This window comes from Zootoca vivipara, chromosome 7, assembly GCF_963506605.1.
Source record: "Zootoca vivipara chromosome 7, rZooViv1.1, whole genome shotgun sequence".
In the NCBI taxonomy this organism is placed as follows: Eukaryota; Metazoa; Chordata; class Lepidosauria; order Squamata; family Lacertidae; genus Zootoca; species Zootoca vivipara.
Window position 1 is genome coordinate 77,489,906 of NC_083282.1, and position 72,089 is coordinate 77,561,994.

The following is a 72,089-nucleotide window of genomic DNA, read 5'->3' on the forward strand; positions in this document are numbered from 1 at the left end:
AATGGCCACCGCACCAGAAGTTGCACTGCAGCCATTTTGGAACTGGGCAGAGCAGCATCAAATGTCGCTTCTGAGCATGCTCCGCCCAGTTCAAAAATGGCCGCCGCGCCAGAATAAACCGGGGGAAAACAAAAAAATCCTTTTTTGTCAGCTAGGAACAGCTGGAAAAACGGGGATTTCCCGGGGAAAACAGGAGACTTGGCAGCTATGAGCAGAGCCCATGTTGAGGGACCTTGCCTGGGATTCTTCTTGGACCTTCATGGATTTCTACTTCGAGATTGAGTGCTGAACTACTAGCTTGGCTTACCTGGACTGTCCCTGGACTGTGTTTCCTGATCTTTGTACTTGGCTTGCGTGGATTGGCTTCCACACTTTGGAACTTTGCTGTGTGGATTGCCTTCTGGATGTGGAACTTCGTCTTGGCCCACTGTCTGCCAGGTAAGCAGGGGATCAGGACACCCCTTGGAAGCTTCAAAATGGAAAAAGTAGAAATAATAAAGTAAAAGCAAGGGGGAAACGTCCTGTGAAAATCTAGACCTTGCCCAGAGAGGATGGGAGAAGGAAGAAGATCAAGGAACTGTCACCCACCAGGAGCGGGAGTTAGGGAAAAGTCAGCAATGAAACACTTGGTGTCAGTGAAATCAACTCTCTATTCAAAGAAACTAAGGCAGCACAGACCAAGTGATCACAGCAACTATTTTCAGTAGGTCTTGCCCCAATGAGGCAGTTGCAAGGACTGAAGGTCCACACTTTCCCATTGCTCTCAAAGTCTCCTCCCCCAGTTCCTTCCTCAGCAGCCTAATATAATATAATAAAATATAATAAAACAACAAACATTACAGACTTCCCTATGTTGTAACACTCTGTAAGGTAGGCTTGTATTGTTAGGTGTGCATTACATATAAACTCGTAGTAGCTTAGTGCAAGGTGACCCAAAGAACTGACAATAGGAATGAGATTTGTTCTGGGGTTTTTCCTGTTCCTCCCCTTTACATCACACTGGTACTTTCCAATCACCAATGCCATGCTGTGGTTAAAAGGCTACCTGGGGTTTTCCATCTACCCATGCCATTCGTTCTGAGTCACCTTGCCCTGCCTCATAAATGCCGGTTAGCTCAGTTAGCTTTTGCTGTAACCGAATTAGTCATCGGCAACGATGTTCCACCTACTTCTGTCTATTCTGGAGTGACACCGCAAGTCTAGTTGCAGAGAGATGAAAAGAGGGAAAGGAAAACAAGTGCAGTTGTGACATCAGTTCTTAAGAATTTCTCAGCTTATACAGAGAAAGTGATTTCAAAACCAGAGACCAAGTCAAACATGTGCAGATGTTCAGGAAGTGTGGGAGAGAGAAAAAAGTGTGCAGGTAGGTTTCGCTGGGTGGCAAAACTGAAATCATTTTCTGCTTGCAGGAGTGTTTCACTCATGCAGGCAAGAGAACATGCTCGGCATCAGTACAGCAAACTCAGATATGGCTCTAAGGGGCCAATGTATAGAGATACAGGAGGAGGGGACAACAGAGGGCTCAGACAAAAGTAAATACTGGGAAATGGAACCCAGAAACTGACAGTTCCTTCTCCAAGGGTGGGGGCCAATGTAGGAAGATACCGGGGGTAGGGGCCAACACTCCCCAGGAACAACAGAGGGCTCAGACAAAAGTGCATGCTGGGAAATAGAAGCCAGAACCTAACAGTTCCTTCTCCAAGGGTGGGGGCCAAGGTATAGAGATACATGGGGGAGGTGCCAACACTCCCCAGGGACAACAGAAGGCTCAGACAAAAGTGCATGCTGGGAAATAGAACCTAGAAGCTGACAGTTCCTTTTCGAAGGGTGGGGGCCAAGGTATGAAGATACAGGGGTGGGGGCCAAGGTATGAAGATACAGGGGGGAGGGGCCAACACTCCCCAGGGACAACAGAGGGAAGGGTATCCTACCGAAACACAGGGATGAGCCGGGGTGGAGGGAGGAGGGGCAGGGTACATCATGGATCGGGACAGGGTGGAGGGGGGAACACAGGAAAGAACCACAGCAACACGTGGCCGGGTCAGCTAGTGCAGGTATATAATTGGATAGAGCTAATGTTGCTCTAATAAAGTCATTGCCTCTGTTAAAGTACTGGCCAGACTCAAAAGGCTATTCCTTTTCAAGGAATATGGTTGATACAAAACATTTGAGTATCACCAGCTAAAGGAAAAGGATGTGATAGAAACAGGCACTTCCTCTGCAAGCTACCAGAGCCTAATTATACCCATATCACAGGATAATCAATTAGTTAAACTCCTGAGCATTAAACAGAATCTAGCCTGTTCCCTTGACTCTCTTATCATTTCTGAGGACTGAACAAGAGCTTCTACGTGAATAACCACAGTTCTGATCTGTCTCAGGCTTTGGCCAATTTCAAGGTGCCCTATAATTTCACAACAGATACCAAATACAGAAGCAATTTTAGATTGCTAGTTTAGAGATGGAAATATCCCTTCTACCACCAATGATCAAGTGGTAAATCGTTATAGTTCAAGTACTTTTGAACTATATTTTTGCCATATGCCAAAAGGACTTGAGCAAAGGGAGGCTTTAGCAGTTTGATAGGAAAAATCTCCTGAACAAAAGCTGGTGTGTGTTTTCAGGACAATGCTACATTCCAGGTTCAACATTAGTTTATCTCTACTTTAGTTTATCCATTTTCAGGGTTACTGGAAAAGATGCAAGCTGCATTGCAACACAGTCTCTCTTGAACACTGAGATGTTACAATGAAATGTGGCATGTGCATTAGCTTAATTCCATGAAGACCGAAAAGCAGCTCAGTCTCTGTATAAGATTGGTCCGGGTTTAATGAAACTATTGTATCTAAAGCTTCTGTAACATTGTGATTTACTGCTAACAATTTTACTAGGTGAGGCCCTAAGCTTTGGACATAGTTACTCATGGTATTTGAGAATAAGCTTCACACTTTTTTTAACATGGGCAAATGTGAAGGTTAGTTTTGATGATCTAGGTTTGATGGTCTGAAAGTAACTATCATGAATTTAAGGCAGCACTTTGTTAAGTAACCCACAGAAGAATCACATGTTTTCCAAAAGAGATTCTGGAATTATAAGAACAAAGTACACCTGGCTCGCGATCCTGGAGAAAATTACCCAGGCCACTTCTCTGAACAATAAGGGACAGTGAGAGTGTGCACATGTTCTTTCTAACAGAAACAGGTTGACCGTCTTCACTGATTATAATGTTCAAAGTTCAGATACTATCTCATGGAATGTAATGCGGGGGTGGGGGTGGAGAAGATTGAAAAAAGTTGACTTTTGATAAATAGCTATCTGGCAAGTTGTTTCAACTACACAGTACATTTAAGGCTTGTCTGTGGTTTGTGCTACACAGAACCTGCAGGTTAAACATTGTTTTGATAAATAATGTGACATCGATAGTCTCTTGGTTCTTGAATATGTATTCTTTTTACTGAAAAAATCATTCATAAATTAACAAATACAAAAATGTACAAACACATGGGTAAATAAATGTAATGACACAAAGGATTGCTTTGCTGAAAATTGTGTGTGTTTTAAAACACTATACATTTCAGTGCAAAAATGTACCCCTGGCACCTCATAGAAAACATAAGAGCAAGCTCAAATAATAGGATGGAAGGAAGCTACATGTTGTTCAATGCTACCTTTTCCGAGCAGGTGTTTGGAAATGCATGGTGGTTGCTCAGCTGGTAAGCTCTTTCAAGAAGAGGAGCTGTTGGTTTTTTGTTTTTTGTTTTTACAAAATGTAGTGGCTTTAAAACAAATGTTTTAGCAAATAAAGACCCACATGGCTCATACAAAAAACAAAAACAAAAAGCACACATTTTTATCATAGTGTTCTGCCCCCAGCAGTGTTAGCCAACCATGCTGATGGAAATGGGGAGCAGTGGCCTTGTTGAAATTTCAGCTGCCAAAGTATGTACAGTTTTTAAAATGATTTTCTTTTACACTATAACATCACATGCGCTTGACATTTATGTTTTCAACAATTACATTTACTATATAGTATTTGACTTAGCTGATAAGAATAACAGTGCACATTTCAAAGATATTCCACATTTCTTAAAGAGGAAAATAAAACAACTTTGATTGGAAAGAACAAAATAAACCAAAAGTCATTGATTAAGGAGTAAAACTGACCCTTTCATGCTAATCTTTAATGCCTTTCTGAGCAGAGGTAATTCCTTTTCTTGTTCAATAATAGGGGTTCTAGAGGGATGGCAATCTACTCTAAATCTTGAGGATTTGAAATGCCACACAGCCCAATATCTATTTGGCTACATGTAGATGTGATGGTGAATTCAGACAATTTGAAAACACATTCCTCAACTGAAGCACCATTAAATAAAGATGTTGTTTTCTATCAGTTTTCTAGATTTAAGGGAAAAAAAGACAAGCAAGAAAAGGGTATATGTCTTATCTACATCTGAAAAAAGTCAAAATTTAGAAGTCTTTATTGCTATATGTGCCATAAAAAAATAAAAAGACACGCAAATCCTTACCTCTGCAGCAGCCATGAAGGGTTCCCCTTATGAAATATTTTAAAGCACACTTACCAGCATTCTCAAGAGCAGACTTGCTGCCTTTCATATGGGCTGATAAGACAGACACAGACACACACCCACACACAAGTGTGCGAGCACACACACACACTTTCATAACTCTTTTGAGACAAAAGAAAATAGGCTTGGTCAGTCACACCCACAACAAATGTATATGGGGATCATACATCCACCAAACCAAAGAAAACTAAGTGTAAACTAGGCAAGTTAAACAAATTGAAGGCAACAATGAAATAAAAGAAATTAAAGTACTTCTCAGGTAAAGTACTCACAATCTGTGTCTATAAATATATATTAGAGCAATCCAAGAAGACATTTGCCAGAGTTATAAGCCCTAGTAAAAAAAAAAAGTACATACTGTTTGAACAGGTGGGTTGGTTTTTGAAAAATGAAACAAAAAAGGCACAAATCTAAGATGCCCATTTAAACAAAAACCAGATCTGTGAAACTGAATGGAGGATATGGACCAAGCACTTGTGTCATAGAGACTCACATTCTGCCCCCCTGAACTAATCTCAATGCCCTTCATTCTTTTAATTATGATTTGGAGTCTGGATATATTTATCCCAGTATTTGTACTTGTGCAACACCTTCTCAGTTAACTGTAATAACCAAGAGTTCTAACCTTCAATTTTAACCTATATCAGTTCAGTGTACAGTTTCATTTACACAATAAATATATCAAAATACTATAACTTCCCCACGCTCAAAGTTCAATTACAGGAATCACTGTAGACTTTGCAAACTTAGTCTGACCCAAAAATGTGTGGATATGAGGTGTGAGTGATGACCTACAACTTTTTGTAGAATATGTCCCTTGCAAAGGCGAAGCTGATTTAGAAGCATTTCCTCCTGCGTTTAGCTTCCACTATGAGATATATGGTAGAATGTGATCAATCAGCACAAAATTTGGAAAGGCTATCCAACCACAAAATGCACGAGACTGGTCTTTGTTCATTAATGAATGGAATCCCTACTTCCAAAGTCAGATTCCACCCCTCAAATAAGCTATGGCTTCCATTTGTTAAGCTTCATAGCCTACTAGCAGAGTCCCAAACCTGCAAACAGCCAGGTAAATAGCTCTGAAGAAAATTACTCACATGAATGTCATCTGATGTTCTGAAGTGTTTGCACAGGTGGGAGCTTACATAAATTATCTTATGTTGTAAACCTTCAGCTTTAGTTCGGGATCATAAAATAGTTATTAAAAAAGCAATTTCTACAAGCTTATTTACACCTGCACTTCTTTAAGAAGTGATTCTGTTATGTGTGTATGTATATATATTTTTATATATAGTCTTCAAGCAGTTCAGTTAAAAAAAAACCAATAGAAACACAAATGTAGAAGAATGATATCATTGTTAAGTAGCAGTTCATCTCCCATTAGGGTCTTTGCCTCCAGGTAAGCTTCTGGCACCCGAAGTCAAGAAGCCAATGGCGTCCTTTTTAGCCAAACTGGTTTGATGAACAGGAAAGCACATTCAGTCACAGTTTGGTATTGAAGATTAAGGAGATGGAATGCTGGAACAAAAACAGCAGGTCACATCACTGTTCTTTAAAAAGAGAAATCAAAAAGCAAGTGAAGTCCAAGATCGCTGCACAGTCTTGAGTGAGTTTATAATCTGACGATCTGTGTGCGTGGAGTACTTTTCTTCAAAATTACTGTGATCCTTCATTAGACACAATATTTTTTCTTGTCCAAGAGATACCTACAAAATAGTATGTTTTCTTCTTTTCATCTTCTCAGTATTCATTCACCAGAGCCAGCTCCGGCGTCAGGTTGACAGTTATGTTTTTATACAAGGCGTCATATGTAACATTTGGAAAGTAGTTCAAGTTACTGAGGCCATCTAATTCTTGCCTCTCTTTGGACTTCCTCAGCAGTGCATACCTATTGGAATAAAAAGTTGGGAGACATTAAGGTAAATGTTCAAAATTCAAGATGAGAAATTAGTGTATTTCTACTAACAGGATGCTTAGTACGATAGACTTCTGTCCCTAAACATATTACAACCATTCAGAAAGTAATGATCATAAGTAGGAGACTGGGATTTCAAAAAGCACACTGAGAAATATTTTTAATTTGCAATTAGATTTGCATCAGACATATTGTGGCATGAAATGCAACATAATTTATTTTCAAGCCCCACCTCGTAAAAAAATCTATTCTGCACAACTGCAAGACTGCTTTCCAATTTTCTATATTGTGTACAGGGCTGCCACAAATACCAGGCCCAGAGCCCTATGTTCTTAGCTTTCATTTAGAAAAAGTAAGTCAATCTGACATACCTAAAGAAAGTTATAAAACAGTGCAGAGATACATCTCTAAGGCTTTGACCTCAGCAGGCAGCACTATTGCTAAAGACAGTAAAAATACATCATCGCTGTTGTTAAGCAATCAGATGAAATAATGTTGACCACCCCAACCTAGGACTAGTGATTGAATGATTTGGCTGTGCTCCACCAAACACCTCCTTGAACCATGTTGCAGATTTGTTAATTGGGGCAAATCTTCATGAGAGTTTAATATAGCCAGGGGCTATTTTCAAGGCCAGGGCTTAGCTCTGAAGTCATGTGCAGGGGGCCACTCTCCAATGGGCTTTCCATGGGCATCATGGTGAGAAACAGGAACTTGAACTAGATAGGCTTCTGGACTGATCCAACTGGACTTCAGTGACGCTCTGTCCCACATATTTGGAGTTAGAGAGGAAAGGCTCCTAAGTTGAGGGACATTACCTGCAGGCAGGTTTAATTCATGGCTACTCTGATTTTAAATGTTACACACAATCTCTGCCTGCCAACTGCAGCAGCAGAATGAAAGCTGAGAAGTTAAGTGAAATAATGCATCAAATGGCTCATCAAGGCAAAGGAGAGATTGGAAAACAGCCCAGAACATGCACTGCAGACTCATTCTATACTTGAGTGTGCAGTTAATTTAGAGAGCATGCTGCAGTACATATACAATATATGTGTGTGTTTTATGCAGGGCTGCTCTTGTATCTGGTCTGGAAGCTGCAAGAAGTGCAGGATGCAATGGATACGCCTACACACAGGAGCAGGTTACCAACAACATGCCACTCATTTGCTGAAAGAACTGCACTAGTTGCCTATTTGCTACCAAGCCAATATTCTTGTGTTAATTCTGTTGTTGTTGTTTAGTCGTTTAGTCGTGTCCGACTCTTCGTGACCCCATGGACCATAGCACACCAGGCACTCCTGTCTTGCACTGCCTCCCGCAGTTTGGTCAAACTCAGGTTCGTAGCTTCGAGAACACTGTCCAACCATCTTGTCCTCTGTCGTCCCCTTCTCCTAGTGCCCTCAATCTTTCCCAACATCAGGGTCTTTTCCAAGGATTCTTCTCTTCTCATGAGGTGGCCAAAGTATTGGAGCCTCAGCTTCACGATCTGTCCTTCCAGGGAGCACTCAGGGCTGATTTCCTTAAGAATGGATAGGTTTAATCTTCTTGCAGTCCATGGGACTCTCAAGAGTCTCCTCCAGCACCATAATGTTAATTCACATATGTTAATTCACATAGCCATAAAAACAAAAAAACACCTTAGGCCCAAGTACAGGCAACTGCCCATTTACACAGGAGTTGCATTCCAAGGGACCACATGTTTCTGCAGGATTAGGCCCCCCTGCCCTGCCAAAAATGTTGGGTGTCAGTGGTCATACATGTGTCAATCGCACACCAATGGGGAGTTGCCTGTACCTTAAGGACTTCCTGCTCCCTTACACTCCATCTCAATCACAGAGATCTTCTTTATCACAATTTCTGTTATTTAATAGCAATTGGCATTATCCTGCAAGAATAGCCACTACCGACAAAGTTGCCAAGTCACCCTCAACATCTTTTTCTTAAAGCAAATGTACAAAATATCTAGCTGCCTGTTTGTGGAAAGTGGTGGGGGAAGCCTTATTCAAGTGGAGAATACTGAACTCATCGAGTTATTTACATTTAAATGCTTGGATCGCTTTTAGATTTCTGAATGTCATGGTTCAGAATAAAGTAGCAGAAGAATGTTTTAGAATAAAAAAGGAGAAACATATTTCCCAAGTGCAAGCATTAGTAAATCCTCATTTGTGGCAAGCCTTGCTAAGGCAGAGAAAACCATATGAGGCTCTCTCAAGTTTTGCAATGGCTGCTGGGTATGTCCCTGATTGTACCCATGAAGCTGCCTGGTACAGAATCAGACCATTGGTCCATCTAGCTTAATACTGTCTATACCAGGCATCCCCAAACTGTGGCCCTCCAGATGTTTTGGCCTACAACTCCCATGATCCCTAGCTAACAGGACCAGTGATCAGGGAAGATGGGAATTGTAGTCCAAAACCAGGCATCCCCAAACTTCAGCCCTCCAGATGTTTTGGCCTACAACTCCCATGATACCTAGCTAAGAGGACCAGTGGTCAGGGATGATGGGAATTGTAGTCCAAAACATCTGGAGGGCTGAAGTTTGGGGATGCCTGGTTTAAAGTATCACACTAGAAGCTTCTAAGTCACTTGACTCCACCCGTAGTTTTTAAGGTGGCAGAGTTTTAGTGTTTGGGATGAGACAGGTTAGCAACAGACACATGCCTGAAGTTCCAGGAAATCTGTACTGTACTCTCAGGAGTATTTTTCTGATAAAATTTGACTTGCCTTCCTAAGAACTGCACTTCTCCTCTGTGATGATGAGGAATAGACTTGTATTTCCCTGTATCTCCTTCTGGCCGAGTCACCAAGTAGCCTGCATAGTGCACTCTGGAGGGGAAAGAGGAAAGAGAAAAACTTTTTAGCGTTTTTGACTTCAGCATTTGCCAGGACTACATGATCTGAGCAATAATCCCCACAATATGGTTTGTAAGCTAGTGCTCCTGACAATCTTATGTAACCAAAATGATCATATTTACACCATGTGCAGGTCAAACGCTTAACTGCACATCATACTTTAGTTAGGAAATACAATGGGCAATTGGTGTGTGTGTGTGTGTGTGTGTGTGTGACCCTGAGATAGCAGTCTACCACCCCATCCAGAACGGTTTACTTAAAAGAAAACCCATCCCATAGGACAGAAAAATGTTACAGATCCTGGAAGATCTTCCTTAAAAGTCATGCAGAGGGGGGTGGGAGTTGTCTAAATGTTACTTTGAAAGACTGGAAGTCACAGGCACATGGCCAAATAACACAGAAGGCAAATGGGCAATGCCTATGGGCGGCTTATACTGCCAAGTTAGGTGTGTGTCCCAGAAGAAGTGTCACCAAAGCTAAGCCAGTCCTAACCCCCATGCCACAATATTTTATATAATAATTCTCGTTATTCATCTGGCACAGTGGGGGAGTCATATTTACCTGTTCCAAAGGTCATCATCTTCTCCGCCCCAGCCCCAGAAGGCATTTGGAAAGCCATTGATTTTTTTAAACTGTTCCACTGTTAAGCCACTCACTCCTCCAAAGAACTCATTGTAAGGAAGGCTATATAAAAAGAAATTTCAGTCAAGGTTACTATGAGCAGAACTTAATACAGGGAAGGACAAATTTGGCTTCCTTTTCATTGCCTGTCATAAATAGCACTTTTCTAGGATGCAAACTGACACAGAAGTGTCTGCCTCTGCTTACTTTAACCATTTTAACTTTGAAAAGTAAAGCGCATGATTGTAGTTACTTACAGATACATATATTTATCCAGCTTTGCTGCAAAGTGTCTTGGCATCTGCCCACATCCATAATAGTTACGGTCATTTTCAGGTATATGGTCCACATCATGGAAGATTAGACAATCCCAGTCCAGGTCCTTCATTGCTTCCCGAAAGCCAACATTGAAGAGCATGGCACGGTTAAAGGGTTGATTACCAGCCTGAGAGAGAATCCCAACAAATTAATTACATGTGTTCATTCATTTGTTTATAACACTAGAGATGGAGAATTCTGGTTCACATTTAGGTGCTGACCTAATTCATATCACTTAGAATAATGCATGGATCAGAATGCAGATTTTGCACTTCTCAAAATTTTGCAACAGTTTTCAGCTCCGAAAAAATGAAACATGTAAAAAAAGGTGGGTATTTGGGATAAAATAAGAAATGTGTATATTGAGATAATTATATTTAAATATATTGCAAAAGAATACATATTCATGTATTTAATACAATTTTAAATACATATATTTCTTTTTTTTTAAATCACAGATAATGCAAAAAACTGAACAGACTTCTACATGTACATCTGTGAAATCGACATTTACTGGGGAAAACCTGATGTGTCCATCCCTACCAGGAACTTTAGGGATGCAAAGTCTATGTTGTACCACTCAGCTATATCTCATCAATTGCCAATGTGAGGACTGCAGCTAATTGGCAGAGTTCATGCTTTACAAGGTTTCAGGTTCAATCCCAATCATCTCTAGTCAATAGAAATTCAGGGACTAGGTGTTGGTAAATACTTCTGACGGAGCTCCTGGAAATCTGCTGCACATTAGGACAATGTTGAGCTAAATAAACCAACCATGTGGCTCAGATTGACAGAAAATTTACTTTGTTAGAAAAACACAATGAGTAGCTAGGGATAAGTAACTGTCGCTTTTTCACAGAATAACTGCTTAGAACTAGTTACATGTAGGTAGCCATGTTGGTCTGACATAGTCGAAACAAAAAATAAAATAAAAAAATCCTTCCAGTAGCACCTTAGAGACCAACTAAGTTTGTCATAGGTGTTGTGTATTGAGTCAAATGATTTTATATCTGTATTATTATTGTCTGTATTTGCATTAGGATAAAGTAACTGCCTTTTGGTTCCAGAGGGTACAGCTACTATTGGTTCATTTAAGCTGCTGTATTTGGATCCTCTGTCTTATTGGTTTCCTCCAAAAGGCAGCACTGTGATTGCCTGATATTGTTCCCTCCAAAATGTATCCCTTTCTAGCTAGTTCCCTGTCCCTATACCTGTAAATGTAGCCTTCCTGCCCTCAGAGTCAGTCTTGTTTACTTTAATAAAGAAGTGTTACTAGAGAACTGTCTCCAGCATATTATGTCAAGATTGCTGAAATCACAAACCCCACAACACAACAATAGGTATGAGCTTTCGTGTGCATGCCCACTTCTTCAGATACACTGAAACAGAAGTCACCAGACCCTTATGTATAGTCAGAGGGTGGGGAGGGGTATTACTCAGAAGGGTGGTGGGAATGCGTGATTGGCTGATAGGAGTGGTAAAGCTGTTGACGACTGTTAATGACTGCAGTTGGTCTTGCAGGAGAAAGCAAGGGGTGAGATGGCTAAAGAAAGCTTTATCATGTATAATGAGATAAGAATCCGATGTCTTTATTCTGACCAGGTCTCTCCATGGTTTTAAGCTTGGTAATGAGTTGCAATTCAGCAACTTCTCTTTCCAGTCTGTTTCTGAAATCTTTCTGTAATAAGACAGATACTTTGAGATCTTGTATAGAATGTCCTGGGAGATTGAAAGCTCATACCTATGACAAACTTAGTTGGTCTCTAAGGTGCTACTGGAAGGATTTTTATTTTATTTTTTGCTTAGAACTAATTTCAGGAAAGACCTGAAGAAAAATACATTCTAAATCAAGGCAGAAAAATATTTAGAAGGTACACAAAAGATGGAAGGCCTTTTGGAATTAACTTGCAACACTGCTTGAACAGGTTAGGTTTCTTCTAGATCCCATTTGCCCAATACTACACAGACTGGCCAGTTTGGATTTGTGGCCTGGTCATTTTCCGCAGCCTGGGGGCTAGAAGATCTACAGGTCTTATATAAGCATTACTACACTACAGATATATATACTGACTTTCTAACAGTTAATTAACTCCCAGATTGGATGAACAACTAGAATAACTGCAATTTACTTTAGCTTGACAATTACTTCGACAATTTTCTTCCTTCTTTTGCCTCCCCAATAAATTCTGCTTGCTACATAAACATAGGGCTATTTATCACACTTGTCTTTTTCAGTCGCATAGGCTAAGAACTACTAGTGCCCAGCCCTGAGGAGTTCACATGCACCTTTAAGGGCAGCATGACAAATAAAAATTACCATAGTTAAGATATGGTATCTCAGTTACTTGCAGATATGGGGTATCTCAGTTACTTGCAGAGAGTTTAGTTATGGGAGGCTTTCACTGCTGCACAGCAATTTAATATGAAAAGTTCATTTCAAAACTGAGGGCAAAATCAGCAATATCAGCTAAAAAGAACTTATGGGATGATTACATCAGCTTTCAGAGAAAACTGTGACACCAGAAAATAATTTAAGTTTAATGGTACATGTTTGGAGAGGTTTCATAAAAAACCTGCTGGATTGATTACACGGTAAAGTGAAGTAGTATTTGGGTCCCAACTGCTGATCACAGAAAGAGGCTGATCACAGAAAGAGGACACTCACTACCACACTGGGAAAGCTAACATGGCATGCATTTTGGCATCACTAACTGCGGGCACATTCTGGGCACATTTTAGGGATTTAATACAGTATGCAAGAGCCCTATGGAAAGCACAGTTTACTGTCTCTCTTTCTCTCAACGCGTATTTCGGAAAGAAAACCATTAGGAGGTCATCTTATTTCAATGTACTTCTGCAGAGAAATTAGATTGGGGGCAACAATACACACAAACTAACTTACTTGCTCAATAACATAAAATGCAAACTCTAAACGTTGGTGTTGCAGCATTGGAATAAGGTGTCTAAAGAGGACTGGCAGATGCTCATAACGGTTGCGGAATGGGATAAGGATTGCCACCTAGAGACAAAAAATGACCATTAGTTCTTTCTAGATCTTGGAAGCAACCTGAACTTTATCAGTTCACAGGTTACCAGCACAAAACACCAAGGACATGTAAATCAAATGGATACAATCTTCAATAATAAAATCTGCAAGAATGGGCAACTGGCTAGACTATCCACATCCCTTGAGAATTTGAACCAGTATTTGAAGCCTGCTGCAATTCAAACTTTTGTTATGTACGGTTCTCAAGAGTTACAAATAGGGATTTCAGAATATTAAAGACTTGACCAGACAGCTCCATGTTAGGGAGCAGAATGGTCTGAACCTATTTAATTCTTTTACACAACAACAGAAAGCTTCAGCCACCACAGGTACACACTTAACAACATAGACCAGGCTAGACTGTGCAATTCATATAGCCTGAGGAAGAGAAAGCTTGTATGGGTGTGCACCCGCCAGAAGGTCTAGAGCTGTGGTAAGCAGCCCTTTCTAAACTGATTTCTTCTTCAGGACTAAATTAGATGTGTTAAAAATGAGGCTCTTTCCCCCACCCCACCCCTTACTATAATGGGGAATGTAAAATGGCTACAACTTTTTTTCTTTTCACAGAAGTGGACTATATGTGCAAGCTCAACAGTCCATCCAGAGTGTATTAAGCCTTCCAAACTGTAGGCAGATACATCTGAGGGAGTTTGTGCAGGGCACTTTGGAAGTTTGTTTCTTTAAAAAACAAAGGGGAAAGTATTTTTCATTTTCTGCCAGAATTGGATGTAAGTTAGCTATGCAAGCCTATTGTTTTCCTTATGGTATAATAAACTATTGTTTGGGAAAGATAGAGATGTGAGGGCCCGGAAAAAACCCGGAAAAATTATATTAAAAAACGGTTTTCCCCCCCGTTCCCCCCCCCCAACCTGAAAAAAATAGATTATGGAATGTTTTATTTTAACATGATGAATAAAATATTTTAAGATAAGGGGTTCAAATATTTTATAAATCATTTTTTTAAAATATGTATGGCATCAGATTATTCTAATTTCTGTGAGGACAAGCAAGTCCTAGGTTACAAACTCTCCAATGCAAGAACAAGATACATTTCTTTCTTTAGGAGGTGCTGTTGTCACCAGAAAAGAAAAAGGTTTCAGTTTTGTTTTTGCTTGCGTGTGGTACGCATTGGTTCTGTTCCTCTTCACTAGGCCTCAAAGCACTGGAAGATCATTACAGTTCAGAAAATGATTCTGATTAAATTTCCATTCATTGAAACTTAGTCCCACTTCCTTCTTCAGTTCTTTTTATGAGAATGTTTTTTTAAAAAATACTGTGAAGAGGAAATATGAATAATTGTTACTTCTGGATTTTTAAAAATTGTTTTGTGGAGGTTTTTTTGTTCCACATAAACTAGTAAACAGTTCTGGAGATTGTTGCTCCATTTGTTACAAATACAAATAAATATTATTTTAAAAGTAAATTCTGTTTGTTATAATTGTTTGGATACACTGTATTTTTAATATGCTAGTTGTGATAATTTTATGCTCATTAAAATTGTCCATAGTTATATTTTATGTTTCTAAAGTAACAGAATGACTTTCAATCTGGAAAAGAAAAAAGAAGTGCTAATGTAGCAAAAAAACCCATTATTTTTCCGTCTTTAGATTACCTTCCAACGAGGCAAACAGTCTTTAGGCTTCCAGTGGCCTCCTAGTTTGATAGCAGGGTCTTGAGAGAAGAATTGGTGGATCTCTTCCATACTGATTTCACTCATATTTACATCAATAGGGCCCTCTGCGTACAAAGTTAAAAAGCAGGTCATGAGAAAAAAAACAAGTAAAGCTCTGATTGAGAATATGCATTTACAATTCTTGAATTTCTTTACCCCATTATATTGCTGCACAATTCAATTCTTACATTTTCATAACTCCTAGTATGTCAAAAGCAATTGATTTCTATATAGAAAGTTGACTTCTCATATTAAAGGAATGATGCAGCTGAAGTAACACTTTGAATCAGGGGTCAACAAACTTTTTCAGCAGGGGGCCGGCCCACTGTGCCTCAGACCTTGTGGGGCAACGGACTATATTTTTTTTGGGGGGGTGAACGAATTCCTATGCTCCACAAATAACCCAGAGATGCATTTTAAATAAAAGGACACATTCCACTCATGTAAAAACATGCTGATTCCCGGACCGTCCGTGGGCTGGATTTAGAAGGCAATTTGGCCAGATCCGGTCCCTGGGCCTTAGTTTGCCTAACCATGCTTTGAATTCAAGCTTCATTGAATTCAACTGTAAAGTGTTAAACAGATAGACTGTCTAATCAGGTTTAGGATAACAACATGGGAGGTTGTAAAACTTTTTGCACTTATCATGGTTACAATCCTTATCCCTGTCATTGCTTATTGGTATGTTTTAAACAGATTTTATATATGCATATAGTTCAAATTCTATTACTGTTGTATAAAATTGTATTTTAAAGATATATTTTTCTATGTTTTTAGCTGTACTTGTTTTTATTGTAAGCCACCTTGAGTCTCATTAGGGGAAAAGGTGGGGGTAATAATAATAATAGCAGCTTGCATTTAATTTTTTTTAAAGACTCACACAGCAAATGTTCAATGTGGTATGTAGCCTGTTCCTTCAACATAATTATCTGAGTTCATGTTTGAATCTGAATATTTTAAGACCAGCAATACATGGAACACGCTATCTCATCTTTGGACTGAATGTTACAATCTTCTCAAAGTAAATCGCTCAACCAGTGAAACACTCATTACTACTAGACAATTGAGAATTATTGAAGAACAATGAAGACTTCAAATACACCACGAAAATAAAGGGTACCTCCTACTTACTCATCCAACTGGCTCTGAAGCCCATCATGATGATGAGGGGCTACAAAATGAGTGATGAGAAAGTAAGGCAAATTGTTCTGCAAGTCCTTCGGTACTTACTCATAGAAGGGAGTCTTTCAGGGCAGGTATGGTTTGGAAAGTATGTAAAGTCTTCGGGAAGAAAAGTTGTTGTTTGCAGAAATGTTTCACTGTGGTTCAAATCAAGAGGATAATCTGGGAGGTGGGAGGAGAGAAAAGAAGAGTGCTATTTAGGCTATTAACTTTGCAGTCTCTTTTATTCATCAACAATATCTGCTGCTAACCACAACATTTAGAGTACTTCGCTGCTTCACCATCTAGTGCTATACAACACAAATAAGCATGTTCCTACCATTTAATTATATATTAAGCTATAAAACTACGGAATTATTAATGGGTTACAAATCTATAAAGCAACTAAGGAGCTGCTGACAGTGTTTTCCCAGAGAAGCCATATGGTTCTCTCATACATTTGAAAATTCCAGCACTCATTCTAAGGTTTGTCATGCTGCATCTCTCATTTTGTACAACCTCAGCACCTAGAAAGATAAGTTTATTATTAGTTTGAAAAAATGTGATGCACAGAGTAGAGTATGGGTAATTAATTCAACTATGTAATAAGTGTTCTGGCTGTTACCCTTTGCCCAAATCTAATCTGGTCAGGTAGGCTTTGCTCCCCTAAACCAGACTCCTACAACTGCCTTGTTCTCTTCAACCACAAGAACCTACTAAGGCACTTACAGACACCTAGCTCAAACAAATAATTTGCCTTACAGGATGCTGCAGTTGAATCTTAAGCTGTGAAAATTCTATGCACAGCTATGGTATTCTTGGTTTAACAGGAATATGTCCCAAGGTTCTTCTGGGGACAATAGCACAGGTACAGCCTTGTGCCTCTCTGCATAATCTTCTCCATCTATTTGGGTTTTTTTCCTAACTCCATCTCTGTCCAAGTGCTGTAAGTTATGCCTTTCCCCCCAGCCAGTTGAACAATTCACAGAGCTTTTTTTTAAAATGAAATGTCAAGTCACAAGTGTTTATTTGCATTTTCAGGGCATAATTCACTAGCCCCAAGCTATCAAGTGAGTTAGTTGGGCATGCAAAGTTAAGACAGATGGGTAAAGGTAAAGGTACCCCTGAACGTTAGGTCCAGTCGCGAACAACTCTGGGGTTGTGTGCTCATCTCGCTCTATAGGCTGAGGGAGCCGGCGTTTGTCCACAGACAGCTTCTGAGTCATATGGCCAGCATGACTAAGCCGCTTTTTTGGCGAACCAGAGCAGCGCACAGAAACGCTGTTTACCTTCCCGCTGGAGTGGTACCTATTTATCTACTTGCACTTGACATGCTTTCGAACTGCTAGGTGGGCAGGAGCTGGGACTGAACAACGGGAGCTCACCCCATCGCAGGGATTTGAACCACCGACCTTCTGATCGGCAAGCCCTAGGCTCCGTGGTTTAAACCACAGCACCACCCGCATCCCTATAAGACAGATAAGGTATTGCAATTATTGTCTAACATTAAAAATTACTCCTCCATCATTTCAACTCATGCCATAAGGTCAGCAGTCATAAAGCTTATTGTATTGGAACATAATACAACAGAAGCTGACATGCAAAGCAGCAATGACAGTCCAGGGCAATGACAGTCCATTAGCATCTGGATGAGCCAGTTTATCATGCCTATTTTTTATGGTCATTGCTATATTTAAATAATCAAATTTCTATTAAAATCAGGCAAGTACATGTTGTATTTATGCTTGCTTTGTTCTACTCATGCTTTTCATGAATGTTACTATATTAGTAGTGCTTAATTCATATAGCACAGGGTTCCCTGCTCTCACACTGAAAAATGCTAGATAGTTCAATGGTAGTACTACTAGCAGACACTTCATTTAATTATTGGGATCTTGCACAGAACTGTTGCATTCAGGTTCTGCTTCCAGGTTTCCCATTGACATCTGACTGGCCATTGTGAGAACAGGCTACTGGACTAAACAGGGTCTTTGGCCTGATGTGGCAGGGTCCTTTTCATAAATAAGATAAACCTTCACTTCACTCATATTCATTACAATTCTACCATTCTCCTAGGTTTTAGCTTGTTTGTCTTTTCTCCACAGGTGGAAAGAGAAAACTACTGAAAGGTATGTGGATTATTCAAATGTAGCTGAATGACAGTCCCTCCCAAAATAGAACATCAATAGTGCATCCTAGGACCAAAGAACCCTTGACCAACTGCCTGGATTGCATGCCAGGTTTCATAACTTCCTCAAGCCATCTAAAAATAGCATTAGGAAAATGAGACAACTGTCATTTACAAAGATGACTGGCTTAGTTGTGTAATCTAAAAAACTGTGACAGATTATAAGGTTATTAAAGGTTTCTTCTTCCCATATGCATAGGGATATCCTCTCTTACAGCGCTCCTCCATCACTTGTCCTCCCAGAAAGAGAAAATCTGCAGTAGTTTCCACCTCTTGGGTGTGGTAGTTAAATGGAAATTAAAATGACATTATTATTGCCACACAATACTGAACAAATGACACCAAGTTGATTTTTCAACCAATTGTGACTCAAGGGTTGTGTGCCAGCCCAAAATGATGACAATTTCTAGGAATGTTTGCTTGATGGTTTTGGGTTCAATATAACACTGACAGCAATGAGAAGACCAGTGCAGGACCTAATTCCAGCTCAGAGTATTTGAACAGCCTAGGACTTTGAACAAATAGACATGCACGGTAAACAGAATTTTTTGGTTCTGTATCTGCTTTGCTTTTTGCGTCATCATCATCATCATCATCATCATTTAGTGCGGAAACAATGAGCCTACTTCTCCCCATACTTGCTCAATGTTCCAGGAATGTAGTGAAACTAGATGGCTTTTCCTAGGTTTCAGCATGAGTAAAACTAACAGGTCTCCAATGAGCTTTTGGTTTGAAGGTAAGGTAGGCTATACCTTCTTGTAGATAATGAGCACTCAAGTTGAGATACTGTTTAACTGACTACAGGCATCCTTCTAAGGGTCCACAAATGGAACCAGGTCCAGGAAAGAAACTATGAGCTTGTTCCCACAGCTAGACTGGCTTGTTTTGTCTGCGGTACTTCAGGAGCATGGGAGGAGCACCATGGGAAGTACTGAGCAACATACACAAGCATGAGGCTGATTCATATAAAACCATGTTTGTTCCGTACTATAACTTAATATGATGTGCAAACAAGGCTAATGTTTTGTCCACTTTAGCTCATTCAGTGTGAACTGAATGGTATCTGAAGAAGTATGCATGCACACGAAAGCTCATACCAATGACAAACTTAGTTGGTCTCTAAGATGCTACTGGAAGGAATTTTTTTATTTTGTTACGACTACGTCAGATCAACACGGCTACCTGCCTGTAACTCATTGTGAATTGTTCATATAGCAATGAGCAGTGATCAAAAATGTTATTTGGCTATGTATTTGAGACAGAAGTGTGTCTACTGTGGGCTACTGGTAAGACTACTAAGTGACTTAGGTAACCATCCAGAAGATGGCATTAACTGCAGAATCACTTCTGGGTTTATTTTCATAAGGAAGCTGCCTTACACTAGGCCAGACTATCGGTCCATCTTGCTCAATACAGTGGTACCTCTACTTACAAATACCTCTACTTACGAATAACTCTACTTACGAATCCTTTCCCTGCACGCCTGCCAGATGGCTGGCGGGCGCGAAGCTTGCCTCTCAAGCTTTAGCGGGAGGAGAGCGATCCCTGCAGAGGCTTAGGATGGAAGCGCACAGCTTCCTTCCCAAGCCTCCCTCCCTCCCTCCCTGACCCCACACCCCCAGTCTTCCCTCCGTGAAGGCAGCATCTCCCTCCCTGAACCCACACCCCCAGTCTTCCCTCTGTGAAGGCAGCATCTCCCTCTCTGACCCCACACCCCCAGTCTTCCCTTTGTGAAAGTAGCATTTACGGTATTACTACTCTCGGGAAGAGGAGGTGGCAGCAGCAAGATTAACATTTGGGGGCACCCCACAGGCAAGACCCGCCCTCCGCCACTGGTCTTGTAGGGAAAGTGTGAAATTTGAAGAGTGGCCTTGTGTTGTGTACGAAGGTGTGAATTAGGTATGTTTGACTTTAAATGGGATTTGAATCAGATTTCTCCCTCATTCCTCCCTCACATGAAAGCCCCCAGAGCTCTCTACAATGAACAAAAAGGAAGAAAGTCCCACTTCTTTTGGCTTTGTTAAAATAATTGTGTAGGTCCAAACCATACAGTCCTTTGATCTAAGGGACTCAATGTGGGAAGCTCATATATTTCCATTGCTTACTAGGGAATAAAGCCTCTCTTCATTGGTTAATGACAGTGATGGTGATTCTTAATGCCACCATTGACTGCTGTTCACTTTACATGGTTGAAATATTATTCTGATGTACTGGTAGTTTATTACCGGAAAATAGTTAGTACATTTGATTTAGAATATCTCTCTCCCCCCCCCCCCCGTTTTCCTCCTCTAAAAAACTAAGTGTGTCCTATGGTCAGGAACATAGATGATTACTATCCGAGATATTCAAATAGAAAACAAGATACTTCAGTATCCTTACAAATGCCACTATGATACATTGGTTCCACTGGAAATCTCAATGTGACACCTTTCAGTCTACTGTGTCTGAAAGCTGTTCAATGTTTCTTGGGATAAGGTAAGACAAAGGGAAGTTCCCCAGTCCTACCTGAGATGGTCTTTTTTTACCTTAGGAGAAAGGTTTATTAAACATACCTGAGTCATTCACACTGCTGTTCCTCTTGGCATAGGCACTGCGGACCACCTGTTCATAAACCTGAGCTCCTATTGTTCTCATGTTTTCACGAATCATGATGCCTTGGGCTTGCATCATGAAGAGGTAGGTGTTCACTGCAAGAAAAACGAAGGTTAAATTAGTCACAGCCTTTTTACAGAAAGAAAACAAGTTCTAAAATCTTTTAGAAATTATTTCTTCGCCACTGATCACTACAGAATGTGTCTTATGTATATTGCTTCTCAATTGCTGTGTATTTTAGATGTGTGATATATTCAGGTTTTTGTTTTGTTTTTGCTTAAACTCACATGCACTGGAACAGGTTTGTGTGCTTTGAGGTGAAGAAATTTAATAAAATTAGTGAAAGCAGGAAGAGACCACAAGGGATCTGCAGGAAGGTCCATCTCTTCTCACCCTTTATAAAATGAGTAAAACTAACTAGACATGCCTCCCTGGGCAGGAAGTTTTGTAGGGTGAGGGTGCCACTACCAAGAAGGACCATGAAGTGAGAAATAAGGTAGCACACATATGCTACACAGGGCACCAAAGACAGCAATTAGATATGCTTTACAATCATGCTATGTAGTGAACTGTGAAGACTAGATGCAAGTTTTGCCACAGGCTATGCAGGCAGGGAGATAAGTAGTACTGGATTTTTTTCAGATGTGTTTAAGCACAGAGTTTGTTAACTCCAGGCCATTGCTTTTATTTTGACAGAAGTGGAAAATAAATTCCATCCAGGCAGAATGTGCAATGTTAATGCAAGTTGACAAAAAACACCAAGTTTTTATTCAGTGAAGGGCTCTCCTATTTGGAAACAAAGGTCCCTTGCAAGTTTACACTACAGAGGAGAATGTGTGAATAAGTTGTTCTAATTAAATAAAAAAAATCCTTCCTGTAGCACCTTAGAGACCAACTAAGTTTGTTATTGGTATGAGCTTTCATGTGCATGCACACTTCTTCAGATACCTCTAAGGAATGAATTTTTTTATTTTGTTTCAACTACAGCAGACCAACACGGCTACCTACCTGTAACTTGTTCTAATTATTGCATGTTGGAAAAGTCCAGTGAGACGAAAGCCCTGATCGATACTTATTCTCACACTGAGGTTATTTAATGCAACACACACAAAGTGAACCATGTATTTCTGATACTAATGTATAAAAACTGTATGAAAATGTACTTTATTTTTACTTGATGCAGTACAGTACTAAAAAGTTGGCCTGCAAATAAAAAGAAACACAATGTAGGCCTAAACACATACATCAGAGAGTACCACACAAAGTGCTAGATTCCAGATCGTTAGTCAGCAAGAAAAGATTGCATCAAGTTAGGAAGCTCATAGATAATAAATTCATTTGATTGTGCCATGGCTCATCAGAGGAAAGCAGGGAGTCACTTTCTCAGGAAGATTCTTGTCAACCATCCTGTGCAAGAGGCCTACAGCTTTCCAAACTACAGTAAGCCCACAACTTACACACATTTAATTTGTGCTCATTCAGCTTTACGTACTTGGCAAAAAAATTAAAAGGTGGCTGAAAGGGGGTGAGCATCCAGTAAAAAAGACTTTGGCAATCTCACCTGTCATTTGAACCCAATGTGTTTTGACTATACACACTTTTGGCTTTAGATGCAATCCCCACAGGCTTGTGGTTGGTAAAAAAAATTCCTAGGCTGGGCTTTCATACTAGGTCATATGGGAAAGGGGTGGTACTCACATGAATGCTCTTTCCATGAATAAAAATAAACATATCCATATATTCAAAAAAACTAGATGTGAAAGGAAACGCTTCTAACATAGCCTTCTCCCAGACAAGTTAATTTTATATGGACGGAGTGGGGGTGGGCTTTGGAGGAAGATTCAATAATGTGAGAGCCAACCTGCAGTCTAACATGGTACAGTCCAGTTAAAATATTCTGATATAGTCTTCTGCAACATGCTTTTTTGAGAAGGAAGATCCAAAACATTCCTCATGCACCCTCTACCCCAGTATCTCAGCAGCAGCAGGGAGGAGGGCATCTAATCTATATATAATTGTGCTAGGCAGTGGATGATGTATAGATAAATACACCAAAACAGCTGTCATACAAAAACACCTAACAAATTGCTAGAAATTTCAACCAGTAGTAATGCCAAGCTATTATCCAAACAGTGTTGCCTGAAAACTTCCTTTAAGTTGAAGATAATGAATCTAAATTACTGTGTGGGCTCCTGGAGGCATTCAGGGCTTGTTATTAAAATATTGTTAATAACTATATTTGAATATTCTGTTTACTCAGACATTATCCTTCATCAGACGTTTTGCAAGAATATTTGAGTTTGCTTTTAATGGCCAACTCACAGATATCAGTCATGCTTTTAATGCATTTTTACAATGCCACTGATAGCCATGGTGGAAATCGCATTTCTTATTAAAATCTTTTAGACTTTGTACGGTAGTTTTTATAGTCATGCAAATCAAGGGGGAAGAGAGACTCCACTAACACATGAATATGGCAACCATAAATAAGTTGTATCAACAATTAGCATTATGGTATAAAATACATAAAGAGTGGTAGTGGCATCCTGGCAACAAGGAATAAAGGTAAAGGGACCCCTGACCGTTAGGTCCAGTTGCGGACAACTCTGGGGTTGTGGCACTCATCTCGCTTTACTGGCCAAGGAAGCAGGAGTACAGCTTCCGGGTCATGTGGCCAGCATGACTAAGCCGCTTCTGGTGCAATGGAACACCGAAACCAGAGCAGTGCACAGAAGGTAAATGCCGTTTACCTTCCCGCCAGAGTGGTACCTATTTATCTACTTGCACTTTGACATGCTTTTGAACTGCTAGGTGGCAGGAGCAGGGACTGAGCAACAGGAGCTCACCCCGTTGCGGGGATTCGAACCGCCAACCTTCTGATCAGCAAGCCCTAGGCCCCTAGGCCACCCGTGTCCAAGAAATGCACAAGCACAAATATTCAAGTATTTCGAAACAAACTCAGTCCCATTAAAATGCTACTTAGCAGGGGTGAAAGTACAATATTCCACTTAAGCAGAATACAGACACTAGAGTTAAAGTATTTTTATTTTTTCAAGGAATTAACTACCAAGCTACTTCTTTCACAACAGCATTTCTACTTAATTATATTAATCAAAATGATTCCATGCTGTGTTATTTATAGCCTTACCTTGGCTAAAAATTACAGTATAGATGCTCTAAGTAAATAAAGGGTTTTCACTCACAGCTGTCACATTAGATTGGTTGAGTTACAGAAAGCTGGGCTTCATAATGTTCAGCTCAATTTGATCAGATACTTCTATAAAGCAGATTTCTGTGAGACGAGATCCATGGTAAACATTCATCTGCTTTAGGTCACTTGAACTCTCTAGCCCTACCCACATCCTTCTGAAAATTTGCAGGTTATTTTCCTAGAGGCACTGATATGATATATTTCATTTCCATAATAAAATTGTTGGTCACTAAACCAGAGAGAGGGAAAGAAGTCACTTAAGAGTTTTACAGCTTAGGAGATACCACAGAGAATTCCCTCTACTGGTTCAACCCCACTCCCCAATTTCTGAGGGCAGTAGAACTACCTAGAGGACCTCCTCTGATGATCCTAACACCCAAGAGAGTCTGTTAGGAAGGATGTACTGTACAGGTGTAATGATGTATAAGCAAGAGCCAAAAAGAGCAATTCCATTTAGGTATCTATAAAATATTTGTACTTTCTTAAAGACTCAGACAAGTTTAAATAAAAAAGCACCTGTACATTAAGGGGTATGGACTTCTGCTCCTAAAAGGCTCAACAAAAACTTTTCTATTAGAGAATAAATTTCTCAAATAATCATAACTTAAATATCAGGACAAGGGTCCAAACCTCAAGAAGCACACAAATCTTGGTACCTCGCAGGACTTAGGACCAGAGACAATTACATATAACTCTCATATTTGTTTAAGCTGAGGGGTGCAGCAAATGCATACAAGGGAGGGAAGCAAAACCCAATCTGTAAATATTTAGTTCCAACAATAATCTGCATATCCGCATTGTCATAGCAAATGGAATGTGCAAAATAATTTTTCCTTGTCTCAAAATAAACCCTGGGTTGCTTTGCCCACTGCACATTTATGCATCAGAATGTAATGGTTTGCAACAGCTACCTCCAAAAAGCACTCAGCAGAATAATTTCCACATATGTCATGCAGTTTGAAAATACTCTAGTTGATAAATGAGATTATCTACAGATTACAAATTATTATTATGCAGATTTATGGGTTTATCTAGCCTGGTGGATTTTTGAAAAGGGTAAATATGAGAGCCAATCCAATTTTAGTGTGGTGGCAAATTTTAACATCTGAGTCCCTGCAGACTAAAGGCAGAAGATTGGCTTGCTGAGTGGCAGTAGATTGCGAGCTGCTAACAAACAAACAAAAATCTTCACAACTCCATACACAAATAGTTGCTGACAAAAATGCAAAACATTAAACACTTCTGCACAGTCTTTCGAAATGGTTCTGATGGCACCCGTATTTCTTCCTAGTCAGTCATCAGATGGCAGCTTGTCTCAAGTTCTGATAAACTCTCAGCAACTAAGAAGCACAATCCAATTAGGTTTTGCACACAAAATATTTAGGAACTACAGTATATGTCAGTCACTTGGTTGAATATACAATACTGCATGCTGCAAGAATGTATCACTGTAGTCCTGTCTGCCACAGGAATAAGACATTGTTGCTCTGTGGTAGATAATGTGTTTTCCTTTGCAGGAAGCCCGTGTTTTATTCTCTGCCATCTCCGATTAAAACGAATCTCAGAAGGCAGGGCAAAAACGAAAACCACAATGAGATACTGCCCAAAATAGACAGTACTGTGCTAGATGGACCTTTGATATAATTGTGCATAAAGCAGATGCATATGTGCATGTCACTTGTCCCATTTTCAGACTTTGGAATCAACCAGACTCTCAGACTGGCAACAGCAAGGCTTGATGGGCAGTGTAGTCATTGCTGTTTCAGCAGCCCCAGCACTCATGCCAACTGGGGCAGAAGGTGGGAAGAGGAGGGACAAATAACCATTTGCTGCACCAGCTCTTATTGATGCAAGGAAGAAGCTTGTATCAGGCCTGCTGTCATCATGTTACAGCAGCAGGGTCAGTGCAGGATCCAGTTGATCCTGGGCTAACTCTGCCCCACAAATGCCCTATTTAGGTGGTTTCCACTGCCTGCCACAGCTATGCATGCTGCTGGTAGCAGTTCCTGCCTGCCATTTAGTGTGTAAGCAGGGCTGGGCAGATGGAACCCCCATCCAAACTGCCTCCAGCAACTAGAGGTGGTAGACTGCTTTGCCCCATGCCACAACAAATCCCACTCCTCACAGAGGAAACTTCAATTGCAGAAGGGGAAGCTACTACACCATTCCACGCCCCACTGTACTGCTGTTTATTATGGTTGTTGATTGTAAATTAACTTCCTATAGAAATCCTACTCTTGTAAGTCAGCCTGAATGCTGCAAATGCAGTAGAAAGTAGTTTGAACAAGTTAATAAAACTGGCTCGCTTTCTTGGTACTTATTCTGAGGTCCACTTATGGCATGAAATTCAGACTGAAGCCATAACAATGTCACATTTTTCCAACTTCTGACAGTTATACACAACAAATTTCAACTTTCAAGATGCTGCCAAATTAACTTAATAGCATGCCTGGCGGTGGGAAGTGAGTCTCAGGGCCGGCTCTAGGGGTAGGCTGGGTGGCATGGGGCGCTAGAGCGCCGGCCCGGCAGGGGGGTGTCGCGCAGCGAAGCCACGCGGAAGCCATGCTACACCCTGCACCCGCCCACCAGCCGCGACAAGAAACGGGGCGGAGCGGGGGCGCCGGAACGATCTCCGCACCACGGCGCCAGGGCGCCCGGCATGGTTGAGACGGCCCTGGTGAGTCTCAAAGCATTTTTATATACACAGATTAGACACCCATATATGAAATAAACTGTAGTGCAAAATACACTGCAAAATGTACGTAGAAATTATAGTGTTAAAGGTAAGTGTTTCATTCTCATTTGGAACACAGGAAGCTACCATTTACAGATTCAAACCAATGACCCATCAAGCTCAATGTTGTCCAGAATGCTGATTGTCAGTGGCTCTCTAGGGTTTTACGCAGTGGTCTTTCCAAGCCCTATGAGGAGATATTGGGGGCTGAACCTGGGAGCTTGTGCATGAAAAGCATGTGCTGTATCGCTCCTTCCCTGTATGTTCCTTCCCTGTACATCGTATGAACTCTGAAGTACTCAGAACTTTCTAACTTTGCAAGGTGCATGAACAGGCCTTGATTCTGCTTACTGTCTGGCTGAGCAACTACAGAATGAGTTTAATGGCAATTAAACCAATAGATAGTCAGACAAGATAGTTTCTTCTGTTTTTAGAATTGGACCAAAAGATATCATCTGAAGTCAAATTCTGCAGAGATAGCCAGGTCTAGTGAGGTGAGGTGAGAATATTCTCTGCTAGAAATTTTTCAGGAGAATATTCTCCACTAACTGAAAATTCTAATGTAAGAAACAGCTTTACAATGCACATGTAAAAAAATCTAGTAAATAATAAGTCATTCTGTGATACTGACCAGTGTAAGTAATGAATAATGATTTTTTTTTGATCCAGTTACATTACTGGGCATTGTGTCATTCACCATTGGCAGTTCTGAAATATGAGCTACAGAAAACTTTTTTTAGTTTTTAGTTTTAAAAATGCTATTCATTTAATTTGATGAACATTTGAATTCGTATGTATTTCAACTACTGGTATATGTAATAGCCTTTTTTCTATTTTGGTGTAACCTTATTCTTAGCAATTCTATACCCTTGGCCATAGTGTGTGTGTGTGTGTGTGTGTGTGTGTGCGCACACGCACACACACACACACGCACACACACACTTTATACAGAAAGTAGTTTTTAATGCTTTCTACACTTAAAAGTACCTAGGCGTATACAATTATTAGTAACAGCATGTGAGGTGGCCTTGATTTAAACAGTTGACCTGTCTATATTTTTATTTAGTGCCAGTAACTGGTTTTTGCAGTGCCATTCAATGGTACAAGGTGCCATTTACCAGAGATTGACATACTGAAATATATTAATATTATTGTTAGTTATATCATTTTCAATGCATTAAAATGAACATTCTCCTATTATAGAGAAATAAAAATTCTCTAATGTTCTCATAAATTGAGAATATTCTCAAGAATATTCTCCAAAAGATAAGTTACAGTACACATGTAACAAAGCTTATATAAAGGTTGTGTAGACCTGTCCCTTATAATGGAGCAGAGTGTACTGTACAGTTAGTACAGATTGCAGAAACTGATGTAATGGACCTGAAGAGGATGTTGTTCTGTAGCTTCTAGGCATCTTCATCAGAGCTTGAAGTTGGAGTAATTAGCACTCCATTAGAAATCTCACTATGACATATTGCCTGATTTTTGCTTCCTTGAATCTTAAAAGCGCGATTTCAGATGGCATTTTAGCAAATTCTTTGAATAAATGGGTTAATACAAAATCCAAGAAATGTCAAGGGCCAAAAAATAAGGCAAGTCATTTGACCATGAACATGTAAGTCACTGAATACTGCAGACATTTTAAGGACCTTTAGATCTGGTAACCAGCTTTTGACCATTCTGACTGCTTCCATTCCATGCCTGAAAGTAAACTTCCCTCATTAGCAGCCTTGGAGACAAGCACACCAAAAGCTCTGCGAAGGAAGCGGGAAGGTTCACTGAGTTAATATAAAGCATAAGAGCTTATCTTGTTTGTAAGGTTGTGCAAGCTCTGAGAAAGAACCGCCTGACACTGCATGGTTACAAGGGCACATACTTGGCACATACCTCTCTGCCAAAGTCACGGGGAAAGAGCCTCATCACACTAAACAGAATGCAATTGCAACATATATATATTCCTGAAAATCCTTGAAATGACTCAACAAAGTTTCTATTTCTAGATCTGCTACCAAGGATTGCACAGGTTATCCTTTTCATTTCTCTCATCCTATCCAAAATACAAATTTATAAAACAGGAGGTGGTCAGTGGTAGGAGGGTAGCAGGAATGGACACAGCACAAGTAAAATGTTCCACTCATAATAATCACCAAGCACAGAGTGCCTGTAAATTCTAGAAATTTCCAAGTGTCTTGAAAATCCCACTTTTCTCTTAAAAGGAATACATGCAGCAAAAACCTTGGAAGTTCATTGACAAGGATCAGACATGCACTACAACATCTTGGATATAATTTCTATATACAAAATTTATTTTGAATAAATCTAAATATTTGGTAGCTAGCTGTTGAAGTAGTGACCCTTAATGTTGCTGACTGGAAGATTCCCAACATATTAGGACTGGAACAGGAGTACTAGAGAAACATTGTATACTTCTTTGGTCTTCCCTAGTCACTCATTCATTAATTCACTCTTGGGGGTACTTTTACTCCTTTTGTATAACCAAATTTCTCAAGGCAGTTTATAGTATATTTGAAACACAGAAAAATAAATACCAAACTTGCCAGGAGCCCCTTCCTAAATGCACATAACCTAAGAAATAGTTCACAGCTTAAATGACATTTAAAAAGGAAATATAACCACAAGTTACAGTCTATTAACTGCTGCATTCAGACAAGTATCACATAAATCTAAACATAGCACCCAATTCTACTGTTCTGAATATTCATCCCACATCTGGTCAAGAAGATGACATCCACATAATGATTGTCTTTTTAATAATTATCTGCTTTCTTGCAAGGTTTTTAAACACAAAGTCATTAAAAATATTTAAGTAAACCATAGGTGCAAGGAAACAAGAAAAAATAGCAAAGCTATCTCAAGGATTCATGTTAGCAGTAGTGCTTTACCTTTATTTTTTAAAAAACTTACTGAAATCAAAACAACAAAATCTTCATAGCCTCCAGAAAAATTCTAATATGTTCATAGCTGCAAGCCCTCACTCAGGGCTTGGAAGAATGAACTCAGGATCTTAATCTGGATTAAGATTCTCAAAACCGTTATTTCCATCTGCCTCTGAACACTAGTCGCATTGGAAAATGAGATTTGCTTTATTACTTGACCAGAACCTGCTGTACTGCTTATATAAGAAAATGGGCTCAGATATTAGTGACAAATTTACTGTTGTGTTCAGTCTAGGAAGGTGCATTTAGTATTTTACTCTGAATTATTTAATTCCCTTCCCTACCTAGATTCAGTTTTTGCTGCATTAAGTACACACTTTAATTTATCAGCTGTTAGTGAGCCTTTATTTCATTTTATTTGCGTGGGGCTGCTTTAATTGCTTTCAACTCTCTTGTTTTCTCAAGGGATTGCCATTTACATACAGCCACCTCCTTAGTAGCCAGGTGTGCCTGTGTCAGGTTTCAAACCAATTACAATGCTACCTAGTGCCTCTAGGACTAGGTGTATTTAAACAAAGCAACTCCACAATCCTTGTTACAGCTAGGTAGCCGTGTTGGTCTGATGCAGTCAAAACAAAATAAAAAAATCCTTCCAGTAGCACCTTGGAGACCAATTAAGTTTGTCATAGGTATGAGCTTTCGTGTGCATGCACACTTCTTCAGATACCGTATCTGAAGAAGTGTGCACACACACGAAAGCTCATACCTATGACAAACTTAGTTGGTCTCTAAGGTGCTACTGGAAGGATTTTTTTATTTTGTTTTGTCCACAATCCTTGAACACACAACTAAAGCTCAAATAACTAAAGGCTATGAATCTATCTGCAGCCTTTGCCTGACTAACATACCAGTAGCAATCCTATGTACAGGAAGCCACTGAAATTTATACCAGTTTCAGTTAAGCCAGTGCAATAATAAGTGTGCACTCTTGTTCCAGAAGCACATATACACACAAATAGCATGTTAGACTTTACTTACAACATATTGGCCAGAAAAGGTAGCCACTACTAAGCAAGGCAGACCACTGATTTCACTCAGTATAGGACAGTGCTTTGTCCCTTTATTTGAAAACTGACCCACTGAGATTATATTTAAATCCCAAAGCCATCTCCTTTCTTCCTACATCCTTTGTTAAAACATAGTCATGCCATCACATGGCAACTATCTGAAAGCTATTTTTGAATGGTAAGGAAGGTTGATTCATTTCAAGTAAAGCTGTGAGCTTATCCTTTGATTAAATTCAGAGCTTAATCCACCTAAATCTTGTTAGATCGCAACTAAGTCCCTTGACTTATACGCTTATAGGTGTATAACTACACCAACTCGTATTTTGGTGGTATGAAAAAAAAAATCACAGATACGGTAGCTTTCTCAGCTATGGTTTTAGACATAATTTTTGTGTCTAAAACTACAGTTGAGAAAGCTATCTGTATACAATATTTGCACAAAGGAGAAAGTGCTGAGCAGACAAACTATTATCACAAACAAAAATTCTAATAATGGCTGAAATAAGATAAAATATCAACTTAAGTGCAACAGGGTAAGCTAATATTGATTAGAGCATCTGACTGTGGTTTCTTTTAGGGACCTGCAACTGTAAATTGGATGTATAAAATACAACAGTCAAGATCAAAAAGGTGCAATGGTTGCACAGATATTTAAGAAAAAAAGTATATAGCACAGACCTACGGTAGTATTAGCAGAGCTCCCAAAACTACCGTATGTGCCAACAACTTGGAACACAATCCTTCAGCTCCTCTATGATAATATGACAGCAACAATTACAGATAACAATGGCTCTCAAAATGACTCATTCACAGCAGGATCAGGTGTTAAACAGGGCTGTGTTATCACCCCAACTCTATTTATTATTTTCATTGCCATAATCCTACACATTGTCAAAGGGAAACTCCCCACCGAGGTAGAAATCATATATCGAACAGATGAAAAGTTCTTTTAACTTGAGTAGGCTGAAAGCAAAGCGTAAGGTTACCATAACTTCCATCATAGAGCTTCAATATGCTGATGACAACATAGTGTGTGCACACTCAGAGGATGACCTCCAAACCATCCTAAATATCTTCGCTTGACCTATCGCTCAACATCCAAAAAACCAAAGTGCTGACCAACAAGCACAAAACAACCCCTCTGCAGTGCCACAAATCCAACTCAATGGTGTAACATTGGAAAGTGTCAATCACTTCTCCTACCTGGGCAGTTACCTTTCCACAAGGGCCAACATTGATGGCAAAATTCAACATCACCTGAGCTTGGTGAGTGCAGCTTTCTCCCGATTGAAGTGCAGTGTGTTTGAGGACTGGGAGATTTGCAGGGAACCCAAAATGCTTGATTACAAAGCTATTGTACTACCAGCCTTACTGTATGCTTGGGAAACATGGAAACTTATAAACGCCATCTCCAACTCATATCTGGGAAGACAGGCAAACTAATGTCAGTGTACTGGAGGGAGAAATGATCTGATGATTCTTCAACAGAAACTTCATTTTTCAGATGCCTGATTGTCGTCTTTGAAAGCAACTACTCTATTCCGAACTTAAACATTGGAAAGCAAAATGCTGGTGGACAACGAAAGAGTTTTAAAGACTCTCTCAAGGCAATCTTAAAAAATGTAGTATAAACACAAACAATTGGGAAACACTGGCCTGTGAGCGCTCCAATTGGAGCCTTTACCAAAGGTGTCATGGACTTTGAAGACACTCAAACTCAGAACGAAAGGGGGAAATGAGCTAAGAAGGCACGTTTGGCAATCTCTCACCATGATCAACCCCTGCCCAGAAACCTATGTCCCTGTGGAAGATGTGTGGATCCAGAATTGGCCTCCAGTGTGACTCACGGACTCACTGTTAAGACCGTGTTCATGGAAGACAATCTTACTCAGCTAGGAGTGATTGCCAAAGAAGACGACAACACAAAGTAAGGGAACCTAATCAAATTAATTTATTTTGAACATACACATTTTATTCTAAACTGCCTTGGGAGGTTTATACCAAAGGGTGGCATATAACTGTATTAGATAAATTAAATAAACTTTACAAAATGCTTAAGTTTTATGTTGGTCATATTGTCCCAGACATATTGCAGGAGCTAACAATCTCATTTCACTTTGGTAGCATACAAAATTTATTCTTGCCAGAAGGAGAGGACAGAGTCTTCTGGCATTATTCTAAACTTGAGACCTAGCAAAATTGATCTGGGTGAATTTTAGCTAGGAGAGGGATGGGAACTTGTCACCGATCCAGTAAGCTTCAGGTTTGAGAAAGGAGCAAGAGGTCTCTCAGTTTTCCAAGTACCACTGAGGCTTAAAGCAACATCCAGGAGAGCTCCTCCCATACTTCAATGCTTCTGAACTTAGCCGCACATTGTGAAGAGTCCTCATGATTTCCAAGGCACACAAGGGTGGGAACCACCCTTGATTCTGTGCTCTTGCCAAATAAAAAATGTACTTGCCAGGCACAAACTAGCAAGCACATACATAGATCCTTGCATGTGTTGGTGAGAAAAGACTCAGGATGAGGGTGAAGACACATGATCATCTTTTCCTAACTAGATAGTTTTGTCTTTTACATAGGATGGTCATATGGAACTTCCTCTTGCAAATCAATAGAGTGTATTAGCACTTCTACAGCAGTTGACAATTCACTCACTCAAGAATGAACTTTTCATTCAGCAGCACCAGAATGAAAACTAGTAGAAAGTAATTTTATCAATGCAGATAGGAGCAGGAACTACGGTATCTACCCATTCTTTTCTGGTACAGTGGTACCTCGGTTTTCAAGCATCTCAGAAGCCAAACGGTCTTCTGGAACTGATTATGTTCAAGAACCGAGATACCACTGTACATTCACATATGTGACAAGCAAAGACAACAACATAACATAACATGAGCTTAAGTAGATCTCTATAACTTGCATTCCTATGATTTGCAGAGCTTATTGTCACTGCTCACTGCCCTCAGTTAAAGTTTTTTCCTTTGCTATATAGACCAGTTTCCCCCCTCTTCGAGTAGCCATTATGCCAAAAATGTTTGTTTCTTTTAACAATGCATGACAGCTGTTTTGTAAGCCAAGTAATCTTTACTACCAGTACAGAATTCACACAAGCATATAAGACTTAAACCAAGTCAACAACTTTTGTTGTTGTTGTTTAGTCGTGTCTGACTCTTTGTGACCCCATGGACCATAGCATGCCAGTCAACAACTACTGGCACACTAAAAGAAATATAATTAGTCAATCATGTTGGTTTAGTAAAACTGACAGGAAATACATTGTTTGATATGCTTTTTGATATATATGTGCAGTTTCTGCCAGAACTCATCAGATAAGGCCAAAGCACAAACAATAGACAGGATATTAAGGCATTGGTTATATATTATTGCAGATAAAACAGATTTTTAAAATTGTATAAAATGAAGAATACTTTAAAATGGAGGTGGGGAACCTCTTTGGCTCCATGAGCCAGATCCTTGGCAGGATCAGCCTTGTGGATCAAATCTGACATGTGGGCAGAGCAACACACCTCTCACAATCCTTTATGCAAAGTTTTCAGACACCAGGCAGCCAGCTGGCAGTTGGACACTTGAGAACCTGCAATGCCTTCAAAGCCCCTTCACTGTTTGTAAGCAGTTTAAAGATGGCCTCAGCACTCTTGTGTGAGCCTCCAGAGCAGGCATCCCCAAACTTCGGCCCTCCAGATGTTTTGGGACTACAATTCCCATCATCCCTGACCACTGGTCCTCTTAGCTAGGGATCATGGGAGTTGTAGGCCAAAACATCTGGAAGGCCGCAGTTTTGGGATGCCTGCTCCAGAGCATCAAGCAGGGGCTGTCAGAAATCCTTTTGCAAAAGCACTCTTTAAAGCAGCACCCACCCCTCCCTTTAACATTGCATGAGTGGTGTTTAAAGGAGAAGAGACTGCTTCAAGAGCATTTTCCTAAGCATTTTAATACAGTCCCTGTACTCAGATCTGAGTGGTTCAGATGGGAGTGCAGGGTTTTTCTTAAAACAATTGGCAAACACACTCTTTGAAGCAGCTGGCTAGCCACACATTGTTTAACTCCTGGCCATAATAAGTTTAAAGTGTCACAAGACACTGCTGTTTTTGCTGCAACAGAGTTAACACAACTAGCCTTCATGACACAGTTTAACACATACAGTGGTACCTCGGATTACAGACACTTCAAGTTACAGACTCCGCTAACCCAGAAATAGTACTTCGGGTTAAGAACTTTACTTCAGGATGAGAACAGAAATTGCGCAACAGCAGCGCAGCAGGTCCCATTAGCTAAAGTGGTACCTCAGATTAAGAACAGTTTCAGGTTAAGAACGGACCTCCAGAACAAATTAAGTTCTTAACCCAAGGTACCACTGTATATACTATCAGATACTCTTTGGGATCCTTAAATTTTTTGATCACTTAGTCATTTTCAACAGCAATGTGATATCTATAATCTCTATCACCTTGAATGAACCAGACAAAGAGGAAAAATAATGTAGTTGATGGCATATACAGTTATGCTTCAAATATTTCTTAAGAAAGCAGCAACCTGCAGATAAACTCATTCCCCTCTTCAGGCATATACTAGATGGAAATCTTAAACTAAGATCACCCACTCTAAATGTACAATACATTCTTCAGTTACTAACTGGTGAAACAATCCCATTCTTGTTTTGCTTTTCAAACCAGAACATCTTTAGCAAAGACTTTCCTGCAGAGCAGATGTGCATAACAGATGACAGCACAACAGCACTGCAGGAGGATTTCATTGCTTTCTGCTGCTCTGGAGGCTGCTGCTGTAACAACCTTCTCTGACTCAGCAGCTGAAGGGGATGCTGGGAAGGCAGCGACATAAAAAAGCCGTACATTATTAATGTGGACTCTGGCAGTTGGCCATGAGTCAGAAAAACACTGAGAAACACAGGACTGTGGACAGAGAGGCAGCAAGGCCTTTGCCTAGTTAAGCATTTCACACCATTCTGTTTACATTCCCATTTGGATTCTGTCTGCACTTCCCATTTCTGTCTCAATAATTGGCCAAAGGTGTGGGGGAGGTAGTGGAAAAACTTCAGGGAAAAAGAGCACTCAAAACCCTTAAATGGGGCTTCTCCCTTCCCTGTGTAATTCAGAGAGTCTTTTCACTTCTCTCAGTGCACATCATCTTTACTATGGCTGTGGGACATGAAACCCAATTCCTAAAGCGTCCAACAGAGCTTATTTATCTGAGTAACAGTGAAAATGCAGTTTCCCACATTCAATATATTGCCGGTCAGGGACTTCTTGTTTATGCTATTTATGCTTAAACTCAAATGTAGCTGGGACATTGAAATTGTGTTTCCCGATATACTACACTATCTAAAGAATTCCCTTCAGCTCTGGATTTCTCAATACCCTCCCAGTCTTACTTGACAAGCCATTATTACATTTCTGGTTAAAGGAATGTGTTAATGCACACTGAAGTCAGCTTACAGAGTTGGTATTTAGTACTTGCATGTTTAGGCCCTGATGGGGGAGCAGGTGTGTAGACAGCTTCCCAGATCGAAAACTACACTTCTAACTTGTTCCCGTCAGGGAAATGTTCTAAAGGTGGTTTCATTGTAGCCTAGCTTAGTATTGATTGTCTTTACATCATGAAATCTCCATGGTTCCTGGAGTTGGGTTTACAGACATACCTCAAGTAATCTATTATTACACCTGCAAACTATTGTGAGTATCACCAAGTTACATATTAGGAGAAGGGGTCTGAAACTGTAACAGTAAGTAGCTTGCCTAAGGCCATAATTAATTTATGGTGACGGTGAAACTTGAACTAGTGATCTTTCCTCTCTTGTTGTAGTGCTATGACTTCCTTGCCCTAAAGATCTTAGTGATTAGCTACTGACATGTACTTAGACTACATTTTATATACCGTTTCAAGGAAAGACTCAATGCTGATAATCAGCTTCAACGAGGAATGAACAATTAACAGCCTGCAAGCCACTGCTTATGCAACAAGGAGCCAAGGACAGGTGTACTATGATACAGTGCAATTTAACACTGAAAACACCACTTTTGGAATGTATTTATGATGTATTTCTAGAACCATCAGCAGCTTTGTAAATGGCTCCTTACAAGCTCCTTACATTTGTGCTCCTTACAGGCATGAAACCTTAGCAGAAAGCATTTAAACAGTTTAGGAGCTCTTACATTTGACATCACGTTTTCATAACAATCAGTCCCCTATCATTTCCACTATCATTCCGACTGAAGTTGAAAAGTGTCCCCGGATTCATTGAAAAAAATCTGGAAACCTTAGTTTAAGTGACTCCGCTTGTCTCCAACTTGCTTAGAGAGAAAAAATAATCAACTAAGGGAATCCTCATGAATTCAGCCCTAGCTTTTTCCATTGAACTTTTCATTGAGAAGCTGTACATCATCAGTTCAGAAAATTCTTCCAGCTTTGGTCCCATCTGATGTCAGTGACAACTGGCCAAATCTTCCCCTCTATACATGGTTCCAAGAATTCTGGAATCTAAAAATAGCTGTCTAGTCTATACTGAAAGGTGCAACTGGAAACTCTCCAAAGCTAAATTACACATATTTTCAAGATGATGCTGAAGACTCTACACATTTAGGTTTTGGCTCAGTAATCAGCCATTATTTGTGGTCACCACTACCCTTCCCTGAATCCACGCAGCATTCTCTGACCATGTCCCAAACTCAGATATCCCTTTCCTTTCCCCTGCCCTTTTTCTGCCATCTAGTTAATAAATTTAAAAAACAAACAGTTATGTTCTTAGTAAAAAAAAGCATTATCTCAAGCAGATACCTCCTCTGCCAATCCACTGCAAACCTGCTTGGCTAATATGCTGGCCATAGAGCAATGGGATTTCATTCCTCTACAGCTAAGCTAGCACAGCTAGCACAGAAATTAAGTGAACTGAGGGATAGAGAGATTTGACCCTTCTCCACCTACTTACTCTCCTGCAATGAATTCCACATACTTGTATGCAGGGAATTCCTGGTTGCCTATGGCTACCAGGCAAGCTGTTAAACATGGCTGTCTTAAACAAAACACCAAGTCTCATGGGATTCTAGTCGAAGTATACCCCATATCTTATTCCCTGCTCGGCAGCATACTGAAGCTTCATTTCATGAGTGAAAGGCAGGAAGGAATTTTTTATATGAGCAACTCAAAACACAATAGTCAAGTCTGGGTTTTTGCTCTCTGCAATAACTACAGGATACGTTATTTTGCTCTCTGCAATAACTACAGTATCTAAACACTCTAGAGGTCTCTCCTGTTGGGAGTCAGTTGTACAGGGAAGCCTTTAATTGCTCCTGGGACTGTGCCAGTAAAAAAAGATCTTGAGTACATTTCTCCAGAGGTACCTCTGCTGGGAAGATAAATCTAAAGAGAGATGTATAGTACAGTATAGCTTTTTCTCAAAGCAACACCAGTTCCAGGAGGGAGCAATAATAATTGAAAATTATGATTTATCTGATGCACTATTTTATCTGAGATTCAGAACCACCAACTATATATATATATAAATGTAAAGGGTGCATGTGTGTGACACCGAATGGTTCTCAGAAACCGCTTGACTGATTGCATTCAAATTTGAACACAACGTCCAAAGCGAATGTTCAAAGGTTGTTATAAAGTTTGCTAAGACAGATGTCAAACCTCTGGCAAGTAAAACACCAAAAACCCAGTGTTTTAAAACACTCCACTCAGAAGAAAGTTCATCCTGGGAAAAGAACTAGGTTACTAACCAGCGCCCTCTAGCAGCAGCTACACTGGTACTGCACCTATAAAACATTCCCTCTCAACAACACCTAGGCTGGAGCCTTTACAGATAGGTTGAAGCCTTTACAGACTAGGCCGAATGGAGGTACTGACTCGCCTGGGTGGGGGGGGGAGGGGGAATCACAGGGATAAGGTGGGGGGAGGGGGCAGGATACGCCATGAATCGGAACAGGGTGGGGGAAATCACAGGGATGACCCACAGCAACATGTGGCAGGGCCAGCTAATTTAAAATAAAAGAGTTACCAATGCCTTGACATGATTTCCTTTTGCTACTTATGGCTGTACAGCAGAGGAACATGTGGAAGAGATGGCCTTTCATGCCACAGCAGCATATTAAGTGGCCAGAAACTCACATCCGGAACTTATGTGTGATTTAATGCTATGAAGAAAATGAATTAAGTTGAAGAAAAATTTAAGATGTACATACTAAGAGATTATGAAAAGCTGTGCTAAAAAGACAGCTTTCAGAATTAAATAGCAAGTGGACTTCCTATATCGACTCCGGGATTTATTATGTTCCAACACTTTTCTTCAGTGATCTTGGGAAAGAAAGCTGGAAAATGCTGATGGCATCAACTCTGGCAGCATTGTCTATACAAAAAGGAGGAGCAGGAAGTCTGTGTAGAATGAACTGGATGGCCTTATGAACTCATAAGGTAGGAAAAAATGTGATTAAAGATTTAAAAAATGAACTCAGAGATAACAACACATTTTTGCCATCAACAGGAAGCTGATCTGTCAGAAGAGGATGTAAAGGAAACAGCTAGGCATCTTTGCGTTATGAACATCAATGTGATACAGCTACAGGTGATCAATGTGGTTCTAAGACATATTGCACAAAGTCTTCAGGACACAAACAATCAGACTGATGTAGAAGGCACTACTCTTGAGTACTGTGTTCCATTTGAGGAATAACTCTAGACAGAGAAGTGTAGTGTTTTGCCTACATCAACCTTTGCTAACCAGATGCTCTTAAGATGTTTTGCAGTATAACTCACATTAGGTCAGGTTGGCAAAGGATAGTCTACATTATACTGAAGTCTTAAGCACTAGAAGGCTCCCTTTTCCCTCCATCAGTGCCTCTCACTGACTCCTGGTCAATGCATTCATGGAGCTTGACTCTTTATTCTATGAGAAGTTGGGATTGTTTTAATTTCCTATAGAAGGCTGATATAGGAATTAGAGTTAAATATTGGTCAGAGGAGTGCATCTGATGCACTGTCTCTGAAGAAGTTACAAAACTAACAAGTGGTGCTTAATTTCATTTTATTGTGGCTTGCCATTGAAATGCTGACTGGAAATGTTTACATTGAAGCAGCACTCTAACAGTCTCCAGGTCATCACTAGAGAGAAGGTTGGAAATATTATCAAAAGTTGCTTTTTTTTCTTTTCAGGATTGTCAAAGACTTTTTGGAATGCCAAAGAAACACGTATAGCTTAGCAACATTATGCTTTATCACTTTACACAACTTGACGCATCCCCTGACAACCACTGAACAACTTCCAAATAAAAATTGATTTAAAAAACCAAATTCCTTCTTTCTGAAAAAGGCAACAAGCAAACAGCAGTATTTGGACTGCTGGAGAAACTCATTCCTTTCTCTTGATATATTATTTCCACAGGTTACAAAAAATAATTTTATCAACTTGTTTATCTTTAATATACTGCCTTATTATATTGAAGACTAAACTACATGTTTGCAAGAGACATGTTGTTTTGTTTTTACTTTAAAAGGAACCAGAGGGGAAGTCAGAATATAATCACACAACTGGGAGAGGGGACTTCTAAGACTTCCCACCATATCATTTTCCCCTAGTCTAAACCCTTTCCCTCAAAACTGTTGTTAGCTTAGCCAGAGGTAGGGAAAAGCACACCATCCACTGATGCCAATGTCTGGTCAAATTCAGAGCACTTCACAGCTGTTTCAAAAACACAGTTTAGCAATAAAATCACATATATACCATGTAACATTTAGTCACATAGGGCCTGGATGTATACAATGGATTGTTTGGTACCGGTATGTTTGGGATGGTAGCTAGAAGCATGTAGATAGGGTGGTACCTATACGCCCAATCTATGCAAGAAATGCATTTTTTGGACACTATTATAAAAATACAGGATGGGCGTATAGGCACCACCCTATACCAAAAACCAACTGACTGACAAACATATCTACATGCTTCTAGCTACCATCTCAAACATACCAAACAATCCATTGTATACAGCCAGGCCCTACATTACAGCCGCATCTGTTCCAACTCTACAGAGAGAGACTCTCACCTAAGAGATCAACAGCAAACCTTTTTAGAACTAAAATATCCACCCGATAAAGTTAAACAACAGATCAACAGAGCCAGACTGATACCCAGAGAGAACTTGCTGCAAGACAGACCCAAAAAAGAAAATAACAGAACACCACTAGTCATCACATACAGCTCCCAAGTTAAAACAGTACAGCCAGCGCCGTACTTTCTTTCTCAAGCTCTGGGAGGAAGACCTTTCCTTGCCTACAGACAGCTACCCAATCTTAAACAACTCCTCACCCACAATAATACCACCACCAGACTTCACATGGACACTGGTACCAGAGCCTGCAATAAACCCAGATGCCAACTTTGCTGCCACATACACCCGGACATTACTGGCCCCAACAACATCAAACATACCATCTCAGGATGATTTAATTGCTCATCTTCTAACATTGTGAATGCCATCAAATGCCAACAGTGCTCTTCAGCTCTCTATATTGGACAAACAGGCCAAACCCTACGCCAAAGGATAAATGGACATAAATCTGACATCAGGAATCACAAGATAGAGAAACCAGTAGGAGAACACTTCAATCTCCCAGGACATTCTATACAAGATCTCAAAGTAGCTGTCTTATTACAGAAAAAATTCAGAAACATGCTGGAAAGAGAAGTTGCTGAATTGCAACTCATTACTAAGCTTAAAACCATGGAGAGAAATGGTCTGAACAAAGACATTGGATTCTTATCTCATTATACATGATAAAGCTTTCTTTAGCCATCTCACCCCTTGCTTTTTCCTGCAAGACCAATTGCAGTCGTTAACAGGACCAATTGCAGTCGTTAACAGTCGTCAACAGGTTTACTACTCCTAACAGTCGTCAACAGGTTTACCACTCCTACCCATTCCCACCACCCTTCTGAGTAATACCCCTCCCCACCTTCTGACTATACATAAGGGTCTGGTGACTTCTGTTTCAGTGTATCTGAAGAAGTGTGCATGCACACGAAAGCTCATACCTATGACAAACTTAGTTGGTTTCGAAGGTGCTACTGGAAGCAATTTTTTTTATTTTTTGTTTCGACTACGTCAGACCAACACGGCTACCTACCTGTAACTAAACAAATTTCAGACTCTCATTTCCCATTTCAACCTCAGTCTCACAGTATGTCGGATTAATATAATCTGTCTCTGTTTCTTTAACTGATGGATCCAAGGTGGTCTTTAAACATTATTAATGGCATAAACAGTGTTTGAAATCCCCTGGGCGCCCACTGCAGAACAAACATATAACGTTCCAGTTGGGGGGGGGGAACCCACACAAGTTGTGTGATTTTGCAAAGAATGAAAAGCATAAAACATTAACTGTAACTTGCTTAATGAATGCAATATATACTTAATGTAATATATTGTTTGGGTGTGAGGGACTAGATTTTCTTCATTTTTAATACAAATTTCTGAACACCTTTACTACCAACCACTGCTCCAACATGTTTGACCACATTCATGGAAGACAATTTTACTTGGCTATGAGTAAGAAGAAAGAAGATATGAACCACATTCAATATTATCATCAAAATGGCCACCATTCAGCAGCAAGGAAGAAAATCACTGTTAACAAGCCAACTGGCAGTGACAGGTTGAAATAGCACCAAGGATATGTAAAATTGATCCATTATATCAGGTTGTGTCAAAACTGAAGGTTCAACGTGATAGCTCAATCTCATCTTTTCCAAAGAATATTTACAAGCCTTGCATTTTCAAGAGATGTTTTCACCATTGTCTCATTTAAATCTGATCAGAACAGACTGAACTGACAGAGAGCACTTAAAGATTACCACTGCAAGGAATCCAAGCAAGGCTTAAAGGACCAGGTTTTCAGAAAACTGAATGTACAATTGCACCCATCAAGATCTGTATGCATAAAAAGCAGTGATTGGTTACTCATTGCTCTAGTTGCATATAATATAAAGACACACAAACCATATTAAAATGCCCCATTGCATAGATTTTTGTGAGATTCCAAACATAGTTCTCCATTCAATACTATCATTTAAGGGCTTTGTTAACTACAGTATAGAAAGGGCATTCTCTGTGGCACTTCCTAAGTTATGGAACTCCCTAATTTATGGAACTCCCTTTCCACAGAGATGTGGCACACCTCTTTATAACAGCTTTTCATACCTGAGATGCATACGTTTAGGACCCATTTTATTTTATTTCCATAAATGTAAAATTGTTATAAACTGTTTTTGAAACTGTGTTTTAATTGTTGTAACTTGCTCTGGAACCTTAGGGTGAAGGGCAGGTAATATATTGTAATATTAATGCTGTGCAGCAATTAATGCATTGCAGAGGGGTGGACTTGACCTTCAGGATCCCTTCAAACTCAATAATTCAATGATTCTATGGGTCAAACTGAAATAAGAGATAAACATGTCCAGTATAAAAAAGATTCACATGCAAGCAAGGCTTTATGGCACTCTGAGATTTGTTTTCAATCAGGATTAATGTCCAAATGTTCAAGCAGTTACATCTTGATTAGCCTCATAGAAGCCAATATGCAAGGAATATAGTCAGAAGTCCAATTCATAGATTAGGCAGCCTATTCAGGTAACATGGAAGGGGGAATCATAGAATTGAAGAGTTGGAAGGGACCAGAAGAGTCATCTAGTCCAACCCTCTGCAATTCAGAAATCCTGCCCACAGCTATCCCTGGTTGGGTTTAAACCACCAATCTTCTGGTTAACAACCAGACACACTGACCCATTGCACCACTTGAAGGGGAAGAAATGTCTCAGGATGTAAGACAAATTCAGAGCAACAGAAGAAAGGAAATTCCACATGTGACCTCTAGATATGACCTCTCTCTGTATTTAATGATGCAAATAACCCCACCTGTTAAAATGTCAAAGCTGTTACTGGACATGCATATAACATGATAGTACAGTAGCAGGATGGTTTTTTCAGCAGCAGCAAAAGGCTTTTTTTATAGAAAGAGATGCATGTTACCAGTCTCTCATATATACAATAAGCAAACAAACCTCTTTCATAAAAGAGGACCTCTCAAACTTCTGTGTTGCTGACACTAGCACTACTCCTAGCAATAAACTATTCTGATCACTACAATACTTGTTTGCACCCAAAGAGGGGGCAAACACTGTGTGTTGTTTATTAAGTCTTACTGTAATGAAAACATGTTGCATGGTTTGGTGATCTTCTATCAAACTTTGTTTAGTAGCAGAAAAGGCGAACTATTTCCTCAACCTTATGAATAGCACCGGAGCCACTCCTTTCGTACAGAGACTAATCTGGAAGCAAAGCTCTAAACAGAATGACATGTTATCACTGCCCCATTTGCTTTGAGCAATAAACCCATTAAAGTTGAGGAGTTATGGAGCCAAGCAATATTCCATTTAAAGACTGACCCTATGATTTGCAGATCATGCACTATTCAGCAGCCAAGAATACAAAGTTCAGTCAGCAACAATATACAAGGTCACTTCCACCATGTGGAAGGGGTGTATATTAGAGGATTGATCACTTTCATCTGAACTTGAATGCTCTACACTTGGGATTTTAAGGAAAATTGACATGGTAAAATAAAGGTCATATAGTAAACTGCATTTTTAACCACTGCAATATGGATCCACTGTATTGAAGTATAAAACAAACTATTTTTTAAATTTGGTAGCATAATGAGGCACAGGCAGAAAGAAAATTGGGGTCTACTTGTAGATCTAAATGTTTTTCTGGAGATCAGCAAGGACTTCAGTTTCCAATTGCTTTCCAATACTACATTGCATTATATGCCTTTGAAGATTGGAAATGATAGCTAGTACAGCCTTCAGCAGCCAGACTGCTGACTGGGAACAGGAGGGCTAATTTTACAAGACCAATCTTGGCCTGAATGCATCAGCTTCCGATTACAGTCATATGTTGGTTTTCGAACAGCTTAGTTCATTAACAACTTGGAACTCGAACCCGGAAATAGGTTTGCGAACTTTGCCTCTGAAGCCAAACATCTGGCACGACTTCCAATTGGCTGCAGAACACTCCTGCAGTCAATTGGAAGCTGCGCCTTGGTTTCCGAATGTTTCAGAAGTCAAACGGACTTCCAGAACACACTCTGTTCGAAAACCAAGGTACAACTGTAGTTTTATGCCTCAATTCAAGGTGCTGGTTTTTATTCATACAGCCTTATACAGCTCTGGACCACAATACCACAGGGATCTCCTCTCCCTACAATGTCAGGGGGGTGCTTTTATTTTTCCCAAAGAGGGCCAAATTTGATGAAGTGAACATGTGTGAGGGCCAACCAAAGTTGTTGAGCATTTTTTTGGATTGCAGTTGCTAAGCTTTTTTTAGGATTTTACCCCAAGACATATTCTGCCATGGGGACTGGCCAGCGGGTCGGATTAGGCCCCCAAAACGGACTTTGGACATGCCTGTCCTACATGAGCCTACCTAGACCCTGAAATTGTCAATTTAGGTTCTTCTTTGTGTGCCCCCTCAGATGGGTGTTGAAAGTGGCAACCTAAGGACAGGCTTTTCAGTGGTGCCTCCCCAACTGTGGAATACTCTCCCCAGAGAGATTTGCTTGGCACCATCATCATCAACTTTGAGGTGCCACGCAAGGATGTCCCTGTTCTTCCACACATTTGGCTCTTAATTGGGGTTATACAGTATAACGATACCCAAGCCTATATTAGTGTTCATCATCCTTTTTATGTTATTGCAGGATAAGCACTTTTAGTCTTATCTCCTTTTAACTTTTTATATTTTTTAAATTTTGCATAATGTATGGGTTTTGAATTACAAGTTGCTATGAGACATTTTATGGTAGTAAGTGATGAACAAATGCTATTAATAATAATAGGTTTGTCTTAATATAAGGAAGGCCTAACTATCCATATTTCTTGATCCAGGAAGGATCCCCTCCTCTCAGGCAAGAAGCTAGTCCAAAAACACTGCAAGATCAGAAACACACAGCTCAAAGATTTTACATTTATAGATCTGCCTGTCACTCACTACCACAGTAACATATACAAAAGTCTGCAGCCAGTTTGCATGATGTACAAAGATACAATTTGCATGAATATGACATCATCAGGCCATGATTACAGATACATTTTCATGCATTCTGTAGCTGCATACATATCTATTTCCATTTTTAAAAACCCATTATTCTTCATAGAGATAAGAATGAGCCCCATATTTGTTCTTATGGTAAACTGCAGCGTAAGCTTTTGAAGAGCTGACACTTTTTAAATTGTGGGATAGAACCCTGCTGGGAAACAGCACCGGAGTAAACTAGCTAAATAAAGACAATTAGCTGCCCTTTCTTACAAAAGTGAAATGTGTAAACCAGTCCACCTGGCATTTCCCACATTCATGCAAAATGGTCACCATGCATTCAGCACACCCTAAACCCATTAAGTCAACCCCACCTAACTGAGGCAAGGGTCAAGAGAGCAAGAACCTGGTTACATCATTGTGAGAGTCCTATCCATATCACAAGGCCGCATGAACTGAAATTGATCCCACTGGGAAGGAGCTGCATTGCAGACCTCAACTGGAGTTGCAACAACAGTGTTATCTAAGCCTAAGGCACTACAAAACTGAATGACTTTATCCTCAAAGTGCCATGCCAGGTATTCCATTGGGAATCTAAATACATGTGATAAGAAAAGGAAGATGTGGTCCACATGAAATACTTTTTCTAATTCACTTAGTAAGATTTTCTGATAACCAGAAAATTTAAAGAATATTGTCAAACAATGACCAGCATGTACAAAAAACTGCAGCTTAGCAGCTCTAATGTCCATAGAGCTAGAATATATGAAATAGATGTAGCCCTTATGTACTGCCAATACCACCTGAATGCAGAAACCATGCTTGTCTTTAGACTAAGAGAAAAAACAAGGGAGCAATGGAACAAGTCTGTTCTCTTAAGATAAATTTTAACTAGTCCAAACATTGGTAGAAAATTAGTGTATACAACTGACAACTGTTTGTCTAGTGAGACCCTGAGAAGTATACCCGTTAGGAGCTAATGTTTATAACAGTGTGCTTTGTAGGGTACTAAGACTATGAGTCATAATTTTATTTTTCAAAGCCAGCCAAAGGTTTCCAAACTACAACTGAGTTCTCTCTCTTTCTGAAATCTAGGTATCAAGCTAGGAAAATAGTTTGCATTACACATTCCCAGTCAACAATTGCATGAATCTTGTGCACTGTATTCAATTCACATTAACACAGTTCAAGAAGTCACAATATATGGTTCATGGACAGCATTTGGCTTGCAATTCATACATTGTATAGTCCTGCTTTAAGCACATCATATTCTATTTAATGGGGGAGTATCCCCTTCAGCTCCCTTCAAACTCCAATTCTGGATGTAAACTTTGGAAAACACATGATGTGAGTTAGCTATTAAACTTAATTATTTTGCCATCATGTATTATTTTGCTTATCCTTTTCAGGACTCTGAAATGTCTACTGCAGCACTAATTCCAGAGAGTAACCATATTACTCTATTGCAGTAAGAACAACATTTTGTGGCATTTAAAAAACAAGCTTACAGACTCCATGCATCAGCCATCACATTTTGTTTGTGACCGTGGAAATATTCCTGTGATATTTCCCTACTAGAACTGACTTTGCCTCAAAGTATGTATCCAACCCCCTGCTTGGAGGGGGTTGGACTGGATGGCCCTTGTGGTCTCTTCCAACTCTATGATTCTATGTAGCCTGAGGAAGCCAAAGCTCACTGCCAGCAGCAGCATCAATATTGAGAATTATATTAAGAAAAGCAAGTCAAAACCTTTAATGAATCAGAGTGTCTCTAAAGACACATCAAAAATAAAACCATGGGACAGAGTTGAAATATCTTATGATACTGTAGGAAAATTTAGTAACTATGAAAGGAATTGCTCTTCCATATATGTAACAAATCTAAGTCTATAATTTAGACTCCCTTGATAGTCAACCCAAATTAGCGTTCAGCACTGCCCCAACCCTCTCCCCCTAGAAAACGTCAATGTCTTCAGTGGAGAGCTTCCAAGGACATGTGCAGCTATGGGATAGGATATCCACCTACAATCTGAATTGATTGGGGGACATATTGCCCTCCCAGACCCTCTGAGACTATGTCTGAGGTAAACAAGATTACCCAATTCTTCTTCACACTCATAAGAAGGGCAGGGGATCTCATCGGAATAAAAAAATACACTCAACAGTGGCAAGTTGGTGAATTCAATAGTGTGGACTGTTGAACACATCTCACATTACATTTCTGAAGATATAAGAACAAGATTAATAGCCCAGTCCTATGTATGCTTTCCCAAAAGTGCCAGTGTATTCAATGTTTACTCCCAAATGCAAATATGCATTGAAAGAATAATGCATGCAGAACTTGATGTTCATTCAGCATAATCTGAGGCAATGCTAACAACCAAGTCTTCCTGGTGTTGCCTCTCTGAGATAAGATTGCCTTTAGCATATATGGTAACAAAAACATTTCAGTGGTGGTACTATGCTTACAGAATGTCTTGCCATCTGAGATCTACACCAGGGACAGACAACATACCCATTTTAAAAGTACCAATATATTTTTTTAAAATAGATATATTTAGGCAGGTGTGTTGTTGTTAAAAGTGCTGGTTTTATAGCAGATATTAGACTGTTTGGTTATTTCCTTTGTCAAGTAGGACTATTATGAAGTGTTTATTATTAGATTGTTGTAAAAAATGTGTTTTTTATTTTAAAAAAACTAATTATTTTCAGTGCACATTATTAAAAAAGTAGGAAACAAATTCCTGATAGTTACGCGAACTGATAACTTACATGGCCTGTGCAAACTGGGAAGAAAAATCACAACCTTGCTAAATTGAACTGCTTGCCATCAAGTTTCAGTGGCTGTAACATTTTACTGAGTGCAAGATACAGTGATTCAGATTGCTTTCAAACTACTCTTAACAAGCAATTCAGTAAATTCATTCTTAGGTTTTTGCAACTGCAGTATCACTAGTTTACTTAAAGTAACCAATGACTAATGCATTCAATATCAATTGACCTTTAGACTAGGTAACCTGTGTGACATTAAACTGGCAGATATGCCTGCCATCTCCTCTATAAGTGAAACTACATCCTAACTGTTGGTGGCCAGGGGTTGGGGTTGTAGGAGAGTGGGAGGCAGTGTTAACCTTTTTTTTTTTGCCCTTCCAATGCCTTCAATGGGGTGATTAATTTATGTTGGCATTTTTGGTGGGGCTCTTGGGACCAAAGAATGAATTTAGGATGAAATGTAACTTTGTTTATTACTCTCCTCACCTGTAACATGCCCATTCCCCACCCTTTACACCAGCATAACTTTTGCCAGCATAACTTTTGCCATACCCAGCGCGGGGCATACCCAGCGTAGGCCCCTTGAAGCAGGGCCAGCGCAGCCGTGGGCGAGAGTGGCGCTGCCGGCGGGGCTGGTGGGCAGAGGCGGACGCGGAGCACAGCCCAGCAGACCGCGAGTTCGGCAATTTTTATTTCACTTATTAATGACAGCTGCTCCACTGTGAAGGGTGGCTTTCCAATATGGGTGCAACTCAAGCAGAGATGGCAGTCAGATACTCTCCCCTCCCCCGAACTTCTAAAACATATGTATATTTATGTTGTTAATTAACAACTTTCTGGAACCTATTTGTAAAATGGAGAAAGGGTAGATTTCTTTCGGTAATACCAGAATGTAAATAAAGAAAGGAGGGCAATTATCTGCATACTGCATAAAATTTGCATGTTAATTTATATGTACTCTACGGTTTATGCCTCCCTCTAACAGGTATGTAGAAGTTAAATCTGAGTGAGGGATGGATGTGCCATGACTGTAGAGCATAGGCATGTTTTTTAAAAAACCAAACACCAATAGACACAAAATGCCAAGTTATGGTATTCTTTCTTTACCCTCCTTGAAATAGCCACAGATCCGGATCGTAAGCATTGCTGAATGTGTTCAAGCTATTTCAGAGCCAGTCTTAGTGGCTGGTATCACTGGGCATTTGCAGAAGCCCACACCACACAACCAAATCTTTCGATAAAAACATTTTATTAAAAAAAATGTATCTGCCAGAAATATGGCCCATCATTGAAACAGGAATACTTTATGTAAAAGGGCAACTGTTTAAGTCCTGAGGATTCATTGTAAATCCTTTGGGCTCTACATTCTAGCAGAATCAGTGCCCGGCTTCACCAGCTATGTAGCAATGTGTCGGTCACTTATCTGATGAGCCTGAGTGATTTGAGTAGTAGAGAAAATGCAAAACTGTGCACACTTAGGACAAGAACAAGGAGAACGCCACTTCATACCTGCTGAAGTGTATAAACTGCATAAACTGATGTGGCAGTGACAAGGTGAATGCCGCAGTGGATTCCTATGTCCTATCTGGACTCCTAGAATCATAGAATCATAGAGTTGGAAGAGACCACAAGGGCCATCCAGTCCAACCCCCTGCCAAGCAGGAAACACCATCAAAGCTTTCCTGACAGATGGTTGTCAAGCCTCTGCTTAAAGACCTCCAAAGAAGGAGATTCCACCACACTCTTTGGCAGTGGAATTTGCTGCCAAGGAGTGTGGTAGAGCGAGCACCCTGGCTGCGTGCTGTCAGCGGAGCCCCGGCGCGTCCGACTGCAAAAAGCTTCGCGGCGCCAGGTGAGACCGGAGTCAGTTTCACCTGGGCTCCGTAGCCCCGCCCACATTCCCACTTTGTGGTCCCTCCCCTCCCGTGCCTTGGCCCCGCCCCTCCCCCCAGTTTTGATCCTGGGTATGCCCCTGCCAGGACAAGTTATTTATGTTGCTGAGTAGGGGCAAGAGAGCAAGGGGTAGAGAAGTACCACATCCTAATGTTTCCCAGGTAGCAAATCTGAGGGTTAGAATTACACCACACTATTGCAGCCTTTAGGTTCAAAAAGCTAGATTCATTACATTGTTTCAAGGGTTAGATGCCTCATAAATGAATACTACATGTTACAAATGGCAGGCTTCATACTGCAGGGAAGGTACTGAAATCAGTATTCAATCACATTAGAAATTAAATATTACTTTCCATGGAACAGTTCTATACCAGTAAAGTTTGCACCCAACATTATAAGGGTAACATAAACCTGCAAATTCTTTGAAGCACTACGGTATATATATAAATAAATATTTTTTTACAAAAATTTTACCACGAGGTAGAAGCCATTTCTTCTCCTTGTGTCCAGATATGTCATATCAGAATACTAAGATAAGGATTTCTAGGCTGTTACTGCCTTGAAGTAACTGTTTATTTACATCTGTATTTCCCAAACGTCTGAGTTCACTGATCCATTGATGAGCATATAAAATTGTCATTGACTCCAACCCAAAATCTTAATGATATAAATGAAATCAGGTCAAGAAATATCAGAACGTAAACACCTTTTAATCAATCACCACTATCTGGAAGCATAAAATGTACAATATTATAATCTGGAACCACCTTACTAAATGCTGGTGCTCCTCACTGGCAATATATTCCCATGCCCTTTATTTCTGAAGCTAATAAAGGTAAAGGGACCCCTGACCATTAGGTCCAGTCGTGACCGACTCTGGGGTTGCGGCGCTCATCTCACGTTATTGGCCGAGGGAGCCGGCATACAGCTTCCAGGTCATGTGGCCAGCATGACAAAGCCGCTTCTGGCGACCCAGAGCAGCACACAGAAACGCCGTTTACCTTCCTGCTGTAGTGGTACCTATTTATCTACTTGCACTTCGAAGTGCTTTTGAACTGCTAGGTTGGCAGGAGCTGGGACCGAGCAACGGGAGCTCACCCTGTTGTGGGGATTCAAACCGCCAACCTTCCGATCGGCAAGCCCTAGGCTCTGTGCTTTAACCTTTTTCACACTCTGTGTTGTGAATTTCTTTTCCACCCATAGAGCCTTTTTCATCCCCTGCACAGTACCGTCAGCCACTTTGGGAAACCAATTTAGACAGGTCAAATCATGGTATCTACTGTAACTGAAATAATACCAAATTCTATCCTAAAGATTGTATACAGGAACATTCACATACTCAGCTAACCATTTCTGTGATATAAAAGAAATTGCTATTTAGCATTAAATGAAGATGTTCTTACTGCAAAACCATCCAAAGTATTCTTCAGATTTCCTAATTGTATGTAAATTCAAACACAGCCAAGACCTAAATAAATACTGTTATTCTCAAGAGGCATGATCTGATCCCAAACTCCATTAGACAGTAACAGTAACATTGTGGTAGGTGATCGAAAGTATAATAAAACTTTGTTTCACTCTCACCAGACATAAAAAGACCACAAACGTGACAGCACAGAAAGTGACATCTGCAAGAAGGTAGCAATTAGATGAACTGCAGTAATTTTGGCTTAAGTGAACAGAAAAATGTCCCGTATAGTAGATGTTTAATCATAGGTATTTAACAACCAGCAGAATATGAGCTTAACTACATAAACAGCAGTACCTTATGGTATTTAGGAGCGAGGTAGCCAACATCACTAATTATTCATTCAATTCCTTTTACTATCACCACCAAGCATTTGAACCTGCTGCCAAATCACTACCTGGAAGGCCCAACCTGGAAGTTTTACCTATGTTTTTTAACATGTCCATTTCGCAATTACTCAGGCGGAGGTCCTAGCCAATCAGACCAATTCCTTCCATGACGCCTTTTTAAAAGAGGCACCAATGCCCAGATTACAGGGGGAAAGGAAGAGGAAATCTACACTCAATCACTCTTCACAACCTCCCATGTATATCTACCTAACATCTTCCTTCTGTTTGTATGTAGAAGGGGAGAGGATAAAATGGTAAATTAGTCAAGGTCAGGATACAAGGAGGGGGGGAGAGAAAACACAGATGATGCATGCAACGAAAGCTCATACCAATGACAAACTTAGTTGTTCCCTAAGGTGCTACTGGAAGGATTTTTTTTATTTTGTTTCAACTACGGCAGACCAACGCGGCTACCTACCTGTAACTAGAACACAGATGAAGGAGATAATTCATAGCCAGGAGGGAGGAACTGGTGTCAAAAGACTATTCTTAAAGCACACACGGGGATATACCGAACCCCCAAATGAACGAAAAGCCCCGCTTACACCCAAAAAAATACTTGCAAGAGTGTCGATGCCTACCAAAACGCACGGACTTGATGTTTTATAAACAAGAATAACGCTGTGGACAAGCTGCAATATAGATCCACACCAGAGACACGCTACAACAACGCAAAGTATACCTCCCCCCCCCTTTCTATGCGGGTGCAAAGGACAGGGAACGAATGCCTCGGTCGGATTCTTAGAACGGAACCGGGGAGGGCGGGAAATGCGGAAGGGCGGGCGGGCAGGGGGGTGGCGAGGTGTACTGGAGACGGATTAAACTAGCCAGGCCCAAGCCAGGGGGGGTGGAGGGGGGGTAGGGGTACCCTCTCGGAAGTTTCTTTATTTGCATATAATATTGTGGGGTGGTGCCGAAGGCTACGAAAATGTGCTGTTTTACACACAAATTTAAATACACACACCTTTGGAGGGGAGGGGGCGAGATATTGATATTGCTGTGGGGGCGGGGGGGGAGAGAAGATGCCTGCGATCCCGCCCCAAGGCTGCGGCAGTCGAGACCACGCAGCTTGTCAGGCGGGACTCAGCAGCATTGGCGGGGTGGGGGCTGTTCGCTCCACGCCACCTCCCGCCCGGCAGCAGCACCCCTAAACATCCGGCTCGCCCCCTCCCCTTTCCCGACCGTTAGGAGGGAAGTGGTTGTGGGAGGGGATAGAACCATAGAACCATAGAATCATAGAACCATAGAGTTGGAAGAGACCACGGGGGCCATCCAGTCCAACCCCCTGCCAAGCAGGAAACACCACCAAAGCATTCCTGACAGATGGCTGTCAAGCCTCCGCTTAAAGACCTCCAAAGGAGGAGACTCCACCACACTCCTTGGCAGCAAATTCCACTGTTGAACAGCTCTTACTGTCCTCGCCTTTCCTCAAAATAAACCCTCCTCGCCTTTCCTCAAAATAAATAAATACTGTAACACCTGCCCGCTCAGGCGAGAGGGGGGGTATGAGGAGGCAACCCCCCCCCTCACACACACTGCTTCTCCTCACAGGGAGGCTCTCCATCTTGGGGCTTCCGCGCCCCCAATACACATATGAAGCAGCCGCCACCCCATTTTATTTCTCCCCCCCCCACACGGTCACTTTCAGGTCCTGAGGCGACTGGCTGGGCAGGCGGCCCTCGAGCGCGCGCGCGCGCGCTCCCCACCACCACCCTCGTTTCCCTCACGGATTCTCCCGCCGGGCTTCGCCCTTCTCCTCACCGATGCCGGGCGCCACATAGACGAAGTAGAGGAAGGATGAGGAGAGCGAGAAGAAGAAGAGGGCGGCCAGCAGCGAGCGCCGAGGAAGCCTCCAGGGCCTCCGAGGGCTCCGCTGCCACCGCATGGTCCGGCCCCGCCGCGCCCCCGCTGTTCGCGGGAGGAGGAGGAGGAGGGCAGCCCGGCTGAGGAGGAGCGGGAGGGCTGAGGCAGGCGGCGGCGCACTGAGGCGGCTCCTGCTCCTCCTGCTGCCGCTGCTGCTGGTGGTGGTGGCTGTGGAGCGGCGGCGGCTCCTCCTCCCTCTCCCTCAGTCGCCTCTCTCTTGCTCGGTGCGCGCCTCTCCTCGGCTCCGACGCCGCCGCCGCATGAATGAAGAGCCGGCCTCCGAGGGCGCGTCATAAACACCCTTTTTTTTTACCCTCCCCCGCTTCCTCCTCTCTTTCTTGTCCTCCCTCGCCTCCCCTTTTCTCCTCCTCTGTGGTCGCGGCCGAGGTTGGAGCCGGCGGCGGAGAGAGGCTGTAGGGGGCGGGGAGTGGGAGGCGTCAGCGGGAGGCGGAGCCAAGGCCCTCTCAGAGAACGCCTCACGGCCTCACGGCCCCAAACGGAGGAGCCCGGAGGCGGAGGTGGAGGCGTCGCCGATCTCTCGCTCTCCCTTCGCTCAAGCTGAGCCCTGGTGTCACACACCGGTGGCTTTTGAACTCCCTCAGACATTTTTTCCTTCCCCCAGAATTAAATTTAATTATACTATATATTAAGGTACAATCTGCCAGAAGCGTAGTTGTTGTTTTTTAATTAATAAATGGCATAAGGTATACATGCATTTCAAAACGAAAACAAAAATCAACTATGCTTGAAACAGGTTATTTACCTATTAACTGTCGCCTTCCTTTTCATTACTCCTCCGCTGCGTTTAATTCAGTACCGGACACATCAAGGGCAAACGCGTAGGTTGACGCAAAAATAAAAATTACAAAATCCGCACTTAAGACCTACGCCTTGCTGCCTCAATATATTGTTATATTTTTCATTTATTCGTTATATTTGTATACCACACTTCATCTGAAAGATCTCGGGGCAGTTCGCAACATCAAGGTATAAAATAGAAACACAAAATACATAAAACGAAAACACCTCTGCTAAGTAGTCTGGATCTAGGAGGAACTTGGCGCCCTTTCGTCAAGTTGCCTCAGCAAGCTGAGATGATGGAATGGAGCGTGTTGCTTGGTCTGCTGGATTTTGGTTGATAGGAACATATCACCACTGTTCCAGCTGCGTTGGCTTTCTAATGCGCTCCACCCTCTAATTGGCTTTCTAAGGCGCTCTCACATACACATAGAACTTTCTTTTCTGATTGTGTATGTCCTTGCTGTCTGTGTAAAAGGCCACACTCTCAAATTGGAGGCCCAATTCCTTTTCTACCAACTCTGCCAGTTCTACTGCCAGCATGGCTCCGCACAGTGATGGCCTCATCTGGAGTGAGTACAGACTTCAGTCCGTCATCCATGTAAAAGTCTCTTTCAATAAATTGGCGCACATCTTATCTAAATGTCTCTTATACAGTCTTTGCGGTTTGGTACAGTCCATAGTTTGCAATAGCGGGGGATGGTCCATTTCCAAAGACGTGGACCTTCATGCAGTATTCCTGGATGTCTTGCCTATGCTGCTCGCCACTGTACCATAAGATGCGCAGATACGTAGTTACGGTGGTCTTCTCTCATGAGAAAGGAGTAGAACATTTGATGGATGTCAGCCATGACAGCTACACCTTCCTTTCTGAAGCAGAGGAGAACCCCGACCAGGCTGTTGGTCAGGTCTGGGCCGGTGAGGAAAGCCTTGTTCAGTAAGAAGCCCTGGAACTGGGCGTTGGAGTCAAACACTACTCTGATCTGCCCAGGTTTCTGTGGATGGTACACACCAAAGAATGGGAGGTTCCAGCCTTCTTCACCCTGTTCCAGTGGTGGTGCGGGTTCTGCATGTACGTTTGCTAACATCTTGTCCATGAAATCTACAAAATGGCATTTCATTTCAGGCTTCCTCGCTAGAGTCCTGAGCAAGGAGTTGAGTCGAGAAAGAGCCAGCTTTCGGTTGTTAGGCAAGTGCTGCCTAGGTATGCAAAAAGGAAGTGGTGTGACCCAGCTGCCTGAGACATCTCTCCTGGGTTCAGGCTCCAGCAGCCCCAGGAACTGTTTGTCTTTACTATCATCCATGTAAAAGATCTGTGTGACAAACTGAAAAAGGGTTGTGAAAGGGGGGATAGGCACCACCATGCTTTTCCTTGTAGGTGGAGACCTCTGTACTCCACCTTTCATGTAGAGGTAGCAGAAGCTTAGCTGTGATTTCTTTCTGGGACATGTGTTGATCAAGACACGCAAGGCCAGGTAGCTGTGGATTTCTTTTAGCTGCTGACAGCCTGAATATAGTATGTCTGCCAAGTCCCACAGTTTGATCCCTCATAGTCTATTTTGGAAAAGATTGAAGTCATGGTGCTCCCAAGCTTGCTGGAGTGCTAGTTATTGTTCACCCACTAGAGCTGCATGGATGCATCTTGCCTGCTCTGAGGAAGCAGGGCCTAGCCATGCGGTCAAAAGGGTCAGTTCCTCCTCTGTGGGCAGTCCCAGGTCTCAGATAGCTGGCAGAATTTAGAATATTAAAAACACAATAGCTGTTTTGAGCCACATGGTAACATTGCTGCCGAAAGTGTTTCATTTTCTCTTAGCTGTGGCAGAAAGGATAGGAATGTCTTCTTTAAGAAGTTTGCTTTTTTTAACCTCTGCTTTTAGCTGCAGAAGCTAGATTAAAGGTGTGGCTTTTTCTCTAGGGTTTTAATCCTGCAATCTTCCAGTTTAGCTGTTTGAGAAGGTATGTGGGCTTTGCAATGGGGAATTAGTACTTCCATGGAATTGCAATGGAGAAGGCTTCCTGGGTGAGGAGAGTTACAGAGTTGCATAAGACAGGAGTGCCTGGCATGCTATGGTCCATGGGGTCACGAAGAGTCGGACATGACTAAACACAACAACATAAATTTGCAAAAAGTTGCTAGGAAAAGCAGGATGCACTTTTCTTCGATGCAGAAAATCCCAGGGCTAGGAAGCTTGCAGGCTGAGACTTTAAAACATTGTTTGCATTTGTAAATTGCTCTGGGAGACCAACAGGGCTAGTTTCACATGCCCAAAGGGAAGGTTGATTTGTAAACCACTTTCTTCTTTACTCATGCGAATTCTTGCCTGTCCCTACTGTACTATCTGGAGATATCGCTCTCTTTCTGGATAGTATTAACAAAACTCCCCAAAGCTCTCATACATAGATTCATTGAAGATAATCAAGGCACAAGTAGAAATATTACCCACATTCCAATAGGTTGTTCTATGGCTCTGAATGAAGATGGTTAGAAGCTTTCTGTGAAGTTCTCTGTGGAGCTCTGTAAGGATGAAGTGAGTTCGCCCTTCTTCTTGGGTTTGCGATAACTAGACTGCCACTAGATTACAAAGGAGGAAGGGATGCTTCTTCCCGCTCTGGCCACAGCCAATAGAAGGGAAATATTTTCCCACTCTCTGGCAGAGCCAATAGAATGTAGACTATTGCTGTGCCTACATTTCCCAACCTGCGTTGGGGTTTAAAGAGGGGGGAAGGCACTATCTTTTCTGAAAGGGGCAACATTGTTATTCCTTCTACCTACTACTAATACGAAGGGACGCGGTTGGTACTGTGGGTTAAACCACAGAACCTAGGGCTTGCCGATCAGAAGGTCAGCGGTTCAAATCCCTGTGACGGGGTGAGCTCCCATTGCTTGGTCCCAGCTTCTGCCAACCTAGCAATTCGAAAGCCTGTCAAAGTGCAAGTAGATAAATACCCCGTGTTTCCCCCTTTTTAAGACACCGTCTTATTCTTTTTTTTACTCAAAAACACACACGGTGTCTTATTTTCAGGGGATGTCTTGTACCTTAAGGCCTCCTCGGAGGGGCCAGGCAGCTGGCTGGGGTGCTGCTGGGCGCTCTGTGCGGCGCTGCAGCAGCAGCTGGGTCCAGGCACCAAGGCAGCAGGCCGCTGGCTCAGTGCTTCGTCCGGCGCTGCGGAGCGCTCCTCTCTGCAGCTGCCGGTTCCAGTGGCAGGGCGGCAGGCAAAAAAACCCAAACCAAAGAGGCCAGGCCACTGCGCTCCGCCCAGCGCTGCAGGGCGCTCCGAGCCCTCGGCGCTGCGGAGCGCTCCTCTTTGCAGCTGCCGGTTCCGGTGGCGGGGCGGCAGGCAAAAAAGAAAAAAAAGAGGCCAGGCCGCTGTGCTCCGCCTGGCGCTGCGGAGCGCTCCGCTCTGCAGCCGCCGGTTCCGGTGGCGGGGCGGCAGGCCGCCTCGGGCAGGCAAAAAAAGAGAGGCCAGGCTGCTGGCTCGGGCGCGCGGAGCACCCCGAGCCTCTGAGAGCCAGCAGGACGAGGAGGAGGCTTGCCGGGTCGTCGCCCAGCAGCGCGCGCGGAGCGCCCCGAGCCTCCGGCAGCCAGCAGCAGCAACAACAATCCCAGAGGCTCGGGGCGCTCCGCGCGCGCTGCTGGGCGACGACCCGGCAAGCCGCCTCCTGCTCTTGCCGGCTCCCAGAGGCTCGGGGCACTGCTTTTCTATACTCTTGCCGCGGCCAGCGTGCTGGGTCCCGCTGGCTGGCTGGGGCACTCAGCGGTCTCGCTCCTCGGAGGTATGGCTTATTTTCAGGGTATGGCTTTTATTTCCTAAACGCTTAAAATCCTGCTATGGCTTATATAATGACTACGTCTTAAAATAGGGGAAACACGGTAGGTAGTGCTATAGCGGGAAGGTAAACAGCATTTCCGTGTGCTGCTCTGGTTCGCCAGAAGTGGCTTAGTCATGCTGGCTCCCTTGGCCAATAAAGCAAGATGAGCACCGCAACCCCAGAGTTGTTTGCGACTGCATCTAACAATCAGGGGTCCCTTTACCTTTACCTTTACTACTAATACACAGACTTGTTATCACTAAATAACTGACCAGGGGGGAGGGGGGCGCAGAACAGTTGGGCTGCCCTGATATAGATGTTAACCAGCCAAAGGCTTGGTTGAAGAGGAATGATTTCACCTGGCACCTAAAGGTGTATACTGTACTTGAAGGTGACCTCCTTGGGGAGAAGATTCCACAATCTTCTGAAGATTCTGAAGAGCACTCTCCAAGCATCACCCTCTGGAAACAATCATCTAAGTAGCACCGGAACCACAGCAAAGCAATGCCACCCACGGACATCTGCTCCAGAAGGATACTGTGGTTGATGGTATCGAAAGCAGCTGATATGTTGAGGGAAATTAACAAGGACACATTTTCTCCGTCTCGCTCTTGACAGAGGTCATTTATACAGGGCAACTAAAACAGTTTCTGTGCCAAAACTGGCCTAATCCCAATTGAAATGGAGCTAGAAAATCAGTTTCATTCAAGAGTGCCTGGATCTGTTTTCCCTCCCCCTCCCCCACCCCCCGCTCAAGAATCTTGCCCCAAAAGGAGGAAAGCAACTGACCAGTAATTTGTTAGATTTTCCAAGTCCAGGGAGGGTTTCTTAAGGAGTGGTTCTACCACTGGCTCCTTCAAGCAGGCGGGGACCACCCCTGGCCCAGCCAGCTGTCCCTTCCTTGCTAGTTTTTTTTATCAGCCAAGATGTGCAAGGGTCCAGAGTGCAAGCTCAACAACTTTTGGGGTGTCCTGGTTTTTACTTGTTGAAATATGGCAACCTTACTTTTGCTGCCTTCACTGCCACTAGGTACAGTAGTTCGATGAAGAACCCTCACCAGCGTTTGACTGCATTCAAGCGGAGTTTCTCTCCACTCACACATTCTATTGGAAAACAATGTTTTAATGTACTCTGCTCTGGAATCAAATTTTGTAAACTTCCCTGGCACCAAATCTGATTGAATAAGCATAAACATAACCCGTAAGTACCGGTATTTCCTACGAGGCAAAATAGCAGCTGCCGGGGTGTGGGAAGAGATTTACAGTAGAAAGCAGCATGGGAACAGAAAGGGGGATATATCCTCATCTGAGTACCCACCACAGTATGATCATATATCTTAAATATTCTGTCTATTTTGCGCGCACACACATATCTGAAGGAAAGAGCTGGCTTTGCCAGCAACTCAGTTCTGAAACTGCTGCCTGTGAGACTGTTGGGAGGTGGTTTACTTCAGCATTTATTTATCAATTACATTTCCTCCTGCATTTCCTCCAAGGAGCACAGGGCAGTGTCTTCATCACCCTCCTGTTATCCCCATAAAAACCCAGTGAGGTAGGTTAGACTGAGTAATCGTGACCTGTCAATGTCACCCACTGAGTTTCATGTCTGAGTGAGGACTCGCACTGGGATCACGCATGCCCAAAAATCCAAGTCCGGCCCCCTGTCTCCTGCACTACAATAGGCTCTCCAGTGTCTGGGTTTGGATACTGCCAAGCCTGACTTGGCTGCCTGTGGCCAAGAGCATTGTCTGGCCCCGGCAACATGATTTGTAGAGGTGCAGTACGGTTGTTAGAGGAACATATACACATGGGCACTCAGGTGGAATTAATGGCAAGCAGAGACTTAATTGCTACTTTACATTGTGTTCCTCTTTTGACCTGGATTTCCAAATAGTGAATCACCAGGGCATCGTTTTCGTACCAGGTTCACTTTGACCTTGTGCAACCAAGGGCTTCTGAGATTTTCGGCTGACATCAAAAGGAACATGAAGGTATAAAACAACAGTGTTGAGAAGATGAAAAGTAGCTCTTAGCTAAATTCATGTGGCAGGGAAATCTTCTGTTCAGATGTGTAGTGTCAATATAGGTGGTAGAGCCCTTTGATAAAATCAGTTTATCTAGTGATAAACGAGCCCTACATGATGTAGGTATTTTTTTTAATTTAAGGAAGTGCTTCTCTAGGCGGGGTTATATAACTTCCCCAAATGTTCAGCCTGCAATATATAGTTTGACACTCTGTAGTTCTCTCCAGCAGCAGAGAGCTGCAGGACAAATTTACAGGAAAGATTCCTCCTTTTGGATGTAATACCTGTTTCATAGGTTTATAACTGAGCAGGTATGATGACTGGGGTGCAGAAGCAAAGCACACAGCAGCTTGTGCCAGATTCACAGCACTATCACTTTCAAGGCTGATGCAGCATTACTACAGCTGGGTCCAGAAATTTAGGGGTGTAGTGGTTAGAGTGTTGGACTAGGACCTGGGAGTCCAGAGTTCAAATCCCCACTCAGCCATGTCACTCACTGGATGACCTTGGGCCAGTTACTGCCTCTCAACCTCCCTCACAGAGATCACATGACAAGGAGAACCATGTACGACACCTTAATTTCCTTGGGGCAAAAATATAAATGCAATAAACAAACAAATAATGCATCTCCCATCCCTAGTTTGTGAGGGCATCTTTACATCAATTTCCCAGGCAATAGCAGTGATGTAGAGAATATTCCTAGAGGAAAAAGTGGGTTGGGGTGGACAGGACTGTATGCAGGAGTGGATAAGAGAAAGTTTAATATTAGATGAAACATGCTCTGTTTTTGTGTATATAACAGTTGGGTGAGTGTTGAAGTGAGAAGGCAGACAATCAATGAGAACAGAGAAACAGAAAGGCAGGAAAAGTGTTGTGGTTGTTTTTGGTTTTTTACAGAGAAGAGGCAAGTGGTGAATATTAATGCAGACAGTGACCACTGCCTTTTCCTGTCACTCCTGCTTCCTTTTCATTCGACATGCTATTGCTCTAATTCAATTTCTTCTGCACTGTGAGTTCCCCCCCCCCTGCACTCTACACTATTTGCCTTGTACATCTAGCTACAAGTGGGTAGCTGTGTTGGTCTGGCATAGTTGAAACAAAATTTTTTTAAAAAAAGTTTTCTTCCAGTAGCACCTTAGAGACCAACTAAGTTTATCATTGGTATGAGCTTTCGTGTCCACGCACACTTCTTCAGATACACACTTCTTCTGAAACAGAAGATGCGGTTGAAACAGACGTTACAACTGCATCTGTTCCAACTCTACAGACAGAGACTCTCACCTAAGAGATCTACGGCAAACCCTTTTAGAACTAAAATATCTGCCCGATGAAGTTAGATAGATCTCTTAGGTGAAAGTCTCTGTCTGTAGAGTTGGAACAGATGCGGCTGTAACGTAGGGCCTGACTGTATACAATGGATTGTTTGGTATGTTTGGGATGGTAGCTAGAAGCATGTAGATAGGGTGGTACCTATACGCCCAATCTATGCAAGAAATACATTTTTTGGACACTACTATAAAAATACAGGAGGGGCGTATAGGCACCACCCTATACCGAAAACCAACTGACCGACAAACATATCTACATGCTTCTAGCTACCATCCCAAACATCCCAAACATACCAGGGCCTGGCTGTATACAATGGATTGTTTGGTATGTTTGGGATGGTAGCTAGAAGCATGTAGATTGGGCGTATAGGTACCACCCTATCAGCTTTTCAATTATTGGTAATGATTGAAACTCGTTCATGACTGCTAACGACTGCAATTTGTCTTACAGGAAAAAGCAAGGGGTGAGATGGCTAAAGATAGCTTTATCATGTATAATGAGATAAGAATCCAATGTCTTTGTTCAGGCCATTTCTCTCCATGGTTTTAAGCTTAGTAATGAGTTGCAATTCAGCAACTTCTCTTTCCAGCATGTTTCTGAATTTTTTCTGTAATAAGACAGCTACTTTGAGATCTTGTATAGAATGTCCTGGGAGATTGAAGTGTTCTCCTACTGGTTTCTCTATCTTGTGATTCCTGATGTCAGATTTATGTCCATTTATCCTTGGGCGTAGGGTTTGGCCTGTTTGTCCAATATAGAGTGCTGAAGGGCACTGTTGGCATTTGATGGCATTCACAATGTTAGAAGACGAGCAATTAAATAGTCCTGAATTGGCTCAGTATTCAGACCTGAACAAATATTTATTGCATTCTACTGCCTTGTTAAACAGACAGCTTTAATGAGAAGCATTAATTGAGCAAATGCTGAGCACACGTCTTTAAATGTCTGACATAATTTGAGCTACGGGGGAAATGGCCACTTATGCACACCTGTAAGTGGCAAATCTCATTGGGCCTGCCTAGAGCCCTTCTTGGGCTCCTTGATCACTGCAGATGGTGACAGCAGTCACGAAATTAAAAGACGCCTGCTTCTTGGGAGAAAAGCAATGACAAACCTAGACAGCATCTTAAAAAGCAGAGACATCACCTTGCCGACAAAGGTCCGTATAGTTAAAGCTATGGTTTTCCCAGTAGTGATGTATGGAAGTGAGAGCTGGACCATAAAGAAGGCTGATCGCCGAAGAATTGATGCTTTTGAATTATGGTGCTGGAGGAGACTCTTGAGAGTCCCATGGACTGCAAGAAGATCAAACCTATCCATTCTTAAGGAAATCAGCCCTGAGTGCTCCCTGGAAGGACAGATCGTGAAGCTGAGGCTCCAATACTTTGGCCACCTCATGAGATGAGAAGAATCCTTGGAAAAGACCCTGATGTTGGGAAAGATTGAGGGCACTAGGAGAAGGGGACGTCAGAGGACAAGGTGGTTGGACAGTGTTCTCGAAGCTACGAACATGAGTTTGACCAAACTGCGGGAGGCAGTGCAAGACAGGAGTGCCTGGCGTGCTATGGTCCATGGGGTCACGAAGAGTCGGACACGACTAAACGACTAAACAACAACAACAACAACAGAGTTTAAAACAGGGGTGGCTAACCAGTGGTCCTCCAAAATGTTGTTGGACTACAACTCCCATCAGCGCCTACCACTGGACAACCAACAACATCTTGCAGGGCCACAGATTCCCCATCCTTGGCTTTATTTTTATTATGATTACAAATATGAATATGATTTGCCCAGGGTAAGGTTACAACATTTAAAACACATCCTCTACTAGCGACTGCATTTTTGTTAGGACAATCAGCTGCTAAAACAGCAGAAATGCAAGATATGTAATTGAAGGTGAAATTCTGCTATCAACGTGTATACAAAGTACACAAGACCTAAGGAGAAATGCAAGTTGCTGTGAGACACTTTTGCAGAAAGTGATGAATAAATGCAGCTCACAATAACAGGATAAGATATCAGTGGAAGGGGGAGAAGATGAATGCAGAGGTAAACAGAGGTGGACCATACACTTATATATCTGCATGCTTAGGCTCAGTTAGAGTAAGCGATAAGAGGGGAGTTGTTGTTGTTTAGTCGTGTCCGACTCTTCGTGACCCCATGGACCATAGCACGCCAGGCACTCCTGTCTTGCACTGCCTCCCGCAGTTTGGTCAAACTCATGTTCGTAGCTTCGAGAACACTGTCCAACCATCTCGTCCTCTGTCGTCCCCTTCTCCTAGTGCCCTCAATCTTTCCCAACATCAGGGTCTTTTCCAAGGATTCTTCTCTTCTCATGAGGTGGCCAAAGTATTGGAGCCTCAGCTTCACGATCTGTCCTTCCGTTGAGCACTCAGGGCTGATTTCCTTAAGAATGGAGGGGAGAGGGGAGTTGAGGAGGGAATTTAAGGAAGACAGATTGCCTCACACTTGTTAGATGTTTCTGGACATATGGAGCAAGGAAGGGAGAAGTGGCAGAGGCATCTGAGTGAAGGAGAGATCTTCACTTGGCTGAAGGTTCTGGAGAAGCAAAGGTCGCTGTCTGGGAATATGAGAGTGGGGTGATAAAGACAGGAGAAGGGCAGTGGAGAGCTTTGAAGATAAGGACACAGAGTTTGTGCTGAATCCAAAGGCAGACTCCAGAGAGGGGAATCACATGTTCAAAGCAAAAAGGAAAGTGAACGATTTGTCAGCATAGTCTGGGATGGAAGCCTGAGTGGGCTGAGAGACTCCACAGCATGAGCTGCACCCAAAGGGCAGAAAGGAATGATAAATGGAGAAAAGTGCTGTGCTTTCATGGGTGGCATTTTATTTCCTTATTAAACTGCTGGTTTTATGTACTCAAACACATGTGCCAGCCAGTTGTGCTACTTTGCCCTGGTGCAGCAACTTTGCCCTGGTAATTAGCAATATTGCTGAACTACATGATTCCATTGGGGGGGGGGGTTGTTATTGTTGTTCCAGCGCTTATCACGGCTGGCAATGGCTGATGCAACAGGAGCAGGTTTGCACAAACAAATGTGATTTGAGCTGCTCTTGCTTTTATTTAAAACCAAGCAAATGGGGAGGAGGGGAATGACTCTGACAGGGATAACACCCATCCGTAATACATTACCCATTTCTTAGGCTTCAAGTGACTGTGTGAGGATGCAAGCTGTGGAAGGTTAAAGAGAACAAACTGAATGGGTAAAGTCTGTGGGGAATAAACAGGAACAAAACATAATGGAAAAGATCACGGGAGAATGCTGCTCTAGGGATATTAATGTGCCCTAATGGCACATTTTCCTTTTAGTATGTCTTGTAGTAGTGCCCTCAATCTACACTCTATGCTTATATAACTTCCTTCTGAAAAATCCTGCTGGCTTCAGATTCAACATCTTAATTCTGGTCCTGCATCTTTTTTTATTTTATTTATCTTCATTTAAAAAAATAAAAATAAACACCCTTATATTGACCTGTTACATACAAAATTAACATTCCTCTCATAGTTCTAGTTACAGGTAGGTAGCTGTGTTTGTCTGACATAGTCAAAACAAAATTAAAAAATTCATTCCAGCAGCACCTTAGAAACCAACTAAAGCTCATACCAATGACAAACTTAGTTGGTCACTAAGGTGCTGCTGGAAGGAATTTTTTTTTATTCCTCTCATACACATGTTTCTGGCATCTGTCACAATGGAGTGTGCCAAAAGTGACCTCCCTGGGATGGATGCACATATTTAAACAATATTCCCTATATTGCAAAGGACGCTCAAAATAAAAATGATTTTTTTTAAAAAAAAAAACAACCTAAACCTAAAATGGTGAAGGATAATTTCTAGTATCTATGAGGGTGTGCATATGTGACTAGAATAATTTTGAAGGACTAAATCCCCCCCCCTTTGGCAAGCAACAGGGGGTTTCTCACATTCATTATTCTAGCATCCTTACATTTGGCTAGAATCTGAGAATTGCAGATACTTGGGTATTGTGCTGGAATCATATTGCCATTTCTGTTTATATTCATATATAGAATAAAGTCTTGCCACTCGCTCAGAAAGGAATCTTCTTTTATTTGGCCTCTGCTCCAGAGGATCTTCCAGAACAATTTTTGAGGATATACAGAGAGAGGAGAGGGAAGTCTTGTTACACAAGCGGAACACTACACATATGCAGTGTTGGATACAACCTGGTTAGAGTGTGGTGCCGATAACGCCAAGGTCCCAGGTTCAGTTTCCGTATGGGCCACCTGCTTGTTCCTGAATTGCAGGGGGTTGGTCCCTTCCAACTCTGCAATCAGGCTTGTCTTAACCACATCGAGCGCAGTGGCGCAAAGGTCCCTCCGCCGCCCCCCCCCCCGGACTCACCGTGGACGCAGAGGAGGGACATGGCACAGGTGGGCCGGGTGCCGAGGGTGGGCTGCCTGGTCGTCCTCCGGGGTGCGCTGCCTCCTCCTCCAGTGCGGAGGCCTCTGCTGGGGGGGGCAGTGCTATGCAGCGCCCGGCCTCTCAACCCCCTCATGCCCCCGACACGACCCGCCAGGCCGAGGCCAGGACTCGAACCCGCGGTGGGCGGGCGGGCGGGCAGGAGGCAAGGAGCAGGGCGAGCGGGAGGGCAGGCGGGCGGGTGGCTGTGTTGTAAGGATTTTAAGGTTATATATATAATAATTGTTCATAAACATGTACATGAATGTACAGGCACATGTCTGAAGCAGCACAGGAAGACAGGCCTGACACCATTTTGACTCTCTCTGACCAGGTGTTTCTCTGCAAGGAGAGAAGGGGGGGGTGAAGGAACTTTCTCATTGTCTCAAGGATTAAAATGATTTTCATCTCAAAGGAATGGCCAGGCTACCCAGGAAAAGGCAAACTAAGAACTTTGTTAAATTAATAAGTTACATAGTAAACAGGATAGATAGGATTTCATGTTAATGCCTCCTCACACCCAACCGCTTACCAGCAATACTTTACATATTACCAGCAATACTTTACATTTACATATTCTTAAATTCAGGGACCCAGGTAGCGCTGTGGGTTAAACTACAGAGTCTAGGGCTTGCTGATCAGAAGGTCGGCGGTTCGAATCCCTGCAACGGGGTGAGCTCCCGTTGTTCGGTCCCAGCTCCTGCCCACCTAGCAGTTCGAAAGCACATCAAAGTGCAAGTAGATAAATACGTACTGCTCCAGCGGGAAGGTAAACGGTGTTTCCGTGCACTGCTCTGGTTCGCCAGAAGCAGCTTTGTCATGCTGGCCACATGACCCGGAAGCTGTCTGCGGACAAACGCCAGCTCCCTTGGCCTATAGAGCGAGATGAGCGCCGCAACCCCAGAGTCGGACACGACTGGACCTGATGGTCAGGGGCCCCTTTTAAATTCAGGGACATCTCCAGAATAATCAGGGTGCCATTTCCAGAAGATTCACAGATAAAGCTCACAAGTACTCTGTTTACTGAAAATGTTAATCTCCCCTTCCCGCCTTTTTTCGCTCCATCCACTTACATGTACAGCCAAAGGTATATAAGGAAAAATGTTCTTTTGTTCAGGGTTCCTATTGCCATCTCTGCATTGGGGGGGGGGGGGCTCTGTTATAACAGATCTCTATTTTTTTAAATAAACATCACGCTTTGCCTTACAGCCCTGGGTTTTGGTCTTTGTCATTTTATCCCGCCCAAAAGGAGCCTAGGTCTATCTGCTCCTTAGAGGATTTCAGTCCTCCTTATGAGGCTGATCTCCCTTTAAGGGAACTTATTAATTTTTACAACAGCGGCGCCGCCTGAGGGGGGGGCCCACCAAGAGGTGCGTCAGAGACCCCGTCGCGAAGGGCGCCGCCGCCACGCAGCCAAAACCCTATACTTCTTTGCATTTAATTCCCATTTGACCCCACTGTTAACAATGTTTCTCTTTACACTCATGTACACTCAACAGCCAAGAACAAACGATCATGCAATAACACATTAACAATAACAGATTGGGGTGCTGTAAACAGTATTCTTCGACCTTGGGTCCAGATTTTGCTGGACTACAACTGCCATCATCCCTAACCATGGTTGGGGCTTGATGTGAGTTGGAGCCCAACAACATGAAGGGCCAAAGGCTGGCCATCTGTGGTTGGAGTCATATTGTTATCATGCTGGTTACAGAGATCAGATGTACTGTGTGGGTCTCAGAATTCATGTCCTCTAGTTCAAATGGAAGACAAGAAGAATAACAGTCTCAATGGGACTAGAACAGTGCAAAGGACAGAACGATGTGCACAACCCCACAAGCTCAAAATCCGTTCATGAGATGGGCTACAAAATCATAATTGTCTTTGATGACCATTGTCTCCTCCTTATTGAGAAATTAAGACTCTCTTATATTTGTTATTGATAAAACTATTTTATCTGGAAGCAGTTCCCTTATGAAGACTCTGGGGGCTGGAGAGAAGAGCAAGCAGATGGAAATAACCGGCCCCCTGATGGCAAACCCAGAGTCTCTTTCTCCTCAACGCTGATCTGAATGGTTTTACTCAGGCATCCCCAACCTGTGGCCCTCCAGATGTTTTGGCCTACAACTCCCATGTTCCCTAGCTAACAGGATCAGTGGTCAGGGATGATGGGAATTGTAGTCCAAAACATCTGGAGGGCCGAAGGTTGGGGATGCCTGGTCTTACTCTTTAGAGCAAGGGTAGTCAGTGTGGTGCCCTCCAGATGTTATTGAACTACAAGGCCCATCAGGCCCAGCCAGCACAGCCAATGCTAAGGCATGATGGGAGTTGTAGTCCAATATATGAAGGGCACAATGTTGGCTCCCCCTACTTTAGATGGCATATTACTTCAAAATGTGTAATATGCTGTGTTTGGGGACCCTCCTGCTCATTTGGTTGAGAAGGCCTTGCCCTGATAGCACCACTATAAAGGAGCAGGTCTCAATCCCCTGATATTTTAAACCAGGCATCCCCAAACTGCGGCCATCCAGATGTTTTGGCCTACAACTCCCATGATCCCTAGCTAACAGGACCAGTGGTCAGGGATGATGGGAATTGTAGTCCAAAACATCTGGAGGGCCGAAGTTTGGGGATGCCTGTTTTAAACTGCCTCCCCCCCCTTTCCCCTAGTTTAGCCAGTAACCAATCCATGACATGTAGGCTGCTAGCCTTACTTATTTACTTTCCTTAATTGCTTCCTGAAAAGGGCTCTGACAAAACGCAAGTGCAAATATGGCTTTGGGAAAGGCCAAATCAATGGTCTCTGCTACTCTCCTTTTATCTTTTTCTTAGCTGCCCCAAGAAGCTTTCTCCTCCCCTGGGAAATTTCAGGAAAGGACAGTACCTGCCATATGGTGCCTTCTGTGGCAAAGAGAATTAGCTGTCCCTCCAAGACATTTGCTGCTCTTTTTCGGCTGAGTCCCAGAGATGTCCACTCTGATAGAGGGGTAATGGACACCCCCCAAACTCTTAATAATTGAATAAGAAATGAAGAAAAGGTCAGGGGGGTAAAATTAGGTATGAGAGAATACAAAACCAAGGCGTTTGCTGATGACATAGTCTTGACGTTACAGGACCCGGTAACTTTAGAGGAGGCCCTGAAGGTGTTAGATGAGTTTGGCGATTTGGCAGGATTTAAGCTAAATAGAAATAAGACCAAAATGATGTTTAAAAATGTAAAAAAGGAACAAATAGAGAAAATACATGGTGAAACAGGAATATCAGTGGTAAACAAAGTGAAATATCTAGGCATATGGTTATCGGAAAGGAATGTAAATCTGTATAAAGATAATTATAAAATAATATGGAAGGATCTGAAATGTAAGATGGAGACGTGGAACAAACTAAAACTGTCCTGGTGGGGAAGGATAGCAGCAGTCAAAATGTTAATACTCCCCAAGATGTTATTTTTGTTCCAATCCCCATTATTTCTGGGCAAAACCAATTTCAAGAGTGGCAAAAAACAATATCTAAATTTGTATGGGAGGGCAAGAAATCTAGAATAAAATTTAAAATCCTAACAGATAGAAAAGAAAGGGGGAGGTATTGCACTGCCGGATCTTAGACTCTACTATGACTCAGCTTGTATTGTCTGGTTAAAGGAGTGGTTTAAACCGGAAAGCAGGGAAATATTAGATCTGGAGGGTTTTCAAAACCACTTCAGCTGGCCTGCATATCTTTGGCAAGACAAGGTCAAGGTCCACAGGGACTTCCTGAATCACTGTATTAAGAAATCATTATATGAAGTATGGTCTAGACATAAGGATTGGCTAGAACGGAAAACCCCAGGATGGTTGCCCATGCAAGAGGCCTTATCAGTTAAAAAGTTAAACATGAAAACGAAATGGCTAACTTACAGAGACATCATAAAAGAACAAGACAATGCCATTAGTATGAAATCATATGAAGACCTAAAAGAGAAATTACAAGGGTGGTGGGAATATTAACAACTATTCAGTGTTTTCATAAAGGACAGGAAAGTAAAAGGATTTGAGAAAACAGAAACAATATTGGGGGGGGGGGAAACAGTATTGAAGGATAATATTAAAAACCTGTCAAAAATATATTATTTTTATTATGGAATACGAAAGATGAACTCACCAAAAATGCTATGATTAAATGGGCAATCGATCTAGGCCATAATATTGACTTTGCGGACTGGCATAAACTATGGAACTCAGGAGTCAAATTTAAAGCATGCACAACGTTAAAAGAAAATATATACAAAATGATTTTCCGATGGTATGTCACTCCAGTTAAGCTATACAAAATGTACAAGTCTGGGGATAAAAAATGTTGGAAATGCAGTACTAAAGAAGGAGACTTCATCCATATGTGGTGGTTTTGTGACTTGGTAAAGAAATATTGGGAAGAAATATATAATGAAATAAAAAAGATTTTGGGGTATACAATAAAAAAGAAACCGGAAGCCTTCCTCCTGGGAATGGTCGGAAAGGATGTACAGAAACATGACGTTAAAGTGTTCCTATACGCAACTACAGGTGCAAGAATAACCTTAGCACAAGTGTGGAAGCAAAATAAAATTCCAACGTTACAAGACTGGCGCAGGAGAATGATGGAGTATATGGGAATTGCGGAATTGACATCTAGACTGAGACAGCATGGTAGCGAGCTGTATGAGAAAGAATGGGGGAAAGTTAAGGTATATATGGATAAGGTAACTGGGTAATGGAAATACTGGCAAATGAAAACACCTCATAGTCAAAAATGAAAACTCTTTATTGGTTTAATTCTAGAAAAAGACAAAATACAATGTATACATAATAATGAAATTCAGTGATAAATGGATGTTTACCTATAAAAAATAGAATATAGTAAATAAAGCATAACAATAAAGAAGGGAAATCTGCATAAACTATAAAAATTTCAAAAAAAACCCCACAAAACAGCAAAAGGTAGTGTGGAAGTCCAATATTTGTCTGTTTGCGTGTTTTTTCTCTCTCCCCCCCCCCTTTTGTCTCCTTTTCTCTTTAGGTGGGTTACGGGTATGTAATGGTTGTTGGAAATTTATATATGTGTATTAAGATAAGAAGTGATATAACTTGTCGAAATTATCAAAATGGTTATTTCTTTTTTATGTGGAAAATGAATAAATATTATTAGTGGAAAAAATATATATAATTGAATATGCCTTTCAGCCACAAGCTACTTCTAAGAGGGGACAGGAAGCTCCTTTTAAAGCATTTCAATTTCTCGGTTCTCTTTCCTTGTGACTTGATCAAAAAAGGAAGAGCAGAAAATACTAAGCA

At 41.8% G+C, this 72,089-nt stretch overlaps 1 protein-coding gene across 2 annotated transcripts; it reads right to left on the reverse strand.

The window, feature by feature from the left end:
- Window positions 1–3,555: 3,555 nt before the first annotated feature.
- B4GALT5 (beta-1,4-galactosyltransferase 5) lies at window positions 3,556–54,733 on the reverse strand. Of its 2 annotated transcripts, none has more exons than XM_035121895.2 (9): window positions 54,276–54,733; window positions 20,916–21,050; window positions 16,245–16,358; window positions 14,955–15,079; window positions 13,199–13,315; window positions 10,236–10,423; window positions 9,919–10,041; window positions 9,229–9,330; window positions 3,556–6,477 (listed from the first exon to the last, which is right to left on the reverse strand). In XM_035121895.2, exons 1-9 carry the CDS (start codon window positions 54,397–54,399, stop codon window positions 6,330–6,332), a joined length of 1,176 nt encoding a protein of 391 aa, XP_034977786.1. In that variant the 5' UTR covers window positions 54,400–54,733; the 3' UTR covers window positions 3,556–6,329. The 2 variants fall into 2 exon arrangements, with proteins under 2 accessions (XP_034977786.1, XP_034977787.2); XM_035121896.2 differs by lacking the exon at window positions 54,276–54,733 and adding an exon at window positions 52,933–54,247.
- Window positions 54,734–72,089: the final 17,356 nt, after the last annotated feature.

Bases quoted from the DNA above. Each gene is read 5' to 3' on its own strand.
- B4GALT5 (XM_035121895.2), bottom strand. From the start codon at position 54,399: ATGCGGTGGCAGCGGAGCCCTCGGAGGCCCTGGAGGCTTCCTCGGCGC. The intron at 15,080-16,244 runs GTAAGTACCGAA...CTTTGTACGCAG, and splicing joins TGAAAGACTCCCTTCTATGA to AGGGCCCTATTGATGTAAAT. The intron at 10,424-13,198 runs GTAAGTTAGTTT...ATTCTCTCTCAG, and splicing joins CATTTTATGTTATTGAGCAA to GCTGGTAATCAACCCTTTAA.